Raw genomic sequence first — 72,089 nt, 5'->3', positions numbered from 1 at the left:
GGGAGGGGAGGGTTGGGGGGGGCGGGAAAGATTCTTTGGGAGAGGAAAAAAAAAATGAAGAAAGCTCCACTTGAAGACCTATGAAATTTCCGACACTAGAACCTTTGTACATAGTTTTCAGTAACCTTCGGCAGGGGGCGCTCGGAAATTGTCGCCACTTTCCGGACAGCCTCTCGGACTTTACCCTCTAGAAAATTGAACAGTGTTTCCGGCTCTTCTCAGTTGTAGACGCTCGTAAGTTTTCGGCAGTTTCCGGGGAGACTCGGGCACTCCGCGTCTCGCTCACTCTGCTCCGATCACCAGTAAGGTGGTGCAGGGTCTCAGGCTAGTCATGGCGTCCCCGTCTCGGAGACTACATACTAAACCAGTCATTACTTGTTTCAAGAGCGTCCTCGTGATCTACACTTTCATCTTCTGGGTGAGAGACGGAGGCGCCCGGGTGCGGCAGGGGATCCCGGGCTTAGGTGGGGGGGTGTGACCCTAGGCGCTGGGAGTTCAGGTCGGGGGTGGAGTGGCATTTGGACGGCCATCGCTCCTAGGACCCTGGCTCTGGCGACGACGGGCGTTGGGACCTGAGCTCCAAGCTCGGGCATCTCGCCGGCGCCGGGGTTGGGGTGCGCGACGGAGGCAGCCCAGAGGCTGAGCTGGGACCTAGACTTGCCAAGCGTTTGAGTTCGATAGCGGGAGGCGAGGAAGGGAGTTAAGTCCCCAGAGCACGCTCAGGGTGTCCCTGGACCGTTGGGGAGGCTAGCTTGTCGGGCCCCTTTGAGGGCTCGCTTGCATAATAGTGTCTTTCTTTTCACTGCTTCTTGAGAGGGGAGTGTTTCTCAGGTAAGTATGGTGTGGCTCCACTCCCGCCAATCTGTTCTCTTTGGGTTTGCTTTTGTGTACCCCATTCCTTTGTACCCTGTGCTCATCCCTAAACTGGGGGAGGGGGACGACGAGGGGAAGTTTCTGGAACTCATAGAAACACTCTCCCCCCTCCAAGTACGTTTTCTTTCTAAGGCGGGAGTAAAACAGTTAAAGTTTTGATTCCCCAGGGCATATATGCCATGGGCTTGTCTTTACACACACACAAAGATGAATTTTAAGAATTTTGCTAAGATGCCTTGTCCACCGTTCACCCTTGGATGCAGATCTCCTCCTACTCCCCTCTCCCCTCCCTCCTCGTCTGCCATATCCCTGCATATCACACCTATTGTGTCTTAAATACCTCGTGGTTAGTGATTTGAAGATGCTTCCGTAGACAGTGCATAACTTTTTATTTTCTGATTTCCCACATAGATCGCTGGTGTTGTCCTCCTTGCCGTTGGCATTTGGGGCAAGGTGAGCCTGGAGAATTATTTTTCCCTTTTAAATGAGAAGGCCACCAATGTCCCTTTTTTGCTGATTGGCACTGGCATTGTCGTTATTTTTTTGGGCACCTTTGGTTGTTTTGCTACCTGCCGGGCTTCTGCGTGGATGCTAAAACTGGTGAGTCCTTGTTTTCCTTCGTATTGATTCTTGATTTTAGAAAAGTCTTATATGTTGTACACTTTGTTTCTTGGAACTGTCCATAGCTCTTTATGATTCTTCCTGTTCTTTATGAAAACTTACCAAGTAACTGTTCAGCTGCCAATTCCAACATTCAAAATAGTCATTTTATTATTGTTTCCCCTGCCCTTTTCAGTGAAAACATGCTGAACTGATTGAGCATAACACTGTTAATTTTTGACTCCCTTTGCAGCTGTGATATAGCTTGTTTATACTGACCTGGACTTTCTTTTTTATTCCACAGTATGCAATGTTTCTGACTCTCATTTTTTTGGTCCAAGTGGTCTCTGCCATGTTAGGATTTGTTTTCAGACATGAGGTAAGCCTGAATTAGGGAAGCTTAATATATTAAAATTTATCCTTTAAGAGATAAAAACGGATTAATTTAGGTAATAGAGTTAGACCTCTGTATTTAAACCTGTAACTAACAATATGGCTTTCTTGTAAAAATTCTGGCCCACTTTTAATGTAAAAGAAAGTTTAGAAAATTACAAAGTGTCCTGTTAAAGTGGAGATAGTACAATTTGTAACTTTACTGATAGGAAAATATTGAAGGCACAGAATCGATACTTCTTCACTTTTGCCATGTATTTTGAAAAGATTGGATATACTTAATACAAATCATCAAAAGTTTAATGTTGAATTAGAAATCAGGTAAACCTAGGGTTGTTAGGAAGTCATTCAGTGAGTAGTGAAGGTTCGTCAATGAAAGTGTTTTACAAAATGGTAGTGTAGTCTCCCACAATAAGGTTTTGTAGCTTAAAAATTCCATAGGCATCAAATTTGTACTCAGTTTAAAGTAGAGGAAGATGGGAGGGTATAGAATACACCAGTACTGTGCTGCCACTTGGATAAATACATGCTCCCACAGCACTTTGAACTTTTAGTGGTTATCATCTTGTATTGTAATGTTTTACTTAGTAGTCCCCTCAGCTAAACTATATCCCTTAGAGAACAGGATTGGCCATGGAAGTTCATTAGCATACATGTTGCCCCTGTCAGAGATAGGACCATTGTTTGGTTAATGTGAGAACTTCTTATTTGACCTAGAAAACCGAAAGAACTTTCTAGAATATTTGTTTACTGGCATTGTGATTTTTTGCTGTAGATTAAGAACACCTTTAAGAATAATTATGAGAACGCTTTGAAGCATTATAACTCTACGGGAGATTATAGAAGCAATGCAGTAGACAAGATCCAAAATACGGTAAGTAGTTATAGGTGGTAGCTTCTCAAGAGGGGAACACATTCCTTATTGCTTCAGAGAAAAGAATAGAGCCTGGATACTAGATCTTGTCTACTTGTACAGGAAGGAACTGTGACATGTTTTATTTTCCTCACATGTGCATCTGTTTTTTTCCTTCCCCACTTACATCATAGAACAAAGTACTGTTAATATCAACTATAGCAGGAAAGAAAGGCCAGTTCAAAACTGTCATACTTGGTGCTAATAAAGAACCCAGTGCTAATCTCTTGAATCAATTCAGGAGAGAATTCATGTAGTATGATAAATGTTGTTTTGAGCACAAATTGCAATAGAAGATGATTTTAGGGTAAATGTTTGGGTACAAAGTTGTAATATTAAGTATAAATGCTTTTGTTGGACTTTTCAGTTGCATTGCTGTGGTATCACCGATTATAAAGATTGGACAGATACTGATTATTACTCAGAAAAAGGATTTCCCAAGAGTTGTTGTAAACTTCAAGATTGTTCTCCACAGAGAGATGCAGATCAAGTAAACAATGAAGTAAGGAGTCTTTTTAAAACTTTTTATTTGATAATATTTGAGGACTTAACCAAATATAGAGTTGACTCAATTTTTAATTTTTACTCACAGTAGTACACATAACCAGAAGTAGGCTGGGCGGGTAAGACTTGAGTTCACAGAGCTGGCAAGTAACACTTTTAAATGCATAATTCAAAAGGAGGAAATAGTTTAAAATAACAATTGTGTTGAGAATATATGGAAGAGAACAGATTTCAGTAAAATGACAATCAAAGGTTATGGTCCATATGTCTTTCTGCAGAGATATATGATCAAAGTATTTATTGCCATAAGGAAAAGCATACATAGATTGCTTGTGCTATACTTAATCTTTTTTTCCCCTCCTTTAGGGTTGTATTAAAAAGGTGCTGACCATTTTAGAGTCAAAAATAGGAATTGTTGCCGGAATTTCCTTTGGAATCGCTTGCTGCCAGGTAAGTCCTTGTAGTTCTTTAGGAAATGTTTTATCCCTCTTGTAGGCATAAGCCAGAAGATTTTCACTTTTATGGCTTAAACTGTTTGCTTCAGGGGCTTGCACAGTGAGGACATTTTTCAAGTAGTCACATTTTCACAGAACTGTCAGTTACTGGTCACAGTGTAGAAATACTTAGTTTTTCTTATGGTGAAGTCTTGATTGGACTTATTGTGCATATGTAATATTGATTTTGATTTTTGACTGGGTCTTTTTTGTTTTGTTTTTGTTTTGCTTATTTCAAAATATTTAGGGGGTACAAACATTTTTGTTACATGGATACCTTTTATAATGCTTAGGTCAGGGCTTTTAGTGTGCCCATCATCCGAATAGTGTTCATTGTACCCAATAGGTAGGTTTTTACTCCTGTCCTCCTTCTCCCTTCTTGATTTCCAATGACGTTTACATCTCTCTGTGCCTGTGTGTGCCCATTGATTAGCTCCCAGTTATTACGGAGTACATGTGTTATTTGGCTTTCCATTCCTGACATACTTCACTTAGAATAATGGTCTCCAGTTTCATCCAAGTTGCTGTAAAAGACAATATTCATTCCTTTTTATGGCTCAGTAGTACTTCATGGTATATATATATATTACATTTTCTTAATCCACTCATGAATTTTGTTAGATTTGTTTTACTTAGGAAGAGAGGATGTTCTGCTCTTTTCATTCCAGTGTTTTGAGGTCTTGGATTTTATGTTTTCCTATACTGTTTTCCACAACTACAGACTTCTCTAAATTTTATTCCTATTTCATGTACTCTTTACCATGGCCGATCGTGCCTTGAAACTATAAAAAGCAAGATTCAGAATTAACTTGTAGAAGGACATATCTTTTGCAAGCCATTAACTATGGAAAGACTCAGTGCCCTTTTAGTTATGGCAACTTTCCAGCATCATAATTCATTAACTAAACAAAACATTATATAGATGGGAACCTTGTTTTTCTCTGCAGTCAGTCAAGATTCTAAAACATTATTAGGATCTTTCTTTCCTGGGCTACAACTGCCTGATGAGTTGCACGTAAGTTCCTACCTACTAAAATTTAGATTACACAACACCACATTCATTACGTGCCTATTATTTTTGGTAGATGCTGTGTTGTAGGTCAAATTCTCAAGTTGCATTTCCCAAGTTGTGTTTCTCACTGTAGCATGAAAAGTTTGTATTGTGGCTCTAAATGATTTTTTTCAGGGCATGAAGTTTTTTTCTTTAGCATTATGGAAATAAGACTAATCTAAATTTAGTCTTAATATATTTTTAAAGTAGCAAGCATAGCTATATATAAATCTGCGCTAATACAAGGCCACTCTTAAAAGGTTATAATTATTAAATAAAATGAAAGCCTCAGTTGCTGGAACCCCAGTTGAAGTACCCAGTAGCCATGAGGCTGATGGACAGAACAGGGATTCTAGAGCATTTCCATCTTTGTAGCACTGGTGTAGATTTTTCCCAGAAAATCTCTGCCTTCATAGATGGAGATTTTATTAGATAAGATGCTTATTGAAAGCCAGGTCCTTGTTTTTTCTGGTAACTGAGAGTAGGAGAAAACTTATGACTTCTTAATTTTCCTTGGGTGAGAGTTTCCTGAACCATTACTGGATTTTCACTTGGTGATAGTTATGAAATTCTGGGTCACATATTCTCTGAATGTGACATAGGTGCTGCAGAATATTACATAACTGTCTAGGAAAACACAAGGAAGGAAATTATTAGTGAATTACAGGTGAAAGGAGAATATATCTATGATTCTGAGGTCTTGGAGCTCTTTTGTGTGTGCATTTAATTTTGTTCATCTTTTATTTCCAGCTGTTTGGAATCTATCAAGCTTACTGCCTCTCTCGCGCCATAACTAATAACCAGTATGAGATAGTGTAACCAGCGGATCTGTGGGCTTACTCCTCTCCAATTTTAAGGTACATTCATTTTGGTCCTCAGCTCTTGTTAGTGTTGATATTTACTCCAGCCTGTGCATGTGATACATGGCCTGAGTTTGCCAAGAAGTTCTTGTCTAGCAGTATATTTAAATCTTGCACCATATACACAAGAGACAGGTACACAAGGCATGGCCAGAAAGCAGTGACTTAGCTACAGCTTATCTGTGCACGCTCTCTCCATTTACAGAACAGAAGAGTCCCTTTGGGTTTACATGTTTATATATATGTCAGCCTAAAGATCATCAATGATCCCCTTTCTAACATATTTTGACCTAGAGTGAGGAAAAATAAAGAATCCCAATAATGACATTATTCATGAAGTTCCCTGGCAAATATCTCTGCTCTTGATCAATATTGACATTTTCCCTAGTCCTTTACCTACTTTTCATTTACCACAATCTTAGTCATTGAGAGTGTTGCTTTCTGGTAAAAAGATGTTTTTTGGTGAACTATTGTGAGAGTTATAAACTCATTTGGCCTAACCAGAAACCAGATTTGGGGGAAACATGTGTTTCAATAGCTTCAGCCTTTGAATGGTAAAATACTGTGAGAACTGTTGGCTGAATTGATCCCTAGGGCACCTTTCACATTTTAATTGAGCCACTGACTAGGAACATGTGGGAAGGTCTTCATTAGTGGGAATAGATTCGCATGCCTGCGAGTGAATACAGATGTTGAAATTTGGGTAACAAGTAAATTAACTTTTTCCCTTTCATTTTAGGACACTTAGGTTCCCCCCTGTGAACTCTACAAGATTGCCTGGATGGAAGACTGACGACACTACTTACCAATAGACTGAAAAACTACACCAATAGCCTGGTTCAATTGAGATACTTGTTCAGGATTTTCTAAGTCCACCTTCTGTCCCATTCACCTTAGACTGTTGAAACTCCCTATCACTCTGATACACTGGAAGAGCTAGTAAATTGTAAATGAAGTAACACTCTGTTCCTCTTGACTTTTATTTTTCTTAGTGTGGGGCCTTTGGAAGGCACTGTGAATTTGCTATTTTGATGTAGTGCTATAAGGTGGAAAATTGACCCTTCTGAATTTGCTATTGATGTAGTGTGATAGAAAATTGACCTCCCTGAACTGGCCCCTTTCCAGCCAAGGTTATCTGGTTTGATTGTATAATTTGCACCAAGAAGTTAAAATGTTTCATTACTCTCTGTTCTGCTGACAGGCAGAGAGTCACATTGTGTAATTTAATTCCAGTAAGTCATTGGATGGCATCCATCATCAGAGTTGTTGGATGATGGTAACAGTCTAAGGCACCCAAGACTAAAAGGCATTACCGATGTTCTGTGATCCATCAGGTTTCAGCACATGCTTTACATTTCTTTGCCTCCAAATTAAAGGATTTATTATGATGTTTATATTTTCCCTATTGTTTGAAAGGTTCTAGTTATTACTTTAATGGTGTCGGAATTATTGTATTTTCATTAGGAATTTAATGGAACTTATCTTCATTAGCTTTAGCTGGTATTTCCTTACCAGGTTGATATGACTTAATTGTCAATATTATGGTCAACTTTAGTAGTCTTAGTTTTGATTTGTGCCTTTGATTAATAAATATAAATCTTTTACACAATAAATATTGTTTTCCTCCAAAATAACTGTGTTTAAATTAACTTTTAGAAAATCTGCTGGAATGATTGTCTTCCACTGAAAAAGCTAAGCCCCACATTTCTACTTGGAGTACAGTTTTCAGATGTGAAATGTAAGGCTAAGGTCTTAACTCTGTGTCATTAAAAAAAATTAATGTCCCTGTTTGAAAAACTATTCCCTGTGAAAAGATTACATTCCATGTTATGAAATATAACATGCTTAGCATTCTCCTAGAGATCAGACTTTTTTGATTGTATAATTTACATCAAAAAGTTGTATAGGGAGGGATATAGCCTATATCTTCAGGATAATAAGGAAATGAATAATTGTTAAAATTTGAGTTGAAGTGGGGGGAATTATATTTTTTGAGTCTTATATCAGTTAGAACCTATCTCATCTCTGATTGCCACACAGTCCTTGAATTGAAGAGGCAGTCAGTTATAGTTATAAGTAGATAAAAACTAGTTAGTTAAGAATAATGAATCTTGCATACATGTTTTTAAATGCTTGGAGTTATTGCAGAAAAAGGATATTCTCCACTATAACATTTGTCAGGGGTTACTTGACATAAGAAGATAAAGTGGTAAGAAAATAAAGTTGGAAACTAGTGACTCCAAATGCAGTAAATCAGATCTTTGGCTATTGGCATTAGTGAAAGTAAAGAAGCAAATATTTAAAAGATTATCGGAGCGATTTTCAGACAGGCATTTTTCACCATAATGTCATTGAAGAACTTTTAAAGTTTTTCTTTAAGTAGGAGTTTTTTGTTTGTTTGTTTTTTTGAGACAGAGTCTTACTCTGTTGCTTGGGCTAGGGTGCCGTGGCATCAACCTAGCTCACAGCAACCTCAAACTCCTGGGCTCAAGCAATCCTTCTGCCTCAGCCTCCCGAGTAGCTGGGGCTACAGGCATGCACTACCATGCCCGGCTAATTTTTTTCTATATATTTTTAGTTGGCCAATTTATTTCTTTCTATTTTTAATAGAGACGGGGGTCTTGCTCTTGCTCAGGCTGGTTTCAAACTCCTGACCTTGAGAGATCCTCCCAACCCGGCCTCCCAGAGTGCTAGGATTATAGGTGTGAGCCTCGGCGCCTGGCCAAGTAGGAGATTTTTTATAAAAAAGTTTCCCCTTCATTATTAAAATGAAAAAAACTGTAGGAAAGTAGAAAGAGAGAGAGAGAGAGAAAAAAAACACCGTGCATCACTCCTCAGGTAGGTTGATTGTTTTAATTTTTAAGATGGGTTTAGTTTGGATAGCCAGTTATAAAAGTCCCTTATAGCTGACGTGTGCATGCGCATACTGGATTGGAAGCTTAAATCTCAAAGTAATGAGGAATCTGGTTTCACCTGATTATAACTGGCGCAAAGAAAAGTTCATGTGTCTTTAATAGCTTGCTAATTAGAAAAGCTGGTTAGAGAGAGGGTTCACTAGACCCAGAGAGATCCAGTTTCCAGCTGGCACAGTAGATCTGTCTGCGCCTTTTCATGGCAACACCCTTAAATGGCAGTGGAAGTGAATTTCCTTGGAGGTGCAGGCCTGGGCTCTGGACTTTGAAGTTTCATAAAATTCGAGAATTTTTTACATTTGTCTCCACGATATATCCATATTTAAATTTAAAATAATTCTCCTTTATTTTTGATGTTCCAAATGTATCCCGTGGGTTGCCTTATTTGCAGGCACCAGGTTGCTCACTGCAAGGCAGCTAGCTCCTGAACTTCATTTTGAGCAGCAGAGATCTCTAGGTATATTTTCTGAAAGTGTGGAAAGCTTGGTAGCTTTCCATGGCCTATTCCATGTGGGTTGTTGGGTTTATGTTCTAGGCATCAAACTTTAGTGGAAATAAATACCTAACACACGCTATAAATGCCATTTCTGGTTTTCCTGAGAGCTCACAAAGAATCTTTGAGACTTGATGTTTTTAACCTCCTGTCAGAATCCAAGTTGGTACCTTGTCAGTGATGTGGCCAAACAAATCTGTTAAATTATGAGATGCGAAGCAACGTATGCATTTTCTTGTGAAACTAGGGAAACTTTGATTCCTTTGGACTATTCTGTGTGGGCTTTTGTTTGTGTTTGTAGAAAAAAAAATCTAAACCAAGATATAAATGCCATTTCTGTTTTTCCTCGCAGCATACATATGATACTTTGAGATTTGATACCAGTTTGCTGCTTCTCTGCATTGACACTTTGTGATGTGGCAAACAAAAACTTCCTAATTAAAAAAAGGAAAACAAAAGGCTAATATATCAGAAAAGAATATATAAACTGAAACAGCTACAGGGAAATGAGACTTTCATTTTTAAGTCATCAGTTTTAAACTTTGCCCAGCTTGCTTGTGAGAGAGAAGCCATTACGATGTAATTATGGCTTTTCTATTAGGTACCCCTACCCCATGGAGCTTAGTAGAGTCAGGCACTTGTAAGAGCACAATAAATGCTAATGGATAAATGAATGAATGAGTGAGTCTAATTATAATGGCTCTTTAATGTTCTGTGTGAAATAAGATGTTGATCTAAATGTCTCATTCCATATAAGGCACCATTTATGTAATAGAAACCACCTGCCCAGTCAAAAACCACTTAACCTCAGAAAGCACTGCTAACTTCCTCCAGGTCAAATCACTTTTTGCTGCTTCTCTTTCTTGAACTCTTTGCTGCATTTGATGCCACAATTTTTTTCTTGCTTTGACCTTGTGATATCCTGATTTTCTTCCCTTTTATTACTCTTTCTAGTTTGCTTTGCTGTTTGAGTTTCCTTCTACTTTTTAAGTGTGGCTGCACGGAAGGGTTTGTATTTGGCTTTCTGCTCTTAGATTATGCTGACCTTATCTTGAAAAATTAAATGCAGATGATTATCATGCCAAACCTCTTACTCTCAAGTTGTGCACTTTAGTTGCGTGTTGGTCATAGCAGCTTCTTTGTATTCCTCTCCTCCTCCAACACCTAAAAGCTTAGAATTTTGAACACTTAAAAATTTAAAAACATTCCTCATATAACATCTAGTGCATGGACAATACACATTCTTCCATGTTGACTGAGCTGGCTCCTTCACCAGGGATGACATGGTTTATGAGAATTGGGGAAAATAGGTCAGCTGCTCTAAGAGTTCATTATCATTGGCTATGCCACATGTATTTATCAGGTGAACATGAGTTCTTTGGGATTGTCATACTTGATCTGGTGGTATTCTCATTACCAGATCCTCAAAGTTTTTATTTAAGAAAATATAGAAGTGGTGAGTTGGAAAGGCTCTTGTCTCTTCCAACAGAAGTTTCTCACCACCTTTTCTGGGTAAACACAAGCCTAGTAGCAACATCCACGAAGCAAATCAAACTGACATGGCACTTGCTTGGATATAAGCAATCAATTCACAAATGGGTATATACAGCATATAGTAGGTGATACAGTTACTCAGAACCACCACTGGAAAGGTAGAGTAACTACATTATGTACACCATTAGGGCAACACTCCTAGGGTATAGCGTAAGAGATTCTGAGAGTTAAAGGATGGCATGCACACATTTTCCCTCTGTCCAGAAAGGCCATGTACTTATTTAGCAGGAAAATGACATTTAAGAGAAGTTAGGCCATTTGAACATACCTTTTTTTTTTTTCTTTCATTTTTCCTATTCAGTTTCTTTTCCTACAGAGGGGAGGTAAGAGAACTAACATTTATTGAGCATTTAATAATTGTTTCAATTGACTACCCTCTGTGGGGAGGTAGTGCTATTCCCATTTCCCAGGAAAACAACAACAAAGCTGAGGATTAGGCTAAATAACTTATTCAAGGTCACACAGCTAGTAAATGGCAGATCTAGGATTTTTTTTTCAGAATATTATGGGGGTATAGACACTTTGGTTATATAAATTGCCTTTGCACTGCCCGAGTCAGCTACAAGCGTGCCCATCCCCCAGACAGTGTGCACCATACCCATTAGGTGTGAATATACCTATCCCCTCCACCCCACTCCAACCTGCCTGACACTCAATGAATGTTACTTCCATATATGCACATAAGTGTTGATCAATTAGTACCAATTTAGTGGTGAGTACATGTGGTGCTTGTTTTTCCATTCTTGTGATACTTAGAAGAAAGGGTTCCAGCTCCATCCAGGATAATACAAGAGGTGCTAGTTCACCATTTTTTATGGCTGAGTAGTACTCCATGATACACATATACCACATTTTATTAATTATGTAACACTATTTACATTATGTAACACTAGTTCATAGCCAGAGAACAGAAGGAGGGAGAAAAAAGATTATCTTCTCCAAATATCTTTTAATCAGTCTTTATTGAATATGAAATCTTTAAAAAGGAAACCTTCATGAAAAAATATACTATTTTCTCACAATATGCCCTTATAGGGTGTTAGTATACAATACGCACATATTAAAAACAAACAAACCCTGTGGTTACTGCTCACCCCCACATCACTTAACCAAGGAAATGATTATAAATAGGTAATCACAGTCTAAACATTAACTCCTCTCATTTTCTTTCTTTTTTTTTTTTTTACAAAGAACATTAACAAAAATTATTTACCAATCTTCAAAATTATCTTGTAAAGTAGTAAGTAAGGGTAAGGTGATCATATTCCCAATTTACAAATTAATATTGCTAATTGAACTTGAGAACGGTTCCATGACTCCAAGATTCCACATTATGCTAAGTGTCAAAGTCAGGAAGAAACATAAGCCTTTAGTTTCTTAGTCCTATGCTCTCCATCCCCTTGTCTTAGTTCTGGAAAAACTTTAGTTCTTACTAGTCAAGTTATTCTAGCATATACCCTTCTAGGAATGTGTCTAGCAAAGTTTTCTTATACACAACTTCTCAAGCAGATTTTCTGAGGCAGAGATGGAATTATTTCCTTTAAGAAGACATCATTCCATTGGCTTCTATGACTGCTGAGTGGAACAACACTCACAGGGAGGTCAGAATCATGAGCTGGTACTTGTGAGGTGATATTTTCCCTTTGGCAAATGACAGCATTTCTCAAAACACCTGTTCCTGAGTAGCCTCCTCTATAGTCAATCTGTTAGATCTGGTGGTTTGAAAAGACCCTTGGATTTTATGCTATTTGTGTTTTGCGGGGGGGGGGGAGGGGAGCAGATGGATTCACAGTCCAATTTTACCTGACCTGCAAAGAAGAGCTGGTACACCCACTGCAGAAATGATTCCATAACATCGAGAATGAGGGAATCCTCCCCAGCTCATTCTGTGAAGCCAGTATCACCTTGATACCAAAACCAGGAAGGGACACAACAAAAAAGGAAAACTACAGACCAATATCCTTTATGAATATAGATGAAAAAAATCCTCATTTTCTTTTAAGCATCTTGTCACACAGTCGAATGCTTCCTAAAGTTTTTAAACTGATATTTCCTATATTAGTAAAGATACTCCACAACATTTAGTTGCTTTCATAGCATACTCCCTTGTGAATATATTTAAATATTAAGGGGACAAAATCCACAAAGACAACAAAAAGATAAATCTATGCTGCACAGAAACTCACATATGCTGGAGGCAGAATCACTCACCCTGTAGGCACAAATCCAAGCTCATGATTTCATTAAATGGGTTTATTTATATAGGTACACATGCATGCAGAGAATCTACCCCCTACAGGATAGCAGCATTTTCTGATGCAGCCAGTCTCCCCTGGTGTGCCCCAGGGCATCCAGGGAGTTTGGAGCTGCAAACCACAGCTCAGTGCAGTCTTGAATCCAGCCCAATCACAGCCTCACCCAAGCAAAGCAAGCAATACAGGCCCTTCTTTCATGGTCTTCCTTAGCCCCTACCCAACCCTTCTTGGCATCAGCCCCATCTTAGGGTTCTGACACTGGCATGACAAAATGTAGCAGGAAGCATGTCCTGGTCATTATTTGAGAACTAGGTCTGAAAACCTACCCCAAAGAATTTGGAAAATATAAAAAAATTCAGGGAAAATTTAAAATGTATAATCTAACAAATCAAAGATAGCCAATGTTTTGATTCAAAAATAAATGTTTCTTATCTGCAAAATGAACACATGGATTATTATAAAATATATAAAAAATTCAGAGTTCAAAGAGGTATAAGGTAATAAGTGAAAGTCTCCCTCTCCTGCCCACCCTCATTCCCACTCCCCAGAGGAACTTGGTTAAAGTTCTTTTTTTTTGTTTTTTTTTGTTTGTTTGTTTATCTATTCTTCTTTTTCTTTGGTTAAAGTTCTTTGAGATTTATTCCACATATTGTCATATACAAGTGTATCCGTAGTTTTTTTTTTTTTTTTCCCTCACAAAATTGGAAGCCATGGTTAAGATCACAGATTATAGGGCCATACTGACTGGGTCTCATCTCTACCAATTAGTGGCTGTGTGCTCTTCGGCAAGTTACCTAACCTATCTGTGCTTCCGTTTGCTCATTTGTAAAAGGGGGATAAATAATATTACTTACTTCACAGGGCTGTTATGAAAATTAAATGAATTGTTTATATGCCAAGCACTTAAAACGGTGTCTGGTACACAGTAAGTGCTATGTAAGTGTCAGTTCTAATTTTTAAAGGGACTTCATTGAGACATATTTTATATATAAAATCCACCCATTTCAAGTATACTATTCAATGATTTTTACATTAGTGAGTGGTACAACTGTCACCAAAAATCATTTTCGGAACATTTTCATCGCCAAAAATTTGTCTTGTTTAGACATTTCATATTAATGGAATCATACAATGTGTGGTCCTGTTGTCTGGTTTCTTTCACTTCACAAAATGTTTCTAAGGTTCATCCACGATGTATTATGTGTTAGCAGCTTGTTCTTTTTTATTGCTGAGTAGTGTTCCATTGTATGGATATATTAATACCAGACTTTGTCTATCCATTTGTCAGCTGATGGACATTTTCGGTTGTTTCCAATTTTTGGCTATGAACATTTACATGCATCTTTGTGTGGACATATGTTTTCATTTCTCATGGATGGATACCTAAAAATAGAATTGCTGGGTTGTATGATAATTTTATGTTTAACATTTTGAGGAACTGCTAAACTGTTTTCAAAGCTGTGGTACAATTTTACATTCTTAACAGCATTTTATGAGGGTTCCTGTTTCTGCACAGTCTTGCCAACATTTGTTGTTTGGACTGTCTTACCTTTCTTATCTATTTTAGTGGGCAAAAAAGAATATCTCATTGTGGTTTTAATTTGCATTTTCTTAATGATTGATGATGTTGAGCATCTTTTCACGTGTTTATCAACAGTTGGTATATCTCCTTTGATGAAAAGTCTGCTATGGCTTTTGTCCATTTCTAACATTGGGATATTTGTCTTCTTATTAAATTGTAGGAGTTCTTTGTGTATTCTGAATAGAAGTCCTTTATCAGATATGTGTTTTGCAAATATTTTCTCCCAATCTGTTGCTTTTCTTTTTGTTCTCTTAGTAGTTTCTTTTTGAAATGCAAAAGTTTGGAATTTTGAAGAGACACACCTTACCATTTTTTTCTTTTATGGACTGTGCTTTTGATGCCATATCTAAGAAATCTTTATCTAATCTAAAGTTTTATAGATTTCCTCCTATGTTTTCTTCTAAGAGTTTTATTGGTTTTAGCTTTTATTTAATATATTTGTTTATAAAAATTTAGAGTAAATTTTTGTGTATGGTGTGAAATAAGGATCTAAGATCATCTTTTTCATGCATTGATCATGTATGCTGTGGCCTTGCTTTACTTCTAATAGTTTTTGGCTTTTGTTGTGGATTCTTTAGGATTTCCTATATACAAGATTATGTCATATGCAAATGGAATTGTACTTCTACCTTTCCAATCTAATTTGGATGGTTTTCTTTCTTCTTCTTGCTTAATTGCCCTGGATAGAACCTCAAGTACAATGTTCAATAAAAGTGATGAGAACAGATATTCTTGTTTTGTTCCTGATCTTAGGGGAAAGCTTTCAGTCTTTTATAATTAAGTATGATATAAGGTGTGGGTTTTTCATAAGTACCCTTTATCAGGTTGGAGAAATTCCCTTCTATTCCTGCTTTGTTGAATATTTTTATCATGCAAAATTGTTTACTTTGTCAAAAGCTTTTTTTGTATCTTTAAAAAATATACTAATTGATGATGTGGTTTTTGTCTTTTAAAAAATATACTAACTGATCATTTTAGGTATATTATTACATTGATTGATTTTCTTATGTTGAACCAGCCTTGCATTCCTAGTATAAATCTCAGTTGGTAATGATGTATAAGCTTTTCTTTATACTGCTGGATTTGTTTTGCTGGTATTTTATTGAGGGTTTTGTGTCTATATTCATTCATAAGGGATATTGGTTTATAGTTTTCTTATGATGGCTTTGTTTTAATTTGGTATCAGGGCAATATTGGCCTCATAGAATAAGTTGTGAAGTGATTCCTTCCATTTTAATTTTGGAAGAGTTTGTGAAAGATTTGTATTAATTCTTCTTCAAATATTTGACAGAATTAACCAGTGAAGCCATATGAATCTGGGTTTTCTTTGTGAAAAGCTTATTGATTCTTAATTCAACCTCTTGTTATAAATCTATACAGATTTTCTATTTCTTTTTGAACCCATTTTGGTAGTTTGTGTCATTCTAGAAATTTGCCTTTTTCACGTAGGTTATCTAATTTGGTGCCATACAATTGTCTATAGTATTCCTTTATAATGATTTTATTTCTCTGAAGTTGGTAATGATGTCTGCTCTTTCATTCATGATTTTAATTATTTGAATATTTTCTTTTTTTCTTGGTCAGTCTAGCTAAAGGTTTATTAATCTTGTTGACCATTTCAGAGAACCCAGCTTTGGTTTTATTGATGTTCTTTATTGCTTTTCTATTCTCTAAGGCACCTAATTCCACACTACCTTTTCTTATACCCTTTTTCTACTTGCTTTGTGTGTATTTTGCCTTTTATTTTCTAGTTTCTAAAGTTTAGCTTATTGATTTGAGATCTTTCTTATTTTTATTATAAGCATTGAAAGGTATAAATTTCCCTTTAAGTACTACTTTAGCTACATCTCATAGATTTTGATATGTGTTTTTATTTTAATTTATATCAAAGTATCTTCTGGTTTCCTTTGGAATTTCTTCTTTGACCCATGAGGTTTTAGGACTGTATTGTTTCATTTCCAAATACTTGTAGATTTCCTTAATTTCCTTTTGTTGATTTGTAATTTAACACCATTTTGGTCACAGAATAGACTTCACATAATTTCACTCCTTTTCAATTTATTAGTACTAGTTTTATGGCCTAGCATAAATCTATCCTAGACAATGTTCCATGTATACTTGAAAAAATGTATATTCTATTGCTGTTAGATAGAGTGTTCTATAGATTTCTGTGAGATTGATTTGGTTGATAGCATTGCTCATGTTTTCTATTTTCTTGTTGATTTTCTGCCTAGGTTTTCTACCTGTTATCGATGTGGCATATAAAAGTTACCAATGATTATTGTTGCACTGTCTATTTTTCCCTTAAATTATGTAGGTTTTAATTTCATGTACTCTGAGGTTCTTTTGTTAGGTGTATATATGTTAAATTGTTATCTCTTCCTGTTGAGTTGACCCTTTTATCATTATAAAATGTCACTCTTTTAGTCTAATGACACTTTTTTGTCTTAACGTCTATTTTGTCTGCTATTAATATAGCTATTCTGGCCTTCCTTTCATTACTGTTTGCCTATCTTTTTGCATATACTGTTTCTATAACATTTATATCCTTTTGCTTCAAACCTAGTTGGGTCTTTGAAAATAATGTGTGTCTCTTGTAGACAGTATATAGTTGAATGTGGTTGTTCTTATCCATTCAGTCAATCTCTGTCTTTTATTTGGAGAGGTTATTTCATTTATATTCAATGTAATTGCTGATAAGGAAAAACTGGCTTCTGCCATTTTGTTACCTGTTTTCTGTATGTATATCTTCTTTGTACCTCTCCTGCCATTACTACCTTGTTTTATGATAAGTAGCTATTTTCTAGTGTCTAATTTTAATTAATTTGTTGTTTCTTTTATTATATATCTTTTGAGTTATTTTCTTAGTGGTTGCCTTGGGGAATATAATCTTAAAACAATCTAGTTCAGATGAATAATAACTTAATAGTATACAGGATTTTTGCTCCAGTATAGCTCCATTCTCTCTTCATTTCATTTTGCTATTATTCTCATAGAAATTTTATCTTTATATGTTATTAGTCCATGAACACAATTTTATAATTATATCTTTATGCAATTGTATTTTAAGTAAGGTAGAAGACAAAAGTTACAAAAATACATTTGTACTGTCTTTTTATGTTTACCTACATAGTTATCTTTACTAGTGATGGTCTTTATTTCTTTGTGTGGATTTGAGTTATTGCCTAGTCCTTTCATTTCAGACAGAAAGACTCCTTTTAGTATTTCTTATATGTCATATCTGCTAGTGAAAAATTCTTTCAGATTTGTTCATTGGAAATATGTTAATTTTCCCTAATGTTTGAAGGATAGTTTTATCAAATACAGAAATTTTAGTTGACAATTTCTTTCCTTTCAGCACTTTGAATATGTGATCCCAATGCATTCCAGCCTCCACAGATTCTGATGAGAAGTGCACTGTAAATCTCATTGAAGATCCCTTGTACATGATGAGTTGCTTTTATCTTGTTGCTTTAAAGAGTCTTTGTCCTTTTCTTTCAACATTTGACTATGATGTGTCTGGGTGTAGATATCCTTGGTTTTAACCTACTTGAAGTCTGTTGGACTTCTTGGATATATAGATCAACATTTTGGTAAAATTTGGGAAATTTTTGGCCAAATATTCTTTCTGCTCTTTTATCTCTAGCTCTTCTTCTCCTAGGATTCCCATTATATCTATGTTTATATGCCTGATGGTGTACTATAGGTCTCTGAGACTCTTATTTTTTTCCTTCATTCTCTTTATTTTCTGTTGCTCAGAGTGAATTATCTCAATTGACTTATCTTTGGGTTCTCTGATTCTTTCTTCTGCCAGCTCAAATTTGCTATTGAATCTACTGAAGTTTTCATTTCAATTCTTATACTTTCAATTCCAGACTTCCTATTTGGACTTTTAAAAGAACTTCTGTCTTTTTATTGATATTCTGTATTTGGTGAGGCATCATTATCATACTTTTCTTTAATTCTTTAGGCATAGTTCCCTTTAGTTTTTGAGCATATTTATAAAAAGCTCCTTTGAAGTCATTGCCCAATAAATCCAATGTTGAGATTCTTTAGAAACAATTTCTACTGACTTTTTTTTGCCCCTGTGTATGGGCCATACTTTGCTCTTTCTTTATGTGTCTTGTAATTTTTTTGTTGAAAGCTAGACATTTTATTTTATTTTATTTATTTATTTATTTTTTGAGACAGAGTCTCCCTTTGTTGCCCAGGCTAGAGTGAGTGCCGTGGCATCAGCCTAGCTCACAGCAACCTCAATCTCCTGGGCTCAAGCGATCCTACTGCCTCAGCCTCCCAAGTAGTTGGGACTACAGGCATGTGCCACCATGCCTGGCTAATTTTTTGTATATATATTTTTAGTTGGTCAATTAATTTCTTTTTTTTTTTTTTTTTTTTTTTAGTAGAGACGGGGTCTCACTCAGGCTGGTTTTGAACTCCTAACCTTGGGCAATCTGCCCGCCTCGGCCTCCCAGAGTGCTAGGATTACAGGCGTGAGCCACCACGCCCGGCCTAGACATTTTAAATAATATAATTTGGCAACTGAAGATCATATTCTCCTCCTCCTCAGGTTTTGCTGTTTTATTCATTCAGTTTTATTGTTCTTTTGTCTAGTGACTTTTCTGGGGTAATTTTATAAAGTTTATATTGCCTGTAGCGTGAGGTGATATAAGTCTCTACTCAGTTAGTTTAGTGATCAGCTAATGATTTGTCAGATATTTCCATAAATGTCCTGAGTCAATAATTTTCCCACCCTTTGCCAGAGGTGTTGGGGGGCATCTCTGTGCCATTTGGGGCATGCCTTCAACACTCAAACAGGCAGTTTACAATTCTACCTTAGCCTTTACTATGGCTTGCATGGAGTCTTAAAGTTAGCCAGAGATAAGTGGTTAGTGCCCTCTCAGGTCTTTCCTGGGCAAGTACACAGCCCTGCACATGCATGTAGCCTTCTAGATCCCTAGGAATATGTTAGAACTCTTTAAAGCCCACTATGAACCTCTCAATCCCTAGATTTTTCTGTTAAGTTTTTGACCAAGCTCTGGCCTGCCCAAACTGGTATAGTCAACTCAGGCAGCTGTGATGTTAAACAATTGCAGCTGATTATTTTTGACAAATGCACTACAGATAGGGCTTTTCTCATGGAGCAAGCTCCGAGACAGGTCGAATAATGAAAACACTCATAACTGGAGCTTTCTCAGGGAGCTATGAAACAAGTCAAATAGTGATGCTCTGAGATGGGAGTTTTTGAATCCAATCTGCCCCTTCTAGTGACTATGAGGCTTTAAAAAAAATAGCTACTATGGTTGTGAGTTGGCCAGTTTTCAAGGTGACTGTGGAGCTGGGGAGAAGGATCATGGGAGTAGGCCAAGTTAAAAATGTCATAAAGTTTTCTTAAAGAGATTCAGTGGCTTTTCTTGAATAAATGCTCCTCAGATTGCTTTAGGCCTTTGGTTAATTTCCAGATTTCTAAAACAGTTGATTGTTATAAATTTGCCAGTATTTTCATTGCTTTTATGGAGATGTTGATTTACAGAGAGAGGCTCTCACTGTGCCATTCTAAAAGTCCCACTTTGTTAGCTATTATTTTATTATACAAGCTGTTCATTAGCTTGATTTTTCCCCCATTTAACAATGCCACTTAAAGATTTTTCTATACCAGGTCATTCAGATCTTCTGTAGTGTTCCAGAGTAGGGATACATTATTTTTTAAATCATGTCCTATTAGTGAACCATTTAGTTTTTTTTCCAGGTTTTTTTCTTATCAAAATCAATGCAATGAATACCACTTTGAATTTCTAAAAATATATTGCGAGTATATATATTTAGCTTAAATTCCCAATTGAGGAATAGCTGGCTAAAGAATATGTGCAGTTCTAATTTTGAATGATATTGCCAAATTGCCCTCAAGATAGCTGCACTAATTACACTCCTTCTACTACTATATCAATGTGTGTTTTTTTTTTTTTTTACAGGGAGTCATTCTGTCACTAAGGCTAGAGTGCAGTGGTATGATTATAGCTCACTGTAATCTCAAACTCCTGGGCTTGAGTGATCCTCCCATCTCAACCTCAAGAGTGGCTAGGACTACAGGTTTGTGTTACCCTGACTGGTTATTTTTTTATTTTTTGTATAGTGGGGTCTCACTGTGTTGCCCAGGCTGGTGTCAAACTCCTGGCTTTGAGTGATTCTCCTACCTTGGCTTCTTTTTTTTTTTCTTTTTTTGAGACAGAGTCTCACTTTGTTGCCCAGGCTACAGTGAGTGCCATGGCGTCAGCCTAGCTCACAGCAACCTCAAACTCCTGGCTCAAGCGATCCTTCTGCCTCAGCCTCCCGAGTAGCTGGGACTACAGGCATGCACTACCATGCCCAGCTAATTTTTTTCTATATATATTAGTTGGCCAATTAATTTCTTTCTATTTATAGTGGAGACAGGGTCTCGCTCTTGCTCAGGCTGGTTTTGAACTCCTGACCTCCAGCAATCCGCCCGCCTCGGCCTCCCAGAGAGCTAGGATTACAGGCGTAAGCCACCGCGCCCGGCCTCTGCCTTGGCTTCTTAATGTGCTGGGATTACAGGTGTGAGCCACCAATTCAAAGTGCCTTTCTTTATATATATCTTTGCCAACACTGAGCATCTTCTTAATTTTTGCTAATTCAATAGTTTAGAAAATGATGTCTCATTCCATTAATTTACTTATTTATCTTAATGTGAGTCTGTCTGTTCACCTCACACATGGTTTAAAAGCTCCTTTGGATGGAGGCTTTGCTATAGCAAGAGGAAAGGAAAATGTAGTTGTAGATATGGGAACATCACAGAGCATACCCTATTACCAACGTGGTTTTTTCAATGGCTTGTAAAATCAGTCTACGGATAAAGCCATCAATCATTCCCTGCTGTTCCCATTATTTCATGGGTTTGGGTAACTTCACACTTCAACATTCATGGTGATTGATGGAAAATGGAGTTCTACACCTCGGAATTTGGCATGATGAATCAGATGGCAAATGCCGCTCCCTCTTGTAAGTTGCTCTGGGGCTCTGATAAACCCTGACTGGAACTTACAGTTGCTCAGAAACATTTTAGCTAGGCACTGGTGACTTTTTTCTTTCCTAGTTGCTGTTAGATTTGTTCCAGGTGGGAACTCAAAAAGTATGTATGGGACAGAATGCGGTTAATAGAAAACTGGGGTTTGTGAAACAATAGCCGCAGGAGTCTGCAGAGTCTCCAGAAGTTGTAAACCTAACAGAGGGCCGCAGCCAGCATTTCTGTCTCCCCTCCTCCCATAATGATGGAACTACCTTCCTCCCTTATCTCTACAGGATGACACTGACCCAGGGGTCCCAGAAATTGATTGATTAAAAAAAAATTTATTGCAGCTGCTGTTCTGGCCCAGGTACTTACTCCCCCCTGAGAGACCCTCTATAAAGCCCAAGGCTTTCATCTCCCTCCGTGTGGATGCTTTTTCATCCGTCTGCACCCAGATGCCCAAAATAAACAGCATTTTGCTACACATGAGACTTCCTGTGTCTCTCTCTCAGCTCCGGAACTAACATTTGGTGCCGAAACCCGGGAAGGCACACGGGGTGGACATGACCTCTGGGACTCCAGCAGGCAAGGCTTGCAACTCGGAAAGCAGTAGGCAGCGGCAGCTCGTCCTGGGCTAACTCCTGAATCCAGCCTTCCCCTGAGTCCCTGGGTCACCGGTAAGGTTTCCATGGATCTTTTGACTAAATTAAGAGAGGCCAGTCTCCCCGTTAGACCAAGATTCCCTCAGAGCCAGTAACCTCCCTTGTCTCTGATGAGGTGGCTGGGAGAGGTCCCAAGCCATGTAGGGGTCTCTCTCTAACTTGTCTCTGATCCTGGAGTGTAGGCAGAGCGCTCTAGCTCAGGCAAGGTAGGTAACTGTCCACCCGCACCTCCTGAACCAAGCTGAGAGAGAGACAATGGAATGGGACTTGCATCTTCCTTGCTGACCTCCAAAATCTACACCCTGAAATATCCTGTTCCTGGTGAGTGGGAGCTCAGAAGCTCGTTCTCGTTTCCCAATCCCTCTCGTTCTCATTTCTTGTTTACTCCTCTCCACTCAAATGTCCTGCCAGTAAGCTGGAGGACTCTTGGCCCCTGGGGCCCCTATTGGACACAGGGATGCCTGCTCCGACTTGTCACTTGTGCTCATGTGCTGTCATCACTCCCATGCCATTCCCTCATTCCAGGGATGCCTACAATTGAGTAGAATCAGCCTCATGTGACCCCTACTCTTTCCAGGAACATGGGAAACTCTCAGTCTACTCCTCCTCTCAAAACACTAGGTCTCACTACAATTTCTGTCACCCTAATGGCAAACGGTCCAAGATTTCCTATCTTCAAGCCTTTTCACCCTCCACTTTCCACTCTCACTCTATACCAGCTGTAATCCTGCTCAAATCTTCCTGCTACATTCTAGACCAGGCGTCCTCAAACTACCGCCCAAGGGCTACATGTGGGCTGCCTAGCACATTTATCTGGCCCTCAGGGTGTTTTTGCCGCTGCTGCCGGTCCTGCTTAGCAGCTGACTCATCCCGGGCCCACAGTGTGCACTCTCCAACGGTCTGAGGGACAGTGAACTGGCCCCCTGTTTAAAAAGTTTGAGGACCCCTGTTCTAGACCTTTCCCCTCTACCTCTCCCTCAGGTCCAGACCAACTTGAAACCTCAGATCCTGACTCCTGTGGTCTCAGCACTCCGCTATACAGGTCTCCCCAACCAGAACTCCCTCAGCCTAACCCTCAACCTGCCCCCTGCCCTCTTCCCAGCCCTCCTACTACTCACTCTTCTTCTGATCAAGTCCTGAGATTGAGAGCCGCAGATTCTACCACACGTGGTTTGTACCTGCTCAGGGAAGTGGCTGGGGTGGAAGACATCTTGGGGTTGCATGTCCTTTTTATTTAACTCAATTTTATGATCTGACCTGGCATGACCTTTACACTATTCTTTCCTCTATCCCCTGAGGAGAAGGAGAGGGTTTGGCTTAATGCCTAGGCACATGGCAATGAAATCCATAGACGTAACCCTACCCAGCCAGTGGGGACAATCACTGTCCCCAAAAGCAGACCCATTATCGGATTATCAAGTAGGAACTCCTGAGGGAACTTTACTCCTCAACATGCATTTTATCTCCCAGTCTGAGTCCTACATCAGGTGCAAGCTCCAAAAATTAGAGAAGGTCCTTAAACCACCCCCCAATCTCCTAAACCTGGCCTTCAAGGTCTTTAATAACCAAGAAGGGGAGAGGTGAAGGAAAAAGAGAGTGGGAGTGATAACAGCCCCTAAAACAGAAAAAAGCTTTTCAAATCGTGGCTGCCCTGTAAAGGAGTTTTTCCAGAGAGTCACTCAAAATGCCCCAGGCAAGTAGAGAACAAGGCCACACCCTTCTATGGGAACTGAGTCCTGCCTCCACTACAACTCTGGGTCCCCACAGTAAAATGTCCCAGGAAATGGGCTCTGCTAGGACCATGTTCCCCTCTGACAAAAGAAGGGCACTGGAAAAGCAAGTGCCCTCTTTTTTTTTTTTTTTTTTGAGACAGAGTCTCGATTTGTTGCCTAGGCTCTTTTTTTTTTTTTTTTGAGACAGAGTCTCGATTTGTTGCCTAGGCTAGAGTGAGTGCCGTGGCGTCAGCCTAGCTCACAGCAACCTCAAACTCCTGGGCTCAAGCAATCCTCCTGCCTCAGCCTCCCGAGTAGCTAGGACTACAGGCATGAGCCACCATGCCCGGCTAATTTTATATATTAGTTGGCCAATTAATTTCTTTCTATTTTTATAGTAGAGACGGGGTCTCGCTCAGGCTGGTTTTGAACTCCTGACCTTGAGCAATCCGCCCGCCCCCGGCCTCCCAGAGTGCTAGGATTACCAGCATGAGCCACCGGGCCAGACCTTCCTCTTCTTAAAAATGGGAAGATTGCACCTGCATTCCGGAACTGGCTGCCCCACCCTGCACGGACATCCTTCATACCCTCTGAAACTGCTTCAGTCTGACAGGCACGTCAAACTTTGAAACAGATTGAACTTAGACACACCAGGATGGCTGAGCCTTAGGTAACTCTCTGGCACAGGTGATAACACTGGAGCCATGTCCTCTGCTCTTCCTGAATTTTCAGGGCCTCTCCTACCCCCATTGTCAGAGTAAAAGATAAAATACAAACCCCCTGTGTATTCCACAGCTTCTCTGTCTGCTGGGATATAAAGTATTTGCCCACCCCTTTTGTACTTCCCAATTACCCCCATTGGGAAAAGATCTTATGGTTTCCTTCTTCTGACTTATGGAAAAACTTAACTGCAACTTTACTTGCAATTTTTCCTTGGTATGTTCTGAGCTTTTAAATTATAAAACTTTCTGCCTTAGTTCACCTTAAATTGTCCATATGTTTGTGTGACCATTTTTATGTAATGTTTCACTACCAAAATATGTAAAAGAACTCTAGTTGGTTTAAAGAAAAGTAAGTGCTTATGTCAAATTTTATTAAGAACATTGAAAGAACTCAAATGCCTTTTATTTCACGTGACCTTGGTAACCTTTGATAAACTAGTTTTAAAATTGTTATTAAAATTTAAATGTTTATAAAATTGTAAAAACCGATTTCAAGAGATAAAAATTAGTAAGTTCGGTTCTCTTATCTTCCTCTATCACCCCCACCTGGCACCTACCTGGTAGCAATGAAACACACTAGTGACTTCTTTTTTTTTTTGAGACAGAGTCTCACTTTGTTGCCCAGGCTAGAGTTAGTGCCGTGGCATCAGCCTAGCTCACAGTAACCTCAAACTCCTGGGCTCAAGCAATCCTGCTGCCTCAGCCTCCCAAGTAGCTGGGACTACAGGCATGCGCCACCATGCCCGGCTAAGTTTTTCTATATATATTAGTTGGCCAATTAATTTCTTTCTATTTATAGTAGAGACGGGGTCTCGCTCTTGCTCAGGCTGGTTTCGAACTCCTGATCTCAAGCAATCCACCTGCCTCGGCCTCCCAGAGTGCTAGGATTACAGGCGTGAGCCATCATGCCCAGCCCATGCTAGTGGCTTCTTAAAGGGACTGGAACACTTACAGCCTAAAGACTAGATTTTACTCAAGGATTTCCCAGGACAAACTGGGTCCCCTTCAACCTTTTAAATAATTCTCTCACTGCTTCCACCACTACAGCTAAACTTCTAGAAATCTTGTCGGAGAGTCATCTCTGCGGACTCAAACCTACAGGCCCTCCAGAACGTGCTTCCACCCACTGAAAGCTCCCTGAAAGTCCAGCCCATCATGGATACCAGGCTCCAATAATATGCTGTGGTACATATGGCTCCTTATTGTGGACGGAAAAATCAAAACTCTGAAATATTCGAAAGAAGTTTATTCTGAGCCAAATTTGAGGACCATGGCCTGGAGCCATTCCCAAGAAGCCTTGAGCAAGTGGACTCGCTGTGGCTGGGTTACAGTTTGGTTTCTACATTTCAGAGAGACAGGGGTTAAAGGTAAAGTCATAAGTCAATACATGAGAGGCATACACTGGTTTGGCCCAAAGAGGAGGGGCATCTCGAAGCAGCATTGGGGGTGGGGGGCTTACAGGTTATAGATGGGTTTAAAGATTCTTTGGCTGCCAATTGGCTGAGAGAGTTAGGCTTTATCTAAAAGACCAGAAAGGAAATGCTTAATTTAAGATAAAGGTGTGAGCACTCTGGGAGGTCCAGACAGGAGAATGTTTCAAGTTAAGATAGGCATCTGCTAGGATGCTTGAGTTAAGATGGGGGGTTTCTATCTTTCAGGTGATGTTAATGCTATACTGGAATCAGGTTGGGAAGTAAACCATGCTTCATTTGGTTAACAAAAGCTGCTTAGTGGGAATTTACCATTTGTGAGCCTGACTCAGCTGGCTTCCTTAGGAAGGAATTTTGAGCAAAAGAAAAAGATCAGAGTTCAGCCCTCATTACCATGCCTTGCCTCTTCTTTATACTTCTTGTTTCTCTCTGTGAATGCTGCTACAGCCCTGCTAGCATACTAGGCCGGTCAGTCCTTTGCCCATGCTGAGAGCCCTAATAATAATAACCTTACTTTCCATCCCCCCACTGTGGGCGCTCTGTGACATCTCTATCTGCCTGCAGTCCAAGAAACCTCTCTACCTTCTCAAAACTATGAGCCCTTCTCACTATATATGATCTTAAGCTCTTAGCTAAAGCCCCTAGTGGCTCTACTTTCAGCTCTCATTTTCAAACCCTACATTCTCCACTCTCTAGTAACATCCATATGGAACCAAATTTGGACCCTAACTATTTCTCTCCAGTAAAACCACATCCTGACTCTATTCTAACTTCACGATTGTCCATTTTCAAACCCCTCCCTTTTAATAAATGAACTCCATAAAAATATCTCTACGCCCACTCCTCAGTTTGAAGAAGCTACAGAAGAAAGATCTCTGCCCATTTTCCCAACTTCTGAGTTCATTTTACATAAAAATTTAATTTTAACAACAGAAAGGGGGAATGTTAGGGCAGCCTTGAATCTTCCAATTTTCTAATAACAGCTAAAAATCAATTCTGAGCTCTCCCTACTATTTGTTATCTCTCTTCCAAATTAGCAGGCAACCTGCTGGGACTCTGTTTTCACAAACACCTAAAACAGCCCAGGGAAAAAAAAATGTAAATCTTTCTGTTTACATTTCCCCAGCTCACAGGTTTTAGAATTTCTTTTACAGCCTCAAGGTGTTCCTGAGAAACTCCCAGACAGACTGCAGGGGGGTAAACTCCAGGCCTTGTTTCCTGCCCCAAACCATATCTCAGGGACAAAGGTCACATGCCCTGCGACAGGCCTGATTGCATTTAAGAAATAATCAAATCTCCAGGAACAGGAAAAAGCAGTCAGAAAGACAACCACAACGCCTGCTTCCCAGTCTTTCTAATTTTTAATCTTTACCCTTTTCCCATACCTTACCCTTTCTTTTCTTATATGCATATGATAAAAAGCGTGAAATGTTAGGTTGATTCTAGGGGGGAACTTGAAAAGTTTGTATGGGATGGAATGCATTTAATAGAAAGCTGAGGTTTGTATAACAATAGCTGCAGGAGTCTGCAGAGTCCCCAGAGGTTGTAAACCTAACAGACAGCTGCCGCCAGTATTCCTGTCCACCCCCCATAAAGATGGAAGTACCCCCCTCCCTTATCTCTACAGGATGACACTGACCAAGGGCTCCCAGAATTGGTTGTTTTAAAAAAAAATTTTTATTGCAGCGCTGTTCTGGCCCAGGTACTCACTCCCCCCTGAGAAACCCTCTATAAAACACAAGGCTTTCCCCTCCCTCGGTGTGGACGCCTCCACCCATCTGCACCCAAATGCCCAAAATAAACAGCATTTTGCTACACATGAGGCTTCATGTGTGTCTCTCTCTCAGCTTCGGACCTAACAGTTGCAGCTAGAAAGAAGTGCACATGCTTTGGGCTTATGAATTGTTTGTAGAGGGCATGAGAATGTTATTGTGTTCAGGCTGCTTTAAAAGTCTGTTTTTTTCTTTTTTTAGAGACGGAGTCTCGCTCTTGCTCAGGCTGGTCTTGAACTCCTGAGCTCAAACGATCCTCCAGCCTCAGCCTCCCAGAGTGCTAGAATTATAGGTGTGAGCCACTGTGCCCAGCCTAAAAATATTCTATGAGGGGGTATTTTATAGAGAAGAAAATAGTGATGTTTAAAGTGAGGTTTTAAAAGACAGGGAGGATTGACTCAAACTGTACAAAAACAATTCATGTAACCAAAATGTTTGTACCTCTGTAATATTCTGAAAAACAAAAACAAAAACAAAAAAGATAGGGAAGAAATTAAAGGTCTGCACTTGAAGACCTGATATACCTAAATGCCAGGTAAAGTTCAGAGAGAGGCCAGGCACAGTGGCTCATGCCTGTAATCTTAGCTCTCTGGGAGGCCGAGGTGGGTGGATTGCTCGAGGTCAGGAGTTTGAAACCATCCTGAGCAAGAGCAAGACCCCGTCTTACTATAAATAGAAAGAAATTAATTGGCCAACTAATATATATAGAAAAAATTAGCCGGGGATGGTGGTGCATGCCTGTAGTCCCAGCTACTCAGGAGGCTGAGGCAGGAGGATTTCTTGAGCCCAGGAGTTTGAGGTTGCTGTGAGCTAGGCTGACGCCATGGCACTCTCTCTAGCCTGGGCAACAAAGTGAGACTCTGTCTCAAAAAAAAAAAAAAAAAAAAAAAAAAAAAAAAAAAAAAAAAAGTTCAGAGAGAGATCTATTATGACAACTGTAAAGAGAACATCTCTCTTGTCCAGGGTGATGTCTTCAATTATGTTTCTTGTTTTGGGGACTATAGCATGATTTCCAAAAGTCATGCCATGTTTGCTTAATACACATCTTGTTCTTTTACATTGTGATCTGAGAGACGAATATAGACAGTCTTTATCAACTAAGATGGCCCTAAAGTTAAGGAAACAAAAGTTACCTACAAGTCATGGGTTCAGAGCTCAGCTATCATGGCAACTTCCTCAATTTTCTCTGGCTACAAGAAAAATCATACTTTTGCTTAACTTCCTAATAATAGGAGATCTCAGGCAAATAAATGATCACACACCTCTTAACTCTGATTTACAACCCAGACCACTACAACTCTGACAGGACAGACCACCAACCTTACAAACAGTGTTTCCTGTTAAGTAACTACAGACCCTAAGCCAGTTTCAGCCAGCTTATAGAGACTGCACAGGAACTGACTTTGTGCCCTTTAGTTCACCTTTTGACGTAGAGATCCAAATTCCATCTCATTGTAATGCTAAAACCCTGCCCCAAAGTGAACATGGGAGTATGTTACATATATGTTTACCCCTTGTGGATGCACTTGACTCCTCTCATAAATATGTATAGCATTTCCCCCAAACCTGCTGAATATGTATGACTCTATTGTGTAATCTGGACCCTGTGAGGCATTAAAACCCAACCTGCCCTTTCTTTCTTCAAAGAGAGAGAGAGAGTACCATTGCTACACACCAGAGAGTGTCTCTTCCTGGATTGCAAACCGATATTGCCAACAAAGCCTTCCCTTTCTACTATTTAGCCATCCTGGTAGTCTTTTGGATGACAAAATCTCTATACTTGGCTGTTCTCAGGCTATGGATATTATGCTATTCAAATCAAGCCAGTATGTAAAGAAGTTGAGTGGGGAGCATGCAGGGATTGGGGGAGCAGCGTGGGGGATAAGGAGAGGTCTTCCTATGGTGCTGTAAGATTGAAGAGAGAAAGCTTCCCCTTTGCCCTCTGAAGGGTCACAGAAAATGAACTGACAAAAGGCAGATTGATAGGAGAAAATGGTATACAAAGTTTATTTAACATGCATAGGGGAGTAAGAGTCATAGGAGTATGATTACTCCATAATCTAATGAGGTCCAGATGCTTACATGCCCTTCCTCATAGGGGAGGGGGAGGTGGGGAATGTAGGCAATTCTTTAGAGAGACAGTAAGTGAGTATAATCATTATTAGGGAGAATGAATGGATCTGGGAGACAGAAATTAAGTTGTACATGACTCTCTATGGAATTTGAATGAGCCGAAAAAGCAGACATTATCTTGTGAAAAAGTTTGTCCAAGTGTGGTTACATTCCTCAGTCTTCTTTGCTGGGATAGATAATGAGATTTCTGGGAGGAAGTGCAAGGCAATTCTGTTTTCTTTGGCAGGTCCAGTCTTAAGGTAGATAAAGGACTATCAGAGTAAAGCTTCTTCCAGCATCTGCTGACTTGCAGGGACCTTTAATTTAAAATAATCAACATACTAAGATGCAATATTTTGGGGTGAAATTCCTTGGGCTCCTTCACTGCTGTCATCAACTCCTCGGTGACCTTAGAAAAGTTACTTAATGTCTCAGTTTTCACATCTCTTAAATAAGGCAATGATAAAGCAGGGAACACAGAAAGCATTATAAAAGCATTGTAGTAGGTATTACTGTAATCACACACTATTCAGGGAAACTGAACTTGATCAGGTAAGCCACTGATAAAGGCCTATACTTTTAAAACCTTTTTTCTCCTTACAATAATTTTGTACCTCAGTGAGTAAAAATATAATCACAAAGAAAAGAAAGCTAGTATTATCCTTTTGAAACATACACAGTTAGGCTAGCAGAATGGTTAAACACATGGGCTCTGGAGCCAGTCTGCCTGTCTTCATATCCTGGCTCTGCCCCTTAGCAGGCTGTGTAAGCTTGGGCAATGCCTCAGTTTCTTCATTTGTAAAATAGGAATCATTCAATCCAATCATCTGTTGGATTGCTGTAAGGATTAAATTAGTTAATATAATAAAAGCACTTAGTACTGGGCAAATAGTAAGCACTCAATAAATATTAGCTATTCTTGTTATTATTATTAATTTCAAATGCTCTCCTTTGCTCAAGCCCTGAACAGGAGCCAGTAAGACAGGTAGAGGCAAAGAGCTGGCATGTATGAGAGCAAGGAAACTCGAGGCTTTCCTCCAACTCCACCAGGGAACTCATAGTTCTTATGATGATGTTGCTGACATACCAGTCAGTAATTACTCTGACCATACTATCAAAGTGTTTTGTAAAATACATCAATTTCATTCAAAATGTATTCCTTGGGCTACTTGCATCAGAATCAGCAGGGGAGGGAAGAAATGATAAAATACAAATTCCAGAGCTTCATCACAAAGCTGCAGAATCAGGATTTCTGGACCTCAGATCTAAGACTGTGTGTTTTAAACAGGAAACCCAGGACCTTCTGATATAGACTAAAGTCTGAGAACCACTGTACCAGGGTCTATTTAGATATGGTTTGGCCAGAACACAGTAAGCAACTAGTAACACTGACAGTGATGTCAAATGGTACTAGTATATGAATCCATATTCAGCTGGGTCCTGGAGCTGCTCTCATTACATTTGCTTCTGCTCTCAGGCTAACAAATAATCTTGTTTTGTAATTTTTGAAGTCAGGTGACAAGATATGCTGTTTCTGGGCACAGTAAACAAATTTTTAATTCTTAGGCTTTTGTCACGTAAATTTTTGATACTGGCTGTAGCTCTAGATTTTACCAGTAGGGAGCACAGTCAGTCTATTGATCTTAAGCTTTGTATAACTAAGAAGTTTGAGATGGTCTTTTCTCTCTTTCAGTATGGAAATCTTTTCCTTCTGATTGGTTAATTAGAGACAAGGGCCACTTCTGTGTGGTGTAGGAATGCGACCCTTATGGTGGAATTACTCATTTTTCAAAGATGACATAGAATGAAATCCATCTAAAACTTTTATGTCTGAAAAATATAGTCTCTTAGACATGCTACCCCATGAAATGAAATAGAGCCCTTCTTTCATGAGAGATGTGCATTCCAATTGAGCACTTTGGAATAGGGTGTGAAATGTAGAGAAATGTGTAAGAAAAATTATGAGATGTTGAATTACTCTATTTTTGAAAACATCGTGCTTTGGCATGTGGAATTAGACACCTGGAGGGAAATACTGGAATGCTTGATGAAACATAAATTTCAATTTTCTGCAGTTCGAGGTGTTTTTTCTCAGTTCCACAGACTGCTTAATTATATCATCTAAAAAGAAACTATATGGGTAAGGGTTTGGAGGCTTTGGGGAAAAGATAAAACACAGATCAGATTTACCTCTCCTTCCTCCAAATCCCCAAAGTTAAAATATCTGAGACCCTCAAATAAAAACCTTTCTCAGTGTTTTCTGTACAGCTTTTCATAAACTCAAAAAGAAGGATTAGTTCATTAATAAAATGTAGACAAGTTTTATACTAATGGAAATTGGACTGAAAATCAAGACAAGTAGAATTTCTGTGAAGCAGTCCCTTAGTACTTGAAGTGGGCTTCAGTCTTAAGATGCTTAAAGTAATACTGGGTCAAAACACTTGGGAATGTTGGTTAATATTTATTAAGTGCCCACAATGAATGTGCTGTGGAGAATCAGTTTGTGTTGGTTGGCCTGAAGACTGTGAACAAGTTTCAAACTAATAAATTTTTTTCTTTATTTTTCCTCTGGTGGCCTAAATAGTCATTGTATTTCTCTCAATATAAAGGTTTATGCTCTTGAGATTGGTCTATAAATTGGTTACCCCCTTTTATATCTCCAAAGCCATATTCATTGCAACGACTGATGGGATCCACTGATGATGCGAAAAACGAAGATTTAGAAAAATATGTGTGGATTATTGGCTACTTGAAAGTAAAGGGAAATTTCCCTGGGTGATAGTAAAATAGAACTTGTTTTTTCTGGCCTTAGATTCTCACATCTGCTCTATGTATGATGTGTCGTGAAATTTACTCTGCTCTGCTAGACATATTTTGATTCCCCATAATGTAGAACATGAACTTTCTCTAGTCAATTTAAGTCTGTCAAAACAAAACCTCTTTGATGAATAATATTCATTTTATAAAGGTCTTACTTTAAAAACTAATGAAGATTTTTGAAAAGGAAAACATGTCCTCATATTTGTCTTCAAAATAGTGTTCTATTTTGATTCAAGAGCAAGAGCTATAGTTATCTGGAAGTTTTTTTCCTCTCCTTTTTCCAAGCAGTTCTCAATCTCCTAAGTACTACTTTTCTCCTTTTTCTGGTAAAAATAAAACAAATAAAAATATCGCAGAAGATAATAAATGGAGTCATTTGCCTTGTGGTATATTATGTTTGAGTATAATCTACAGACTGTAGCAATTCAATACCATTGTATCAGCCTAGACATGTGGGGTCATTCTGCAGCAAAATTGTGAAGTAGCAAAATTGGTTTCCACTCTCTCCCTACCGCTCAGTCTAATGCCTTGACTTTACAGAGTACTCTAGAAGCTTTCCCTTAAAATATCCCTTATTTGCTTTCCAATTAGTGTTTTTGGTTCTCTCTACTTATGATCTCATTCTTCAGAGAAAAAGTTAATCTCATAGACTGGTTTGTGATCATCATATGAGGATGGGTCTTAATTTGTTAATGTTTTACCACTTTGCAAGTAATATATTTGCATTTAACAGAGATTTTGAGACACAGCAATTTAATACAAAAGGGATGGCTTTTTAATAGTAAGGATTCTAGATTCTGTGACAAATTACTAGATGTTGACAAGATTGCTAATTACCTCCTGCAGCATGTCTTCTTGCCCTCTTCCTCAGTGACAGAAGCTGGATTTCATTTGAGATGATAATGCACCCAGAACAAAGACTATTTTGAAATTATGTTTGGCCATGTGACTAAGTTCAGGCTTAAGACATGTAAGCAGAAGTCTCCCTAAAAAATAGGGGGGGTGTCCTTTTGTCTAATCCAGCTTCTTTCTGATGCCAATCTGGAATGTGGGCATGATAGTTACAATTAGATTATCCTAGGTCATGAGGTGACTTTGAGAATGAAAACCACATACTGAACGTGGTAGAAAAGAAAGATAGGTGCCTGAGTCAGCTGACTGTACCAGCTGGACTACCTACTTCTACCTTGCTTAAGTTATGTCATTTTGGGATTTTGCAGTTATATGCAGCTAAACTTGATCCTAATAGTAAGACAACTATCTTTGGGAAATCAGGGCCTTGCAGATCTCTCAGCATAATTGGTAGGCTAATTCTGAGAAAGTCACCACTGTTGGCTTTTGAAATAGAGAAGTTCTTAGTCTCTGAAAGCATATGGAGAATTTTTGCTTTCTTGAGTCCTTGTAAAAAAAAGTTCTATCTCATACTTAATTGTTTAGAGAGCATAGATCTTATCATGTCAAATATTTTATAAATGACTAGGCAACAAAGAGGATAACATATTTTCTATCTGCCATGCTAGTGTCTAGATATGCTGGGTTCTTTGTATCTTTTTTTTTTTTTCTTATTTTAAGTTGTTTATTGTAAGATAATTTACAAATATCTTGCTGTCTTCATTCAAACAGTGGAGCAACAACTTCTTCTGACAAAACAGCAGTAAGTTAAAAACAAATCAGCTGGCTGAATTTTCCTTCTTTACCTCTTATCTGAGGATGGAACTTGATTTTCATTAATCCAGAGCTGCAGCACCAGAGATAATTTCAATCAACTCTTTCGTGATGACAGCTTGGCGGGTGCGGTTGAATGTCAAAGTCAACTTATCAATCATATCAGAAGCGTTCTTGCTGGCGTTGTCCATGGCTGTCATCCTAGCACTCTGCTCACTGGTGGTAGACTCCTTCAAAGAGTAGTAGATTATGTTAGCCAGATTGTATTCTTGGTAATTTTGCAGCACATCAGAATCAATATCATCGTAGATACTCATACTCTCAGCACTTGCAATGGTATTCAGAGAGAAGATGGGTTTTTCTTCTGTCTTATAGGAGATGACAGACCTGAAACGATTAAAGATGATAGAGCCTTCATCAAACTCATATCCAGAATTTAGTAACTCAAGGGCAATGGCTGACGCATCTCCAAAAGTAGGGGGCTTTCTGCCCACTTCTTTGAACGCCACCAGAAACTGGTCAGAATGAGTCCTATAAAGTATGCCCCTGATTTTTTCACCAATTCCAACAATCATAACTTCTTTCCCGGCTGCTGTGAGCGAAGCCACCTCAGTTTTCATCTGCTTGGCAACTGAGGAATGGATGGCACCACAAAGCCCTCTATCTGAGGACACACCAATGATGAGGTGCTTCTTCTTATCTTCAGGCACCTTAATATCAGCTTTTTCGTAAAGAGCCAAAGATCCTGTTCCATACACTCGAGCTGGTTTCAGATCCCTCTCAGCTCGGGCATATTTTGCTGCTGCTACCATTTTCATAGACTTGGTAATTTTCTGGATGTTTTTGATGGACTTCAGTCGCCTGGTAATATCTTTCAAAGTTGCCATATTTCAAACTTGGACCCAACCGCGCTGAAGGTCGCTCCGGTTCTTTGTATCTTGTTGATCATATTAGAGTAATGGTTACCCTAGATTGACATTCCCTGGTAGGAAAAAACTCTCAAAGAGAGAAGTAGTTTGGAGGAACAGGAAATGTAAAAGGTCAACCACAAACCATTCTGATTTCAGCATGACATGATTTAGCATAACCAAAACATCAAAAGCTATTATTGGGAGCATGGGAGATTTACATCTCAGTGGTTCACCAGATACACATGGCTAGAACAACATTGCTGGGTAAGAGGCAACCCCCACCCCAAAGAATAGATTTCAGAGGATACAGTGAATTTGTGAGTTGATGTGCACAACAGGCCCATCTGCAATATAAATAAGCTCAAATCATCACTGTGTTCTATTTCTAGGTAGTCATACTGCTGCTTTTTTACTCTCTACTTCAGCAGCTCAACCGTGGCTAGGGCCTGTACCCTAAATCCCCTGCTCTTGGCAGGTCTCTTGCTCTTGGCTCACTGATGATTGATATGAGTGTGAGCCTGAACTGTGTTTTAGTAGCCAACATTGCTGTAAGTAAGACCAGCAGAAATACTGCTGTCAGTGGAAAATTCAGAATGGCAAATGATAGCATCAGCAGGGAGGGATAAATATAAACAATATATTAATATCGCTGTCAGACAGAGATCATCTCAGCACTGTGGAGTTGCTGGGGATTTTTGTTGTTTTTGTTGTTAGTTTGTTTGTTTTGGTTGAGGGATTTATTGTGGCTTGGTCTATTTTTCTTGGTTCAATCTGCCTCTCCCTTTCTGAGTCCTTTTAGCAAGGCCAATAGGCCTGAGTGTGAAGTTAAAAGAATGAAAGAAAAGATAGACAATGGAACCCAAATCTCAAAGCAGCAAGTAGACAAGTGACTATTCACTTACTGGGTTCGAAATGCCAGAACTGAATATGAATTTAAATACATTATCAATGCAGTCATTGGATAGGTAGCTTTCATGTGAATTGATTAAAGATACCCAAGGAGACTTATGAACAGGACTTTGCAATGCCAGGGACAATATTTTGTGTGTGTGTACATTCATACCTGGTTTTTAATATGGAGCCACTTTGTTTTTCTTGTTAGGGAACAGCATGCTGTCAGCAAAATTAAGCCCCAGGATGAAACTTCTTCAAAAAAGGAAAGCCAAAATGAAATCATTTTTAAGGGTATAAATAAAATAGATCCACGCATTTCCTGACAGCCTGAATGAGAAGGTCCATATTTATCTCAGTAAGCTTTCAGTGTTAGACTTTAGGAGCCAAAGTGACAGTTTTGGACTCAGCCAGACAGTGAGCCTTATATATAAAGACTCAAAATAGATTTCCTTTGCCCCTAGCCCTGCCAAAGAGCCATTTTAGGTGTGCAGGAAGGCGCTGAGCACACTAATATAGTGTCCTTATGCTGAGTAGGAGCAATGGATGGCTTTGCCTCACCTGACTTTTCTTGATTAGAATTTAGATCCCCCAAAGAATCTGAAAGGTCATATGATATTTCTTGTAATTTCATGGCAGATGTGCTTTTTTGACTTTTTTCTTTTTTATACATAGCATCATTGAAAATTGAGATGAAAATGCGAAAAGCCTGCATTTGTATAATGGAAATAGATAATTGAGCTGTGGGCAATCATTGATGCTTTTGATCATTCTGGAATTAGAGGAATTCCTCACACTTGTAGAAATTGACTGTGTCATAAGATAAGGAATACAAAAATGAATTTAAGTAAGATGAGAACTTTCATCCCAAATTTGAACAGAACTCAAGGTCAACTTCTATAATAATATTCTGAAGGTCTCTGTAGCTGTGCTCTTTTACAACTTCCGCTTTTTCTTCTACCTTCTTTCCCCTCTTATTTCTTATTGCCCTCATTTAAAGTCCCCCTGGATGCTTTAGATACTGTGTTAGTTTCTAGACAGAGCAAAATGGGAGAGGGGACGGGCCCTCTTGTTTTAGAACGTGTATATTAAAATCGTACTTAGAGGGTATGTGCAGTGAATGATATACAGTTGGCCCTCCCTATCCATGGGTTAAACATCTGGAGATCAAAAATATTTGGGGGGAAAAACAATAAAAAATAACAAGACAATCATTTATTGAAACCTTAAAATCTGTACCCCCATAATATGCCAAAATAAAAAAAAAGAAAGTAATAAGGAAAAAAATAGAACTTAAATATTGTAGAATGCAGTAAGAAAGAAAAAAAATAAAAAAAAATAAAAAAATAACAAGACAATAATAAAAAGTAATACAAATAAAAACAATGTAGCATAACTTTAAATAGCATTTACATTGTATTAGTTATTATAAGTAATCCAGTGATGAGTTAAAATATAGGAGGGGATGTGTGTAGGTTATATGCAAATACTATGTTATATAAGGGACTTGAGCATCCATCGATTATGGTATTCTGGGTGGAGGTGGGGTCCTGGAACCAATCCCCTGTGGATACCAAGGGACAACTGTATTAACTTATACAGGCATAGAATGAAGTAGAGGGGATTTAGATTTCATGTTTGGGGAAAAAGGAAAATGGGATTTTAAAAATTTCTTTAGGGCCGGGCGCGGTGGCTCATGCCTGTAATCCTAGCACTCTGGGAGGCTGAGGCGGGCGGATTGCTCGAGGTCAGGAGTTCAAAACCAGCCTGAGCAAGAGCAAGACCCCGTCTCTACTATAAATAGAAAGAAATTAATTGGCCAACTAATATATATAGAAAAAATTAGCCAGGCATGGTGGCGCATGCCTGTAGTCCCAGCTACTTGGGAGGCTGAGGCAGCAGGATTGCTTGAGCCCAGGAGTTTGAGGTTGCTGTGAGCTAGGCTGATGCCACGGCACTCACTCTAGCCTGGGCAACAAAGCGAGACTCTGTCTCAAAAAAAAAAAAAATTTCTTCAAATCAATGAGCGACAACTCCATAAAGGACATGTGATGACTAGACAAATAGAGCATGAAGCTAAGGTGCCTGAGGAAAGCAAAGGGGGTGTGTAGGGCGATGATGGGAGGAGAAAAGAGAGGGGAGGTGGTAGTTTAGGGTGGTTTGAGTAAAGATGTTTCAAATGAGAGTTAAGCCTGATCCTTTTTTTTTTTTTTTTTTTTTGAAACAGAGTCTCCTTTTGTTGCCCAGGCTAGAGTGAGTGCCATGGTGTCAGCCTAGCTCACAGCAACCTCAAACTCCTGGGCTCAAGCAATCCTGCTGCCTCAGCCTCCCGAGTAGCTGGGACTACAGGCATGCGCCACCATGCCCGGCTAATTTTTTCTATATATATTAGTTGGCCAATTAATTTCTTTCTATTTATAGTAGAGACGGGGTCTTGCTCTTGCTCAGGCTGGTTTCGAACTCCTGACCTCAAGCAATCCTCCCGCCTCGGCCTCCCAGAGTGCTAGGATTACAGGCATGAGCCACCGTGCCCGGCCAAGCCTGATCCTTAATGCAGTAAGTAGCTATTACTTAGGAAAAGACTCTTGGGAAAATAAATTCCATTAATAAAATCTACGAGTGAAAAATAAACTTTGTGTAAAACCACTTATGTTAGTTTCAGTCTACAACCTGGGAATTTCAGCAGGGAAGAGGTTGAAACAGATGAGCCAAGAAATAACCTGTGGCCTGGACCATAAGCATAACTGAGGGAAGGTTTAGGAGGAAAAGGTGGGAGTGTCCGGCAAGAGACTGTCATGGAGGGTAAGGATACATTAAAATGACTACAAGGTCTCTGGCTTGGAAGGTCAATTACTTTGGTGGTGCCCCCTTGTGTGGTGGGGAGGCTGGGTTTAGGGAAGGGTGATGGAAGAGAGGCAACTCTAGCTTCAGTGGGGTTGATGTGAGAGAAGTCTAAGGCATGATGTAAGGCAGGGGTCCTCAAACTTTTTAAGCAGGGGGCCAGCTCACTGTCCCTCAGACTGTTGGAGACTGCGCACTGTGGGCCCAGGACCAGTCGGCTGCTAAGCAGGACAGGCAGTGGTGGCAAAAAGACCTGGAGGGCCGGATAAATGTTCTAGGCGGCCCGCATGTGGCCCGTGGGCCGCAGTTTGAGGACGCCTGCTGTGAGGGATCTCTACATAGGACTCAAAAATCTGTGACAGGAGAGAAATATCATACTTTCTCTTTTCCAACCTGGCCTGGACCTAAATTGAAGCGACCGACTAGTGTGTTTGGATTTGTTTGTTTGCTGTCTTGTTTTTTTTTTTTTTTTTTTCCCTAAGCACATGATTATTTGAATGCTTCTTTAAGCATGCCTTTGTATTTTCTTTTTTTCTTTTTTCTTTTTTTTTTTTTTTTGAGACAGAGTCTCGCTTTGTTGCCCAGGCTAGAGTGAGTGCCATGGCATCAGCCTAGCTCACAGCAACCTCAATCTCCTGGGCTCAAGCAATCCTCCTGCCTCAGCCTCCTAAGTAGCTGGGACTATGGGCATGCACCACCATGCCCGGCTAATTTTTTCTATATATATTAGTTGGCCAATTAATTTCTTTCTATTTATAGCAGAGATGGGGTCTCGCTCTTGCTCAGGTTGGTTTTGAACTCCTGAGCTCAAATGATCCGCCTGCCTCGGCCTCCCAGAGAGTGTATTTTCTTTTGAACTCATGGTCTACTTCATTAGGGGATCATGCTTTGCCACTGTGAAATTATTTGGAGGCTGAGGTATCTCATCTGAACAGGAAATGTTTCCTGGATTAAAAAATTGTGAGGTGTATAATTATCTAGAAGTGAGTTAAAATATAGGAGGGGATGTGTGTAGGTTATATGCAAATACTATGCCATATTATATAAGGGACTTGAGCATCTGTGGACTTGTGTCCTGGGAGGGGGTGTGTCCTGGAGCCAATCTCCTGTGAATACCAAGGGATGACTGCATTAACTTATACAGGCATAAAATGAAGTACAGAGGATCTAGATTTGAAAACCTAAAATGTGATATGGATCCACCTATACCTCTTAGTGTGTGTGTCTGTGTATGTGTGTGTGTGTGTGTGTGTGTGTGCATGTGCACATATATCCAAAGCATATACAACTGCAGTTAGTTGTATATAAGTTCCTGTGTTTGGGCTTATGTATTCTGGGTGTCTTATCTTTCTTTGGAAATAGGAAGTATACTTTCTACTTCATTTATATCCCTCGCAGAGCATGATATATATAGTATACTATAGATTGCATAAATTTGAGTATCTCAGGAATTTAAAATTATTGGCTGATCCCAAAAAGCAATGTTATAAATGAAGAATTTATTTAAAAAGATAGGGGACGTCATAAAGTCCATACAATGGACTTTATGTCTTCTACATTTTTCTATTTAAACTACAAATTAATGCCTGTTAATGATAATCGAAGTACTCCAGAACGATCAAATGTCTTCTAAATCATCAATAAAAAAGAAAATATTGTCAGTGGTGTGCATTGTTAGATACATTTTATTGTGCTCTCATTCTGTGAAAATTGGTAATCCAAGTATAGCTTGTATGCTAATTATCAATTAATGACTGGCTAACTTGCCTCAGCCTTGAGCAAAACTATTTCTATGTGTTTCCTTAACTGTTAAATGGGGGGAAATGACTCCTGGACCACAAGCATCTTGCTGAAGATTTTATTTGAAAATACTTTTCTGATAGAAAATTCCAGACAGATATTTTCATGACAAAATAACTTTGAAGGTGAGCAATGAAGGATACTACCTTCAAATGAAACTGGAAGGGGTGATGGATAGGTAGAACATGAATTTTGAAACTGGAACTGGCTGGGACATCAAGGTTAACCTTAACTTCTAACCACCTCTTTTCCTTTCCTATTTGCCCCCATTTTCCTTTCCTAAGCAAAGTGTGAGGTGATTGGGAACTAGGCCTTATCCTTCCTTTAAGAAAGCGGCATACTGCTAGTTCCCTATAATTTGGGAGGGAAAATCTTATTTGATTCCTTACCTGAGTAATTTCTTATGATGCCTGTTTTGTGAATGATATTTATGGGGTCTCGTTTTTCAGACAATTGCCTTAGAAAGTTATGTAACTGGACACTGACCTAAAGATAAGTCAGATGTGAAGGTTATGAGATGTTGAATTTGTCCAAAGTTGAGCTCCTGTTTATAGGAGGAGAGCCTGCGACCCTTTTTGCTAGGTTAGCTTTCTCCTTTGCTGAGTCTGTGCATTTGGAATATTTTAGTGTTGGCCTGCTGTGACTCATTGCCTGTCCAGCGGCTTAATTGATACTTAAGCAAGTCCACAATATGTCTTTCAGATAATTAAACATTGAGGCTATGCACACACACACAAACATGTTTTTATGCATTGGTTATGGGGACATTTTATCATCAGCCCCTCATTTCTACTTGAGAATCACTATGCTTTGCCCTTTCATACTCCCAAACCTGATGAAGTGCAAACTTCATTGTTGTCATCCATGTTACACAGGTCTGTTTCATTTCAGTTGCTGGGAATATGCTCAGCAAACACTTACCCAGTGTGTTCAGCAGCAATCACACCATTGGTGATGATGTAGAAGTTTATTAGAACACGAAGAGAGGAATTACCTACAAGTAATTCTGGAGTACTGGCTACCAGGAGCCAAATGCCTCAGAGGCAGAAATTCATTGGATAGCATGCATTTATTATATGTTGGCTGCCAGAAGTTTAAGCATTTAAGCTCAAACTTCCTGTTAGACCCTCCCCAGCATGCGGGCCACCCACCAGTTGCAAGGCATGATGACACGACAGATGACCCGTCCTCCTTGGTAGCAGTATGGATACGGGTAGTAACCTAGTAACGGTTCACAGACGCGGCGGCAGTAGCGGTTGCCTCGACGGCAGTAAATGCAACAATAACCTCTCTCATCCAGCATGGGGTCAAATTCTATTCCATTTTCAGTCTGAAAGAAGAAGAAGCCAGTGTTGGGGGCAGGGGTAGAGGCAGAAGGTTCACTAGGAAGAGGCCTCACCAAGCAGGGGAGGACTATAAGACTTTATGAGGTGGGGCCTGGTGAGAAATTAAGCTCTTTAGCCTGATCATGAAGATACATCAAGAGAGATCAAGGTTGATTTTGAATGAGCTTCCTGGAGATTCCAAGTTTCTTAAAGATTTTTTGTTAAAACCATGATCATTCTCCTTCCAATGATCGTGATCTGAGGGGTAGTAAGTTCTGTGAGGGATCTTTGTTTCTCCTCTACCAAGAGTTAACATGAACATAACTCACATAGTCATTTATTGGAAGTTCTTCCTCACTTGCTTGTCTGGTGTGACGGGTCCTCTCCACCTTCACTTGGGGGACCACCCACTGCTCATTTTGTTCAATCCCTTTTTTTTCGTTGGTTGGAAAGTGAAGATCTTCACCATCCTCCTCAAAGTCTTGTAACTCGGAAACTAAGATAATAAATATGAGATTGTGATGTGACTACTTTGCAAAAGTTTCTGAAAGAAGTGATCGGGGGACTCGCAGCTGGGGATGGAGATTTTCATTGTGCCTTCTGATTGGCATCATTTAGGCACGCCTGGGCCACTTTTCCAAGCTCCTTCAGCTGATATTTTAAAGAGTATTTTCCAAAACAAACCTGATCATTCCCATGCACACAGACCTCGTCTGTGCTTGTTTGGCATCAAACATTTACTGCTTTGCCTTATTAGTATGCTAAATTAAAAACTGAGGACAAGGGACGTCTGTGTCTCCCATAGTGATTTTACCTATAGTAGGTGCTCAATAAATATTTCTTAGTTGTCTGATTTGATTTGATGTCCTCTGTCTTTCACTCACTTCCCTACTGTTTCCTGTCTTAAAATTTTATTTTAAAAAAACTTTCTCTACTTGGGAGGCTGAGGCAATAGGATCGCTTGAGCCCAGGAGTTTGAGGTTGCTGTGAGCTAGGCTGACGCCACGGCACTCACTCTAGCCTGGACAACAAAGCGAGACTCTGTCTCAAAAAAAAAAAAAAAATAAAAAAATAAAATAAAAAAACTTTCTATTTGGAAATAATCTTAGATTTATAGAAGAGTTGCAAAAATAGTACAGAGTTCCCATCTATGTTTCACCCAGTTTCCCTAATGTCATCTTATATAAGGATGCTATGATCAAAACAAAGAAGTTAGCATTGGTACAATATTATTAACTAGACTATAGACTTTATTCAGATTTCATTAGTATTTCTGCTAATGTCCTTTTTCTGCTCCAGCATCCAGTCTAGGATACCACATTGCATTTAATTACCTTTTTTTTTAAGTCTTCAAAGAGTACCAACAGATACTTGCATTGGTGGAAATGGCCCCTCTTGAGTAACATAGTAATCTATGCTGTCCAGAATGAGGAAGGCCAAATTCCATGTTAGCTAGATGGAACAAGACGTCCAGAGGCCTTTACCTTCTCTATGGGCTGTCTGGAAGTTGAGGGCTGTACTCTTTTACTCTGGACCTCTAGCCCTCAATTACTTTTATAGTGATTCCTAAAACAGCCACAAAGAAATTTGTACTGCAGTGATTGTCCTATCTTCTGGGGAGAATGCCACCATTTGACATAGAGAATCCTTCTTGACAACAGAGCATTGTTTTTGCTCTTCTCTCCTCTGTTCTTTGGTTGGACTCACAGTGGTTTGAGCAATAGTCTGGTATCGCAACTGCAATGAATATAGATGTGCAAAGAAAGACAGATTAGCTTTTTGCTATCACTAGTCACATTAGGGTGGTGTTACCTTTGCTGGGATATTTAAAAGCCTGTCAGCATTAATTTATCTGATTTATAACTTGGCTGTGAAAAATTCCCTTCTCTGGCAGTCAGCATATACAGTCTCATCCAAGAAGATATAAACTGATCATTTGTTTTCCTAGAAATGTGGTCTCTGAATGCTGGGAACATTAACCTGCTACTGTGTTTGGAAAGAGGAGGAGGCTGAGGAGGAGGAGGCCATACCTGCTATTAGAGTGGGATTGATCCAATACATGGTCACATTATCGCAAATCTCCAGAATTTTGGAATTTTTAAGAAAGTCTCGGTTTTCAATAGGCTTTTCTGCTGGGACCCAAATCACTGATTGTTCAAAGAAAGTTGTGGTAATTTCTTCATTCTGAAAGAGGAAAGTAGTTCAGGATGGTGATTAGCAGAGAAATTAATAAAATGAGTGTGAAATTATGGGATGCTGGAAAACAATGTATTTTGAGTGTGAATAACAATTCCAATCCTAGGGCTGCTAGTGAACTAGCTCTGTGCCTTGCATATAGAAGGTGCCACTGGGGGTGTTACCAGCTGATCCTTCCCTCTCTTCTAGGTTTACCAGCAGGGCTACTCACCGACATAGGAGCCTTTTCTGTTATCATTTCACTTAAAGTCAGAAAGGCTCTCCATTATTTTCTGGGCACCCAGGGGCCCCGTATGTTTTAATTCGAGCTTCTGGAACCATGAGTGATTTACACTTGTTTTCTCTTTTTTAAAATGGATATTGCAAGCCTGTCTTGTTTTAGGCTTGCAGCTAGGGTTGTGAGCAGAAATTGACCTCAAAGTGAAGAAAACTCCTATAACCCAAACTGGTGAGATCAATTAAATAGCAACTGAACCTAATATTTTGGTTTTATAAGATTTGTCTGTTATGGTAGCTAGTTGTAGGACAAAAGATGTCTTTTTATGTTTTAAACTCAAGCCTGCAGCTGATGATTTCACTGGCCTTACCATCTTGTGTTCCTTTCATTCTAGATGCTTAGAGGTTATTTCACAGAGTGTTTTTGCTTTACATAGCCTGTCTTATATTGTGAAGGACACCATCTTCAATTCACTTTCTAGTATTGAAGTAGTTGTCTTGTATGCCTAGTTCTTACTCATTTTCCCTTGAGTCATTTACAGCAAGTCTTAGCACCTTTGTCCTTGAGTTTGTAAAGACCTTGGGATGCATCAAAAGGGATTGTATAAAATGAAGTCGGTATGCTGACTAGCTTTGTTAGCAAAATCAGGGCTATTTATATACCTGCTCTGCATGTTTACCATGCACACTCCGTGGCTACAGTGGTGAGGGAAGTATAGAAGAAGAGGGCTTTTGGTCATTTAGGACTACAAATTTGCCTTATAAACAATATGTACTGTGAATACAAAAAAATAGGATTTACTTGAAGGTGTAATATTCTTACTGTTATGTGATGAATACTCGTGGTATTTTAAAGATTCAGCAAAATTAACTGAAGAATAAATTAGGGCCAAAATGAGACATTATGGGTGTTTGCCTTCATCTGTTTCAGAAAAATAAGTCCTATTATGCCACTTCAGGCTTTCATTGCTGGCTAGCCTACTCAAATGCTCACATTATTTTCTGTGAGAATCAGCATATGATATTGTGTATGATATTGTGTGCCTGTTAATCCTATTGATTCTCCTTTCATCTTACCGTTGCCTCCCACTGTCATTCCTCATATCCTGGAAGTTGATCTGTTCCTCAGATGCATCTAACTTATGCTTATTTTTAAAATAATCTCAAAAAAAATAAAAATAAAAATAATCTCCAAAATTTGTCACTACCATAGGCCTTGAAACAGAGCATCATCTTTGGGGACATTTTCATCTTTTTCTTGGAAATTCTAATAAGGATCTGTAACTTCTCTGACCCTGAGGAGACCAGTAGCATGAAAGAGTAATGTGGGAGCTAAGAGCAGCTCTGAGACTTGGGTAAGAGAAAGGAAAAAGTGCTCCTCAGCCTCCACCCTCCAAAAAAGAAAGGGAAAAGAAAAAGATAAATGGGTAGGTGAGAGTTAAAATGGAGAGAGTCGAGTGGGAGAAAAGTGAAAAACAATAGGGCAGAGAGAGGAGAAAGAGAAAAAGATTCTTATAGTTCATAGAGAGGCCACTGTGCCATTGCCATAATCCTATTTTAGATTTGCCAGTTAAGCACTAAACCAAACCAAACCAAACCTAACCAAAGCAATGTTTGTTTTTTCCTTGCTTCAGTGGGATAAGCTGTCACCATATGGCCCTTCTCCCATTGGTAAAAACATATTGTGATTATAGAAAGAATGACAGGGAACAATAAAGAATCTCAAGGGCTTTATGGATAATTGTATTTTAGTTGTTGTATCTTTATCTTCTATTAGGTTTTCAGGGGCCATTCAGTGATTGCACCAGTATCCTATGTTGCCTTACCCTGGCCTAGCGGTGCGTTTCTAGAGGATTCATATTTCACTGCAGTTCTCACCCTCTTTGCTTTTGTCTTTCCTAGTGAGGTTAAATGTGGCCTATTTCATTAGCAGCCCAGTACAACATGGTAAGGTGAATGAACTGAATTCTTTAAACTAGGTGAATGTTGCAGTGTGATGAGTGGCAAGAACCTCAGGTGGCCTTTGGAATATTTTTTAAGGACTTTATTTTAGACAAGATTGATTTCATTTCTCTGGCTCATCCCTCTTACTAGAGATCTTTGGTTTAGAAGCAAATGTACATAATGTTAATGGGTACCCTGGTATAAATGTGTAGTGTTTCGCCTAAAAGCATGAAAGTTTTCTGAGAGGCCTGAGTTCAAGACCCCAATCTCTACTCAGTAGGTGTGTGACCTTGGGCAAGTCACTTTTTGGTTCTGAGTCTCAGTTTCCTAATATGAAAATAGTGTTAATAATAGGACCTATTTATAGGGTTGTTTGATAACCAAAGGAGAGTAAAGCATTGAGTACAACATTTGGCATATAGCACCCAATATATTATGTCTTTTGCTACCACTATTGTTATTCTTACGTACCTCATCTATTTCCTCTTCTGGTTCAGAAAATTCAGGAATCACTTTTATCTGAGTTTTGATAAAACATTTTTGAAGACCTACAAAGTAGATGCCAGTATATCCCTATAAAACAGACAAAACAATAATAAAACTTCCTGAAATAGCCCCAGTTAATGAGTTCCATGATCTGTGTCAGGAACCCAGACTAGCAAAATCTGAATTCAAAGGGAAAGCTTTATCTGATAAATTAAATGGAGGTTAAAGGCTATTTTTAACTGGACTCAAATGCTCTAATCTTTTAAGAGGAAAGCCTCAGGGGAAAACATCCAACTTACATTTTTAAAGTCATGTACTTCCAATGTTTCATCAGTGCCATTTCCACTTCTGAATATTTCAGTTCTGGTCACAGGATCAATTTCCATGTAAATCTTCTTCTTCTCTCCATTGCTGTAGAAAGTGTGCTCCATGTCATAGGTCTGGGAGAACAGAGGAAAACAATCTCTAGGATACTCAGTGTGTCCCATCATAAGATACTTTAATTGGGTAATATCTGGGGCACCTTCTCTTTCCAGAGCTTTTGTAGTGAGGTACCATCTCAGCAGTTTGCCATTGGGAATTCTTTGAAACTTGAGTTTAAAGTGAGGTGCTTTTTGGCTCTCAAGTTGATATGGGGATCCCTTCACAGCTGGTAGTTTGAATTCAAGCCAAGTTGCTGAGCTAATTACTAAGAATTCCAACAGTTTCCTTGGCAGCCCTGACTAAATAGCAAATGATATTCTGCAAACCAGCCTGCAAAGTATTTTCCCCTTGTGTTAAGCTGAGGGATCACCTAAAACCTATGCTGCTTCTTTAAGCTACCACATACATCCCTTTCCAAGTGCTCTATGATCATTCCTTTCCCCTCCCCCCCATGAAATTCACTAGGGCCGAGAAAGAGATTCGAACACCCTTAGAATGGTTAGATATTGTTTTCTATCTCCTTATCTATCCAGGGCTTTAATATGGCCACACAGTCTTGGGTCTGTCTTTTTTTAGAATCTGAAGATGTTCTCCTTGATCAATATTAGGTAAGAGTCCTACCTTGCCCTATTTGCTTCCTTTTGCCTTTAAACTCCAGGAAACATTTATTGCCTTCCCCTAGCCTTGTCTTTTATAGGCTAACTAACCTCATCCAGTTTATTCCTGGCTTCTGTTTTCCAAACCTTACTCAGTTGTCTTCCAGTTTTGCAGATTCTACTATATATAAAGAATTCAGCAACTGTGTCAAGTGCCCTGAATTAAGCAATGTGGAGCCTTCCAAGAAGAGTGACTTGGAAAGGTTGCCAATCAGGTCTTTCTTGAGTGGCTGAAACAAAACCCCAGGTTTTCTCCTCCCCTCTAAAAGAGGCAATTGTCTTTCTAAAGACCAAGAGGACCAGTCACACATAGTATCCCAGTTTAGGAGAAAGCCCATAATCTACAACTTAGGCCATATTTATAGCTAGAAGCAAACAATAAGCATAAAGGAATTTGCTACCTGTCACAAATCAGGCCAGACCTGCTGGTGACATGTGGAAGTCTATCTTATCCCTGTTGTTAGGGGGCCTTTGTTTATCAAGTTTCTTCATATTCATTTTTCCTTATGGAAAGAATTTAGAAAACTAAAAGCCTGAAAAAACAAGTTGTCTACAGAGCCAACATTGCTTTCTAACGATACAGTTCCCAGTGGCTGCCTCGTAGAGCTTACACTTGGTTGGGTTGATTTTTAGTGTCTGCTGATGTCCGTGACTGAATGTTAGTTTAACCTGGTCAAATTTTCCCCGACTCAAGAAGAAAAACAAGTTGGAACCTTTTGTAGAAGCAAGTGTTACTTCAAGGGTGAAAAGTCTAGTGCAGCTGCTGAATAGAAAAACAAGAGACAATGTTTTTACCCCTTGGTTAACCCTACAGTGACCTGGACATGGTTAAGTGTTTGTTGAATAAATTTTCCCCACCAATGGCACGTCCTTATCTTCCGAAAGAGAGATCTTGAGCATTGGCAAGGTCTTTTAAGAGACCATTTTAAAAGTGGAAAGAAAACAGTATTTAGAACCCTCCAGCAACTGCAGAGTTAACTCAGAAAGTCTGGCCTGGTTTGTGACAGGTAGCAAATTCCTTTAGGCTTGTTATTTGCTTCTAGTTATAAATATGTCCTCAGTTCTAGCTCTGCAGCCAGCTTGAGAATAGAAACTTCTACCTATGACAACAAATTGAATTCGTCTGGTCTATGTAGGGAGAGAGGCATCCACTTCAGATCCAGTCTTGTCAGCTCTCCCAACAGGGGGGAGTTTGCTAGAAATACTATTCATTGTTGAGACAAATGTTGACACCACTAGCCACTGGGGGCTGGGGTGGGGTGTTTGTTTCATCAGTAGCACCGCTGATGGATTGTTGTATGGAAAAATGAGGTTAGAGACTAGGGGATATTGGACTGTTGCCTACCTGGACGAAAGAGAAAATACAGGCTGTATTTTCAATCATTGGTAGAAGACTATGGAACCATACTGGTGACATTTAGGATTTCAGTGTACTTCTGTGGAATGAGTTTTCCTGCACTGTTGGCAATGCACTTTACTTGGACACCTTGCTAGATGAAAACTCTTGGAAACTGCCAAGCTCAGCAGATCTTGATTATTTTCAACCTTCCTGCAAAAAGCTTTTTTGGTAGGGAAGAAGGGGTCCATTCTGATTATATTCATTAACCAGCTTGTTGGCTTTATGTTAGCAATGGTAGGTTGCTAAATAGAGTGAGATGGGAATGATTTCGTTTATGTGTGAATCTGTGGTAAGGGGTAGGAATGGGGAACTATATATTCACCCAGATGGAATTCCACTATCAAAGGTGTCCTTTTGGAACAGACTGTCTTTTGTCTAGGAAGATGATGCTGGTGACCCACTTTTGACTGTTTGGGGATAGGTTTGAGCAAATCCAGACATACTGTCTCGTCCAAGTCCCTGTGGAGCACATTGCTTGGGTAATGGCTATGCAAGCTTCACTGGCCCATATGAAGACTGAGCTCATGCCTTTGGCATCACGAGTACTTTGCTCTTTACTAAGCTCCCCTGGCTCAGGGGTGGAGGGTCTTTCTGGAGATGAAGGAACAAATGGTTTTGTTCTCTCCAGGAACAAGCTAAAGCATACACAGGATGACTGGCCTGCGAGAAGTGTGAGTGGGCTACAAGTAGCTCATCTCAGATTGCCCCCAACTCAGCTTTATTCCAGAAAGGACAGAGCAAGCACAGAGTGTGACAAGGAGCACACCCCTGCCAAATTGGCTGATAGAGAAAGTTAATCTTCGATGCTTCTAGCTTCCCTCTTCCGTTCTCTTTTCATATCCTGCTTGTCCTGTCATGGCCCTTCCCCCTCCTCTTTCCATCTCTGTCTGTCATTTTGTCTCCCGTCTAGATAATCTAGGACTCTCATGGTGCTTCAAATACCTTATGACAGAGAAGAAGTCGATCCGACAAATAATTTCATACTTAAATATTAGTGATGGCTATTTGTCTGTTTAAAAAATTGAGTAATTCTTAACTCAAAGGAATGAAGTACCAGTGGGGGATTTTAGGCAAGGTGGCCCCAGGAATAAAAAATATTTGAGGGGCAAGAGCATCTTTCCAGCTCTACTCAAATGGTCTCTTACTCCACCCATACGTAAGTTTGGCTTTAACTGCAAGGGCAAGAAAACTGGAATGGGACAAGGAAGCCAATGGAGTGGAATATGAATCAGAAGTGAAATGAGACAGATACGTGGTTAAGCCCAGGCAGTGAGAGGTGTAAGAAGACCACCCTGACAAAACATGGAAAGGACACAAATCCATTTCTCTTCCCTGCCCAGGAATTTTGTCCTCAGTCCAGTTAAATCCTCCACTCAGGCAGCAAATGAACCCTAACATCCCGTTTTCACAGTTCACCCTGCCTTTTTTCCCCCCTCTGTTTGTGACAGTCTCTGAGATCAGAAAAGAAAGCGTTTTATAAAGAGTAAAGCTGCCTCAGACCTCAGCGTGATGGATCTGTTTGGGGGGCAAGTAGCTTTAGCCTGTCCTGACAGGGATTTGAGGACATTTGGCTTAGGTTTGTTTTTTGAAGCCTGTGATTAATCTAGCTGCTCTTCTCTCCACCGTCATCCTTTACTGTCTGTTTATGAGGTACTCTCTCCAAAGGTGAAATACATGCTTGGAATAGCTGGCTAGCAGGTGTTAGGCTGGAAGGAAGGGAAGGGAATGCACTGTACCATATTATTACTGACCAGGCCTCTGGGAACTAAAGGGCCTCTGGGTGTTTCTTTACCAACACAGAACAGACAGATTGTTTCTTATGCAAAGTTGGACCTCTGCATCTTCAATCACCAGTTCTCAGCCCTGAAAAATATTGGCATAAGCAGCACAGACATTCCTCTTTTTCAACATGAGCAAGCCACTTCTTTCATCTACAGACTTGAGCTGGCCAGAAAGTTTTCCCCTATCCAGTGTCCCCCATCCCTGATTTTTAAACACAGCTGAAAAATAGTGGAAAGAATCTTCAGGCCAGATTCTAGCCTTAACCTCTACTCTGCCACTTACAAGCTGTGCGACTTTGGGCAAGTCACTGACTGTCTCTGGGGACTCAGTTCCTATCTTTATCTCCCACCCCTTTCCAACTATCATGTTAGATAGTTAGTAAAATCAATTCTGCTCAGATTTGAGCTGACACCTATCAAGTTGATCACTGGGGTGCTACTACCTGTCAATCACCTGGACTACCTCCCCCTACTGCCCCAATTCCACTCTCAGACACTCAAGGTCAGCTCTCTTTGAAGACTCATGCTTTCCTTGCTGGTGCCATATAAGTTGCTCATCAGATGCTGCCTTAGGAGAACAAAAGGACTGACTAAGGATGTCACAGTTAGAGTTTGGCTCCATTAGTGGGAGCTGCCCCTGGGTGGCCCGGGTCTCCTAATGCTTTAAGAGGAAAAAAATGAAGAGAAGTCTTTTTTTCTAAAATGCCAACGTGGCACTATCTGGTGAAGTTCAGTCCCCCTGCTAAAGATATTCCACCCACGACTTCAACTTTTTCCTTAAGTTTATATAAATGTTTCTCCAGATGCACATTTTACCCACAAGATGTTGTGTAGGAAAAGCCCAGGGAAACTGGGGAGGAAAATTGTCTTCCCTGGTGCCCAGAGAAGAGTGAAGAAAGTTAGTCTCAGGCTAATGCTAGCATTAGAGAAATAGGCACAGAGAAAGCTGGACTCAGACATGGCAAGAAAATGCTTCTTCTGAGCAAAGGATTTTTCAGTCTACATTGATACTGGGCTCTCAGCTCTGGGTGAGCCCATTTTCATGGTCATCCACAGTTGAGGTGGAAGTGGGAAGGGCAGAAGGATGCCTGCTTATCCCCACCACTTCTCATTGCTCTGGTGGTATGGAGAAGTTGAGGGAACATTCCCAGAAATCTGTTAATTGCTGTGTGGCCTTGATGGTTTCCAGATAGTACTAATGTCAGCAGGCAGCTCGTACGTATGGCAGGAAGGATCGCCTTTCATTTATTTAGTTCATTATATTCTTCTGCCTCATTCCACAAAGGATCGGTGGGGATGGGCTACAAAGTCTGTGCTGTGTTTATAAACTGTTACTTTAAGGGCTGGGATTTTTCTGATTTGTTTTCTTCATGTTAGATTAATTAGCTGGGGAGTTGGCTTCTGATCGTTTCAAGTGAGATGTGTAATACAGGGAGCTTTAAGCAAGAGTGTTTCTCTGGGGATCCTGCTTTAGTGATCCCAGGGCAGTCACTGCCTGGAAGTGGAGCTCTCATTGCAATGCTTTCTCAAAATTGCTGGAACTCAATGGGTCTCTTCTGCTTGGTTAAGAAAGCTGATACAGAGCTCGATGGACCTGGCTTTCATTTAGCTCAAGTGGCTTCTATATGTGACTGTGGATTAGGGGCCCGGGGACTGTCAGAAAGTGCAGCAGCTCACCCAGAGTTAGTTCTCCTTGTTTCACTTTATTTTGATCTCTTTCTCTCTCTGATGTGTGCATATGTGTGTGTGTGTGTGTGCACTCAACATGTGTGAGGAAAGACGGTCAAGCATGGCTTACTCACCCTTGGAATGAGGAATCTGGATCTTTTGTATACACCAAGGTGGGAGGGAGGAGAAGGACTTACTGGCATGGAAACATCAACACCAGATGTAGGATGTTAAATAAACACAGTTTATTAATCACAGATGTCGAAAAACAAAATAAAAATGAGGCATGGTGGGGGCTACGGGAGCAAACACTAAGAGCTTGGAGGAAGCCTCAGGACAGCAAACAAATCACTGCCATCGATAAGCACAGCAGCATACACGGATCTCTCCACTAAGGGCCCCTCAGTTTCCACAAATCCCACAGGCTTGTAAAGGAAGGTCCAGGAGAACCTGGTTTTTAATCTGCTAATTGTTGTTTCTTGCTAGGCCACACTCTTAAGGGGAGAGTCTTTACTTCGTGTAAGATGTCTAGATACTTTTCCTCTGCAACTCTTCTAAGACTAATCTGACTACTAGTGACATCCTAGGATTCCTAAGTCAGCTCCAGGGCAGGCTCATTGGTAGAGGTTTAGCCACTGGAAACATGGATGGTCTCCTGGGCTCCTTGTCTGGAACTTGAAGGTAGTAGTGGACTGAAAAAAGCCTCCTTATCTTCCAACTGGTTTCTTAGTTTACAATGAGCCCAACCTGGTCTTGTGAAGGCCAGGACTTAAATATCAAAGACGATCAATTTCAACAACCCACTGGAATGGAAAGCAAGCCTCATTTGTCCATGGTGGAGAAACTTGTCTTAGGACACACCTATTGTTTTTTATCTGGATTATTCTGTAAAAGCTTTGTTCATTTCTGAGAGTCCCTTTGCTGCAAATTACATCCAAAAGATGGATTACTTCACAAGAGATTTGATTTTTGATAAACTTTATGGGTAGCATATGCCATCTTTTCCATGCATACACTGACAAAGTTTTACTTTTGGTTTGAGGAATCACAGAACTGCTCTTTATGAAAACAGAACTGAATAAGAAGCAAAAATGACACAATACGGAAGTTGAAGAGACTATGGACCTTGCTAGTGTGTTTGGCACCTTTCAAGATAAAGGCAAGGTCTCTGCCTAGTCACTTATAGCTGCACCGAGGCAAATAGCAGTGTAGGTTTAGAAAAACATATAAACTCTTTCAGAATAGCATTTGCAGTTCCAGTGGCTACAATAAAATAAGAAAGGCCGTTTGGCTCCCTATTTAGGCAGGTATCTATAGGTGATCAAAAGGAATAGCTACCTGCCCCACTCAGTTAGGTACATTATGGCCGCAGAAGAGTTTATGGCCCTCTAACTCACATAATTTTCAAGAGGATCCAAGATTCTATTTGTGGGACAGCATGTCACTTTGGGAATTAGCTAAGTGGTACCAGCATTGTATTGGAATGCATTTTGGCATTCTTATTCATTTGCTTTTTCCTTCCTGGTCTCATTGCTTTGCCCACCCTGCTAGCCTGAACACAAGTGACATCTCTTAGAAAAACATTTGAACAGTAAGTAGTTCAGAACTAGGGAGCAGTGCGGGTGGAGGGTGAGGACTGGGGACAGCTAACTATCAGCATCGGGTAATGCCTGGAATCCTTTCTGGAACAAAGTATAAATAAAAAGGTAAACAAATTAGGCTGGTTTGCTCTCCCTCCTCCTTAAACTTGGTAAGGTATCCTTTGGGACGAAATGAAAGGGGGGATGGCAGCGGAGATAGAGGATCAAAGGGTGGCTATGCCTTACTTCTCTGGTTTCTTTTACACACTTAGCCAGTTTATTTCTCATGTCTCCCCCTCTGCCTCTCCCTCCTCATTGATCCATATTCTTTCTTCTCTGCTCCTATCACTTCTTTGGCTCCTAACAGTCCATGCCAACCTATTTTCTTCTTGTCTCATCCTCCCTCCTGGATCTGTGCCTTTCCCTCCCTACATCTGTTACCAGATAGAAGCCAGCATCTCATGACAGCAAAGTAACAACAACAGTAACAACAACAATAGCAACAGCCCACACACAGACAGAAAAACATAGCAAAGCCAGAAAACCATCTTCGCACCTTGCAGCTAGTACATTTATTAATCATATTTCAAATGGAAAGGACTACGGTTTTATTTGGGTCACATCTAAACTTGTCCATTGCATGTGAGTCCAGGAGTAACAATCACACAAACTAGAATGGCCAGCAAAACTGCACCAAATGACCCCAATATCAGGAGCTTTCTGAGATATTTGTGATTAATGACTTGGTTTCACTGGATTCTACCCTGTGGCATTACTATCTCAGTGGGACATTGATGATTGTGGCTGGTGAGGAGCTGAAAAGCTCAAGCTATTTTTTAAAAGCATAAATAAATGTGAACTCGGGTAGGAGAATTGCTCCTTCTGAAAAAGAGCTTGCTGCCTGTCCTCACAGAAGATGCATTAAGTCAGAAACATAATCCCTGAAAATCCTTTGCTGCCATTTCTGGTGGTTTCTCCTTATGTGGTGGTATAATTACTTTTCCATCAGTTTCTGCCCAGATAATTGAAAGAAAGATGGAAAGTTTTCTCTTACAGTAAAAAATTTGCTTCTCGGAGGAATCTTAACTCCTTAAAGCCAAGCACTGTAGAAGAATGGGTAATTCTACATCCTATCATTACTAACCGAAATACAGAAGACAACTTTTTCCCTTACCAAAATCATTAGACAATAAAAGAGTGCAAAATCTTGATTCAGTTTTTCATACCACCAGCAAATAAACACAAAAGAGACTTAATGATTTTCATTTCAGAATAATTTACATATCAATCACTGATTAAATACAATCAAACTCACACCAGAAGCATTGGATAACGATGTGCATTTACTTTACTTACTTTTTTGGGTGCCTCCGGCCAGAAGTGCTTGCTCCCCCAAAACAGGACAATTAGAGTTAGGGCCAGGATACCAAAGATCAGTCCACAAATCTTAAGTGATTTACATATCTTCTTGGATTTAAAAGCTTCTGCCTAAGCAAAGAACAGAGAGAATAAAACAATACACAATAACCCTCAAAATAGCAAGCCATAATTCCAAGTCACCTTTGATTTCACTTTCTAATATTCACATTGCAATACGATAAATCTGTGAAACCATGCTTCTGCTCAAAAGGGAAAAAATATCAATCAACTTACATTTAGAATGTGACAGTCCTCACAGTTCTCTGGAGGATTCTTTGCCATGGTCTCTCAGCACACAGTACTCTTTCCCTGCTTTGAGAGGACTGAGAGACCACTGCTGAGGTGGAGTTGCAAGGGAGTCAGCTAACAGATGCCAGAGGAGAAGCTGAATTTATATGGCTCAAATATGTCATACCAGAGCCTGAGGGAGCCCAGGGGGCTCCTGTGCTGCGATTTGTTACATAGATATACCCATATATGTATATAACTTCTGTGCACAGAATTCCATCCAGAATGGCAAAGACAGGTTATAATGAAAACTATTGTCCTGGGGGTTGGGTTGGAAGGGGACCAAGCCTAGGACACATTGAAATGATTTTTCACTAGGAACTTAAAATATCAGTGGCAATACACGCTGCACACTCCAGGAATAAGCAAACAAAACAAAGAGGGAATGAGGTCTTAATTTCAAATCCATTTGATTCAATAAATATTTATTGCAGGCACATTAAATGTCAGGCACTGTGCTTGGTATTAGAGATTCAGAAGTGAATAAGATATTGCCTCCTTCACTGTGTTAAAGCTCTTTGAAGACTGAGATTGATATGTACTCAACTAATTATAATAAAAACAGGATAAAATAAAGACTAACTATAAGCTCTCTCTTGTCATCCTATCTGATTATTCTCTTTTTGTGAGTCCTCTTCCTCAGTTTGTTTCTTAATGCTGATATGCCTTATGAATCTCTCCTTGATGATCATCTCACTTTACATACACGTCTTAGATGATCTCATCCACTCCTACAGTTTAAAATATCGTAACAATGATTTCCAAATCTGTACCTGTAACCCAGTTCTATATTTTAATTTCAAAGCCATTTGAACATCTCTGCCTGATGTACGTCAGGCGTTTCAAATTCAACATGTTCCACATCAAACTCTTCTTTCAACACCTCCTTTCCCCAGCTTACTTTATTTCCTATATTCCCAATCTTGGTTGGTGGCTTTATTAGTTTGCTAGGGCTGCCATAACAAAGTACCACAGACTGAGTGGCCTGAACAACAGAAATTTATATTATTACAGCTCTGGACACTGGAAGTTTGACATCAAGGTGTTAGCAGGATTGACTTCCTCTGAGACCTCTCTCCTTGGCTTGCAATGGCCATCATCATGTTCACATGGCATTACCTCCTATGCGTGTCTCTGTCCTAGTCTCCTCTACTTATAAGGACATCAGTCATGTTAGATAAAGGCCCATCCATATGACCTCATTTTACCTTAATTATCTCTTTAAAGGTCCTATCTCCAAATACAGTGAAATTCTGAAGTCCTGGAGGTTAGGACTTCAACATATGAATTTTGAGGGGACACAATTCAGCTCATAACAGTGCAACCATCACCCAGCCAGTCTCCCAAACCAGAAACCTGAGGTTTGTCTTAGACTCCCTTCTCTTATTCATATCCCTTTTATCCAATCAATTACCAGGCCTCTCTATTCTAAATTCTTACATCTTTTGAAGCTGTTCTTTCCTATGTGCATTGCTAAAGCCCTATTTTAGGTTTTCATCTTCTCTGACAAGTCTTGAATCCATAACTCTCACCCAGACTGTTCTCTTGGGGCTCCAGACCAATACATGTAACCTGCTAGACACTTCCAATACCCCATGGGCACCTCAAATACCACATATCCCAAACTTAATTAATTATATCCCCTTCCAAACATAGTCTTCCTTTTGTGTTACCTCTCACTAAATGCCATAATGATTAGTCTCTAGAATAGAAATCTCCAAATAATCCTTGATTTTTTCTCTCTTGTTCATCTTCATGCCTAATCACTTATTAAGTCCAATGAATTAAGCCTCTAAATTATCTCTGCCATCCTATCCTCTCCATTCTCAATCACCACAGTCTTAGTTGAGGTTCTCAGTTACTTTTATTGTTGCAATAGAATTCTCTTTTCCTTGCCTTTAATCCATTGCCATTAAGGTGACCTTTCAAAGGCTCAAATCGGAGGATAATTTCTCCCCTGCTTAAAATCCTTCAGTGTCTATTTATTGCCTATAAAATCTAAGCTACTTATGGTGACATAGTAGACATTTCATGGTCCAGACCCTGTCTATCTCTGAAGCCTTGATTTTGGACAATTTTCTCTACAGAAACAGAGCCAACTGAGGGTCTTAGCTGGACAAAGGAATGGGTCATGTACATATGACTCCATTCACATTTAATATCTTGAAGAAAAATAATTTTCTAATTGTTGGAGACATGATTGTGCATGAAATTGGTTACGTAAATTATGAAATATGTCATGATTCTATTTGTTCTACAATTCTTTGGCTAAAACAACAAAACAAAACAAATTATGAGCTCAGTCTCATGGAGAAACCTATGTTTACCAGGTTGGATGGTTCCCCTCAACAATGTTATTCACACTGTGTTTCTGATGCCTCCCTCACACTCTACATCCTATTGATAAGCATGCTCTGCCTCTTCACACTGCAGGGCATTTGTACATCTATATTCATTGCCTGAATTTCTCTTCCCTCCCTTGTTTACCTGGAAAATTCTCGTTTTGCTTTCAGAATGTTGCCTAGATGTTATTACCTTCTGAAAGCCTTCCCTGGTCTCATCTCTACCACCTTGTTAAGTTAATCACCTTTTCCCTCGTGCTATTTTTGTATCTTGCTCATACTTCAACTGTTGTACTTTGTATTATAATTAGTTTTTATGTGTTTCTTTCCTGAACAGACTTTGAGATCTTTTTAAACATGCCTCACATCTTAAAAGGATTGAATTAAAATACAGGTCAAAGCACTATGCCATGGAAACATAGAGGGAGGAGTGATTAATTCTAAATCAGGAAAACAGGTAAAATGGCACATAGAGCGTGACATTTCAATAGATTGTTTCATTTATTAGCACATATTTATTCAATGTCCCCTATGTGACAGGCACTGTTGTAGAGGCTGGATGTATATTCAGTAATGAACAAGCAAACACAGTCCCTGACTTTATAGAGCTCAGAGTCTAGTGGGGGAGACAGACATTAAACCAAGAGGACAAAATCCTGTAAAGAAGTTAATATATATATAAATTATTAAATATGCTAAGAAGGAAAAGTGTAGGGTGCTATGAAAGCACCTAATTTGGATTGCAGGGGTTCAAGGAAGTCCATGCTGAGGAGATGTCACTTGAGCTCAGGTCTGAATAATGAGTAGAAGTTAGCTGGTGAAGAGTGGGGAAAAGATTATTCCAGGCAGAAGGAACAGAACATGCAATTCGCAGTGTCTCAATTTTTGATAGTGTTGACTGATTTCCTGAAAAGTTGGTTAAGAGCATGGGTTCTGGAGATAGCCTGCCTAGATTAAAATCAGTCCTTGCACTTACTAGCTGTGTGAAGGTGGGTAGATTATTTAATCTCTATGTGCCTCCGTTTGCTCTCTGGAATGGGGATTAAAAAGTACCTACTTCACTGGGTTGTTGTGAAGAATAAATATATCAAATACTTGGCACAGTGCCTGGCACAAAGTAAGCCATTATTATAAATATGAGAAAATGCACCCCTCTGTAGTTTCCCCCTCATTTACTGATTTATTTTAGCTATATTATTATTTGTACCTTCTCATAGTTTATAACATTTACATTCTGTTCTCCACCTAGAACTCTCTAAGTTGTGTGTTCTTGGTTCTCTGTTTAAATTTATTCAGTACTTACTACTAGTCCTTTTATCCCAGTTTCCTTATTCCCCAGTTCTCTCTCTCTCTCTCTCTCTCTCTCTCTCTCTATATATATATATATATATATATATATATATATATATATATTGTTGTTGTTGTTGTTGTTGTTGTCTAGCTTTTATCATCTACTAGTTTATTTTCTTTTAAAGAAGCACTCATAGATGTTGGATTTCTTGACCTTTTGTCTGATTGAGAATATCTGTCTGTTGAAGGGCAAAACGACAGGATATAAAATTCTTGGGTCATATTTTTGTCCCCTCAGGATTTGGTCAATATTGCTTCGCTGTCTTTTGGCATTGCGGCTAACACCAGTTCTTTAACCATGGTTCTTTAACCATCTTTAAACAATAATCTCTTCATTCATCCTTTGGCTGGCCAGATTGCATGGTAGAAATTCCAGCATTAAAAATCAGGTGATGGAGGAGAAGGAGATGGCAAATGAGATTGAAATAGAGTGGCCAGGGAAATGGGAGAAAAACACTGAGGTGTGGCAAAAGACAAAAGAAAAATGTGTTTGACAAAGAAGGCAGTGGAGAACTGTGTCAAAAGCTTTTGCAAGGTCAAACGGCCGTGAAAAGTAGGATTTGGGTGGAGGAAAATGTGGAAGAGCATTCTGGGCTGCAAGAATAACAGGTATATAAGTCTGTATTTGGGGTGTGGGATTGAGTATTTCAGTGTGGGTGGAATATTGATTGCATGAGAGAGATTAAGTTACAACAGATCAATTTACTCAGATCACTTTCTTTTTCTCCCAGGCTTTCTTGTCTTTTCCTTCTGCCTCCCACCTACCTTTACATCTGGAATTGTACAAAACATCTCTGAATTATCTTTCTTTTCTCCCCCTTTACTGTTTTCCATATTTTTCCTTTGTAATGAAAAGAATAGAGTTTTCAATTAATAAATTCAATAAATATTGAATTTTGACTGGGAATACTGTAATGCATAATATATATATTCTGGATAAAGTTTCCTTGTCAGGCATATAATTTGCAAATATTTTCTCCCATTTTATGGATTGGCTTTTCACTTTTTTGATAATGTCCATTGATATCCAATAGTTTTGATTTTGATAAATTCCAATTTAAGCATTTTTTCTTTTGTTTCTTGTGCTTTTGGTGTCATATCTAAGACTCCATTGCCAAGTTATGAATATTTGCCTGTATGTTTTCTTCTAAGAGTTTTATGGTTTTGGCTATTACATTTAGATCTTTAATCAATTTCGAGTTAATTTTTGTATATGGCATGAGGTAGGGATCCAAATTCATGCTTTTATCTATGTATATCCAGTTTCATAGCACTGTTTGTGGAAAAGACTGTCCTTTACGCATCGAATGATCTTGGCACCCTTCTCAAAAATCATCTGACTATATATGCAAAGATTTATTTCTGGTATTTTTATTATATTCAATTGGTCTTTATGTCTGTCTTTATTCCAATTTCACACTGACTTTATTACTGTAGCTTTTTGAAATCAGAAAGTATGAGTTGTCCAACTTTGTTCTTCTTTTTCAAGATTTTTTTTTGTCTATTATGTTTTTTTTTTGTTTTTTTTTGATACAGGTTCTCTGTAATTTTCCCAGGCTAGTCTCAAACTCCTTGGCTCAACCAATCCTTCCACCTCAGCCTCCTGACTGGCACCACTGCACCTGGCTACTATGGGTTTCTTGCCTTTCCATAAGAATTTTAGAATCTGTCAATTTCTCCAAAAGAGGCAGTTAGAATTTGTATGGGATTGCTTTGAATTTGTAGACTGATTTGGGGAATATTATCATATTAACAATATTAAATCTTCCAATTCATGAACATAGGATGTCTTTCCATTTACTCAGGTCTTCTTTAATTTTTTCAATTATATTTTCTAATTTCTAGTGTAAAATTCTTGCACTTCTTTGGTTACATTTATGTCTAAATATTTTATTCTCTTGGTGGTATTGTAAATGAAATTATTTTCTTAATTTCATTTTTTGGATCATTCACTGCTAGTGATAGAAATATAAGTGAGTTTTATATATTGATTTTGTATCCAGAAACTTTGCCGAACTTATTTATTGGTTTCACTAATTTTTAGTGGATCCTTTAGGATTTTCACTATAGGATCATATCATCTGCAAATAGAGATATTTTTAATTCTTCCTTTCCAATCCTGATGCCTGTTACTATTTTTATTTCCTCTCCCCTTCCCCTTTCCCTCTTTCTTCCCTCCCCCTCCATCTCCTTTTCCTCCTCCTTCTCCTTCTTCTTGCCCAGTTGTTCTGGCTAGATCCTTCAGCAGATTTACTGGATTTTTCAACTTCAGTTTCACCTGAGTTATAGGTGCTCAGCATCATTCAAGTGGAAAAGTCAAGTACATGGTGGACATTCAGATTTAGTAGATGTTAACATAAAAATGGTAATTGAAACCCTTGAAAAAATGACTTTGCCCAAGAAGAGTGTTTAGAATGAGAAGAGGACCTAAAACAGAGTCCTGGAGATAAATATCTAATAAAGAATGGGGATTGGAAAAAAAAAAAAAACGTTCATAAAGGAAAAACTGATAAGTTACTGCCAGAATGACAGAAATTAAATCTTGAGAGTGTGGTGTCATAGAAGCCAAGGGAAGAAAGAGTTCAAGAATGTGGAAATGGTCATTAGTTTGAGGAGGATGAAATGCTTTAAATGCTGCTGAGAAGTCTAGTAAAATGTCTGGGGTAAATTCGAGTATGTTAAAACACTCAAGGAACAAAATCCATAAAGGTGATGGTAAGATGCTAGAGGCAGAGGGAATAATTAGTAGCCTATATATTTTTTTCAGTGACCAGATAAATAATGTTTTTAGATTTGGATTATATCTGAATTTTATATGTATTGCTTATGCCTTTTGATGTGGTGAAAAATTCACTGTAGGGAACTCTTTTGCTTGAAAGAATTTGTTTTAGAGCAGCTTTCAGGTAGAAGAGGCCTGGTTTAGTCTTTCTACTTCAGTGTTTCTCAAAGTATCCTCTGACTTGCATTAGAATGCACTAGAGGTACTTTTAAAGATACAAATTGGTGGCCATATTTACAGACCTACTGAATTACAGTCCTGAGAGTGGTCCTGGAATCTGCATTTAACAACTCCATGCAGATAATTCCTGTGCATACTTAATTTGAGAAGCACGGTTCTGGAAGAATCACCTTTTAAAAGTTATTTAAGCTCATTCATTTACCCCAGTATAACAGATCTACCCAAAAGAGACACTGGACGTGAGTTTATTTGGCTACATTTCTGTGTCTGGGTGCATAGTCACATAGAATGCTTGCCAAGTTTCACCCACATTCTCTTATGTTACCAATGATGTCATTGGTGTCCAGCTAAACGAGGGTGTCCATCCTCTGTAGATTACTGAATGATGCTAATGCCTTTCATTAGTCAGATTCTACCTTGCCACATAATCCCATCTCTTGAGGTCAAGACTCCTTGCTTTCAGCACACTTCCTATAGACTGAATGTTCATGAACCCCCAAAATTCATATGTTGAAATCCTAACTTCCAATGTGATGGTATTTGGAAGTGGGGACTAAGGGAGGTGATTAGGTCATGAGGGCATAACCCTCATAAAGGGGATTCATGCCCTTATAAAAGAAACACCAGAGAGCTGTCTCTCTCCTTGTGCCATGCAAGGACACAGTGAGAAGACAAACACCTATAAACCAGGAGTGGTCCCTTATCAGACACTAAATCTACCCATGCCTTGATCTGTGACTTCCCAGCCTCCAAACTATGAGAAATAAGTGTTTGTTGTTTAAATCACTCAGTCTGTGGTATTCTGTTATAGCAGCCTGAACTGACTAAGACAAGATCCTATATCCATTTTAATTGGTAACTTCATCAACCTATAAAAGAAAGGACAGTTTAGAGGTGGAAAATGACGATTTAATACAAGTCTTCAGGTTATCTGTAAAATGACTGACTTATATCAAATGGAATCTAAATCCATTCTTAAGTTGCTAATACCATTTTATGCTTTTTGGCTTCATGCCTGTTTGGATTTGTGTGTGTGTGTATACATTGCCTTCTGTCCTGACCAATCAGTTAGTCTCTTCTCTACTATTCTTCATGTGCTCATTCATAGTGTGTGTTTTCTTTCATTGATCATAACATCAAGGAAAGTTGGGGTCCCAACTTAAAGATTTTCTTCTCCAACCCTCTTATTTTTACAGAAAGGAAAACTGAAGGCCAGGGTCATGAAACAACATGCCCAAAGTAACACAGCTAGTTAGTGGCCCAGCTAGGACTGGTGCCTGGGTCTCCTGATTCCTTTTCCAGGTTTTTTTCTCACCATAGCAGGGATAGCTATCCCCAGAGAAGATGAACTAATAATTTTTTATATATTCTTCAAGTAGGACCAAGTCTGGGGTGCAAAAGGAAGGAATTGGAGGAAAACAGTGAGTTTTTTAAAAAGCTTAGTCTGTTAAAGAGATTTAGTTTTCAACCACTATATTAATTTTCATTTTTTCCTCCCATCTCTGCCAGAAACAATAAAATGACTACTGTGGCACTGAGACCAAGGCAAGGTATTATACTTAAATCTGAGTTTAAATGATTTACAATTGAGTGGGAAGACTGTCTGGTGTACTGAGTTTACCAGGCTATTTTTCTGAATGCCACAGACCAGCCATGTGACCCTCATCAAATCATATCAAGGCTCTTTTCCTTAGGTTTTTCATTTTGCAGGGATGACTCTGCTTAAAGTGCTTAAGCAGAGACCAATGAGAAAGCAGTGGATTAAAAAAAAAAAAAGAAGTTACTCATATTCAAAAGATATCAACTCTGGGCAACTTAGTGACTGCCTTTTACAAAGGATAAGATTGAGGCATAGAGAGGTGAATGGACTCCTTCACTGCCTCACACTGTGGCTTGATTAATATTCACTTCTGAAAGCTTAAAAAGAAATTCCGATATGAATAGAATATCATATTTTAAAATGGGAAAAAAATCTGGAGTAAGAGAGGATGTTTTTCTTCCAGCTGATCTCTCTTTTTTCTAAATAAGCTCTTTGGATATTACCAAAAGAGTTATTAGAATGTGAGCATGAAAGAGAGAGGGAGGGAGAGACAAGAAAAGAAATAGATCGTTCGAAGAGAATTTGACATAATGGCAGTGACTTTTAAGAGAAAAAAACCTCAGTGAAACGTGGTAAAGTCAAGCAATTTGGGTGAAAATAACATGTGACACTCTGCAGGAGCAGGAGCCAAGGAGGATAGGTGGAAAATAGCATGTGCCTGGCCAAAGAACTTTTCAATTTTTTAAAAAACTGAGAACAGTGGGAGATGAACGGACAGTCTCCAAGGTGTTCTGGAAAATCAATCACAAACATCATCTAGAGCAGCTGACTTAATTCATTCTATTTCTATTACAATAAATCTGACTGGCATATAAAATCTGTGTGCCTGGAAATGCTGGCCTGAAAAATGACTTTTGGGCTTTTGGTTGAATTTTTATGTGAATAAAGAGGACTAGGAAACCACCAAAAAACAAAGAGAATCCAACCATTTCCTTTTCCAGAGAATGTTTCAAGACCCAGATTCAGTCTAGGGTGTGGGTAGTAACTCACTATATAAAATAATATGTAAACATTTTGGTGATCCAAAAACGAGGAGGCTGCCTGTTATATACGAAGATACAGAATTTCCACTAGGCTAGGTACTTGGAGTATTTTTTCTCACACTGGGGATGGTTTTGTATCAACTTATCCGCACTTACTCACCCAGCCTCCCTTATGTTCAGTGCTAAGAGGCTGGCCAGGGAACAGAATAAATTGAATGGCCCATACAGGGGTTGGGCCTGTTACTGAGGCCTCATTAGCACCTTGGCTCAGCCAACTGATTCTAATTCAAGCTCCACTGAAGTGGCTGTGATGGATTCCTATGCCTTAAATTAGAGCTACTGAAGAAGAATAATAGACTTCACAACATAAGCTTGCCACAGACCAGCTCCCATTGATAATAACTAAATCATTTCAGAGTGGTCAGTCTTTTTTGTGCATTTTTCTGGGCATATGGTGGGCCCTTTTAATCTGTGGACTTGCATCGTTTGGTTCTGGGAAATATTCTTATGTTATTTATTTGATAATTTCAACCCCTACATTTTCTCTCTTTCTGAACTCCTATTAGGTGGATATTAGACCCCTGAATTGATCCTCAAATTTTATTATCTTTTCTTTCTCATTTTCTATACCTTTATCTTTTTGTTTTGCTATTTTATTAAAGTAGAACTTATTTTTAGATAAATAGGATTGTAATGCTAGATGACCTCTAAAACTATTTACTAAAATAGATATTTCTGTGATTGCATTCTGAAACAAAAATCTGACCTCTCTTCCATCTTTTAACTTGTAATCATGCTTAAAAGATAAAAATGTCTTAAATTATCTCATTTTAGAAAGCTTCAAGGGGTGATACTATGTGAGATGATATCACATTGTGGTTTTGATTTGCATTTCCCTGATAATTAGTGATGTTGAGAAGTTTTTTTATAATTGTTGGCCATTTGGAGAAATGTCTATTCTAGTCCTTTGCCTATTTTTAAATCTGGTTATTTATTTTTTTCCTATTAAGTTATATGAGTTTCTTATATATTTTGGAAATTAATCCCTTATCAGATATATGGTTTGCAAATATTTTCTCCCAATTCACAGGGTGTCTTTTAATTTTGTTGCTTGCTTCTTTTGCTTTGCAGAAGCTTTTTAGTTTGATGTAATTTCACTTATTTATTTTTGCTTTAGTTGCTGAGCTTTTGGTGTGATATACAAAAACAAAGTCATTGCTGAGGCCAATGTTAAGGAGCTTGTTCCCTATATTATCTTCTACAAGTTTTATGGTTTCAGATCTTACATTTAGGTCTTTAAATCATTTTGAGTTGATTTTTGTATATGGTGTAAGATTAGTGTTCAATTTCATTCTTTTGTATGTACATATCAAGTTTTCCCAACACTTTTTGTTAAAGAGACTTTCCTTTCTTGATTGTATGGTCTTGATACCCTTGTTGAAGATCAATTGATCATATATGCATGAATGATTACTAACCTCTCTTTTCTGTTCCATTGGTCTATATGTCTGTCTTTATGCCGGTACCATACTGTTTTATTTAGAATAGCTATTATAAAAAAGGCAAGAGATGATAAGTATTGGCAAGGGTGTAGAGAAAAGGGAGCCATTGTATATTGTTGATAGGAATGTAAATTGGTATAGCCATTATGAAAAACAGTGTGGAGATTCCTCAAAAAATTAAAAATAGAACTACCATATGACCCAGCAATCTCTTGGCTGGGTATATATCCAAAGAAAAAAAAATAAGTACCTTGGAGAGATATCTGCACTTCTATGTTCATTACAGCATTATTCATAATAGCCAAGATATGGAAACAACCTAAGTTTCCATTGTCAGATGAATGGATAAAGAAGGAGATGCTATCATTTGCAACATGGGTGAATCTGGAGGACATTAAGCTAAGTGAAATAAGCCAGATACAAATAGAGAAATATTGCATGATCTCACTTGTATGGGAAATCTTTTAAAAAGTCAAATGCATTGAAAAAGAGAGTAGGACCATGGTTTCTAGGGGCAGGGAGTGGGACAAAGTGGGGAGATGTAGGTCAAAGAGTACGAATTTGCAGTGATACAGGATAAATAAATCTAGAGATCTAATGTACAGCAGGACTAGAGTTAATACTGAAAGTTTGCTAAGACAGTGGAATTATGTTCTCTTATCACAAACACCAAAAAAGAGGTAACTAGGAAAGATGATGGAGATGTTAAGTTGCTTGCCCGTAGTAATCATTTCATTGTGTGTATGTATTTCAAAACATCATGTTGTATACCTTAAATATATAAAATAAAAATAAATTTTAAAATGAGGTGATACTATGAATGGCCTATACTGTTGAGTAGGATTGCAAGTGGTAGAGAATTTAAAACACTCTTTGTACTGATTTCAAGTCCACAAACTTCAAAGGTGACAAACTCCCCCAAATCTATGGCTGTGTTTAAATCCAATTACAGTAAAAGTAGTGGATTCTTGTCACAAACGTCATGGCTTTCAGTGAGAAACATTAAGTGAAAATAAAAAGAACAAATTACTTGGTGATTAATTTTTTCATAGATATACTTACCCTAGGACCATATCTTAATAGAATTAGATAATGTAATATAACTATTAGTTTATAGGTGGGGAAATAAGAACCAAAGATGATAATTTATTTGCCTAATATGACAGAGGTAATAAGTAGCAGAAACAGACTAGAATTATTTTTTAAGCTAGTTTTCTACTCTTTCCATAGTAAAACTCAAAGTGCATTATTTCAAAAAAATGTGTAAAATGTAGATTCTTCCACATGAGCAGATGGACAATGTGGTATTACAAGAAAAAAAAAATAAGTGTTATTATCTTTAAAAAAATGTGTTCTTGTTCTTTGGAATCTTGCTCTTGTTTTATGGATTCAAAAATTTCTTAACCTTCTGAAGATAGTAATTATAGCTTTTGAAAAATCCTCTTTCTCTCTCTTTCTCTGTCCTCCCCATCATATATACACACATATGTATGTGTGTTTGTGAATATATATATATATACACACACACACATATATATATACATACACACACATATATATATATATAGAGAGAGAGAATTCAGTAGAATGGTGGAATATAAACTTAATGTATGAGAATCAATATTTTTATTATGTATAAGCAATCCATTAGAAGGTACAATGGAAGAGAAGATCTTATTTGCAATAGCAACAAAAAAGATAAATTACTTAGCAAGAAATGTGCAAGACAAATGAGGAAAACATTATTGAAAGATAAATGTATACTTGAACAAATGGAAAGATATACTCTATTCTTAGGTAGGGAAGACTCACATCTCTCTAAATTAATTGACACATTTTAATGCAATCCCAATAAACTATCAGTCTTTTTTCTGAAAGGAAATTCTGAAGTTAATATGGAAAATAAACAAAAATAACCAGGAATATTTGTAAAAGAAAAAGCATATGTTAAAAAAGAAAAAAAATAATATATTAAACTTTAGAGCCTCAAAAGTTAAGAGAGTGTGGTCTTGTTGAATGAATAGACAGACATATAAAACAGAAAAAGAAGTCCAGAAATAGACCCAAACAGATATGGAAATTTGATATGGAGCATCCCAAATCAATGTGGTAAAAAGGATTTTTTTTTTTTTTGAGACAGGGTCTAACTCTGTTACTGGGTTTCTAGAGTGCAGTGTTGTCATATTAGCTCACAGCAACCTCAAACTCCTGGTTTCAAGCAATTCTCCTGTCTCAGTCTCTTGAGTAGCTGGGACTACAGGCACATGACACCACACCTGGCTAATTTTTCTACTTTTTGTAGAGATGGGGTCTTGCTCTTGTTCAGGCTGGTCTTGAACTTCTGGCCTCAAGCGATCCTCCCTTCTTGGCCTGCCAGAGTGCTAGGATTACAAGCGTGAGCCACCATGCCTGACCCAAAAAGGACGTTTTAATAAATGATGCTGGAAAAAGATAAAGTTGGATTTGTATGTCATGCTGTATACCAGGCTAAACTCCAAGTGGATTAATGATTTAAATTTAAAAAGAAATGAAACCACAAAAGAACTGGAAGAAAACATAGGTGAATTCCTTAATAATCTTGGAATAGGAGAAGGCCTTTTAAACTATGATTCAAAATCCAGAAGCCGTTAAGAAAAAAGAGTGATACATTTGACTACATTTTTATTTATGTTTTCAAAATCGACTTTCAGAAGATGACTACATTTTTAAAATAGCTTTTTCATGGCAAAACGCATCATCAGCAAAGTAAAAAGAGAAAGACAAACTGAGAAAATATTTGCACTTTGTATCACAAAGAGCTACTCTTCTTGTAGAAAATGAGAAGGAAAAGACCAACAACCCTATTAAAAATTGACATAGGACATGAACAATTTAAAGAAATGCAAAGATCCCTTAAAAATATAAAAAGATGTCCAACTTCATTCACAATAAGAAAAACCTGAATTAAAACTTTTGTGAAATATCAATTCTTACCTACCACCTTGGAAATAATCCAAAAATATGCTTTGCTGATGAGGCTTTGGGGAAAAAGGGAACAACTTCTATGAAGGGAATCTGGGAATTTATATCATAATTACAGATCTATTTTCTCTTTGGCTCAACAATCCCACTTTTGGGAATCTATCCTACAGATATTCTGTAGATACAAATGTACAAAATTATATGTTTACCATGACATGCATGCTAAGTGTGGCTCTTTCAGGCAATAAATAAACAAACAAAAACTCGAATGCAAAAAACTCAAAAGACACAACTACAATAAAAATGAAGGTCATCCTGTACTGATATGGAGAGATCCCCAGGGATATATTTTGAGTGAAAAACATTTCAAGATGAAAACCAGTATATATTATCTTTTGTATATATATATACAGGAGGAAATACAATATATATTCACACTTTACTGTATTTACCTAAAGGAATACGAAGAAGGCAAACAAGAAACTAATAAAATGATTACCTATAGGGGAGTAGGGGTGGGAAGAAGGTAGATGGGGGCAGGGGTGGGAATGAGACCAATCAGTGTGTCCCTATTTATATTGATTTGACCTTTGAACCATGTAAATATATTATTGATTGAAAAAATAATGATAAAGATAAGAAATCTTAAACTTGCATTGTCTCTATCTCCTCTTATTTCCTTTTATTGTTTGCCTAGTTGGCCTTTCTTTTAGGGTTTTTTTTTTTCTTTTTGTCTTTCTCTTGTACTGTTTTTTAAAATTTTATTTAAAATTTTTATGGCTACATAATAGTTTGTAGGGCATGTTTGGTCTTTTGGTATGCTAGTGTTATTATTGAGTAATCCTGAAATATTAGAATGTGAAGACTATATGTTATAGGACTTTCCATATCTCAAGAGGAAAATTAATCTTCTTGTGAGCCAGATACTCGGTGTTTGGCATTCTGGGAGCAGAGGAGAGGGGACAGATGTTGAGGGAACCCACATTTAGTGTTTATACTTTGACTTCATCCACCTGTTTCCAGCTCCACGTCCATTCCCAACCACCTTCCACTAGATCTGTCTCCAGCTCAATTTCTCCACTCATAAACCTGTGGTCCTCAACTCCCTGGCCACGGATTGGTGCTGGTCTGTGGTCTGTTAGGAACTGGGCCACACAGCAGGAAGTAAGTGGTGGATGAGCTTCATCAGAGAAGCTTCCTTTGTATTTATAGCCACTCCCAATTGCTTGCATCACCACCTGAGCTCTGCCTCCTGGCAGATCAGTGACAGTATTAGATTCTGCATTTTGGTGAGTTGTATAATTATTTCATTATATATTACATTGTGATAATGATAGAAATAAAGTGCACAATAAATGTAATGATTTTGAATCAACCTGAAACTACCCCTCCAACTCTGGTCCATGGTGATTCAACCACATCATATATAGACTTTCTATAACTAGTCACCCTGTCTTGGCCCTATGCCTCATCCCAGTTTTCTGAGGTGTCTAGTATCTGTAGGCCCTGGTCCTGTGAGGGTTTTTCAGGGTAAATCAACTGTATTCTCCTCTTTCTCATCTTTTTCTTCTCCCTTTCCTCCTCCTCCTTCTTCATTATTGTGGCAAAATAAATATAACATAAAATTTACCATTTTAACCATTTTAGGTATACAGTTCAGAGGCATTATGTACATGTATATTGTTGTATAACCATCACACCATCCATCTCCAGAAATTGTTCATCTTCACAACATGAAACTTTGCACCCAATAAACAATAATTTCCCATTCCCTCCTTTACCCCAGTCTCTAACAACCATCATTTGATTATATTTTCTGTTTCTGTAAATTTCACTACTCTAGGTATCTAATGTTAGTGGAATCATACAATATTTATTCTTTGGCATCTGGCATACTTCACTTAGCTTAACGTCTTCAAGGTTCATCCATGTCATAACATGTGTCAGACTTTCCTTCTTTTTCAAGGCTGAATACTATTCCATTGTATGTGTATAATATACTTGTTAAATTAATTCACCCATCAGTGGACATTTGGATTGTTTCTACCTTTGGGCTGTTGTGAATGATGCTGCTATGAACATGGGTATACAAATGTCTGTTTGAGATGCTGCTTTTAATTCTTTTGTGTATATTCCCAGTAGTGGAATCGGTGGATCATGCAGTAATT

At 38.8% G+C, this 72,089-nt stretch overlaps 2 protein-coding genes and 1 pseudogene across 2 annotated transcripts; 1 reads left to right on the top strand and 2 right to left on the bottom strand.

Moving 5' to 3' along the window:
* Positions 1–139: 139 nt before the first annotated feature.
* TSPAN6 (tetraspanin 6) lies at positions 140–6,647 on the top strand. Its single transcript, XM_012767386.3, has 8 exons — positions 140–418; positions 1,285–1,473; positions 1,778–1,852; positions 2,642–2,740; positions 3,147–3,281; positions 3,650–3,733; positions 5,579–5,685; positions 6,428–6,647. The coding sequence occupies exons 1-7, from the start codon at positions 332–334 to the stop codon at positions 5,645–5,647; spliced, it is 738 nt and encodes a 245-aa protein (XP_012622840.1). The 5' UTR covers positions 140–331; the 3' UTR covers positions 5,648–5,685; positions 6,428–6,647.
* A 27,625-nt stretch (positions 6,648–34,272) lies between these two features.
* LOC105873080 (ATP synthase F(1) complex subunit gamma, mitochondrial pseudogene) lies at positions 34,273–35,319 on the bottom strand (annotated as a pseudogene).
* Positions 35,320–41,796: 6,477 nt separating this feature from the next.
* TNMD (tenomodulin) lies at positions 41,797–56,436 on the bottom strand. Its single transcript, XM_012767647.2, has 7 exons — positions 56,171–56,436; positions 55,874–56,005; positions 47,310–47,450; positions 46,996–47,097; positions 44,199–44,352; positions 42,498–42,664; positions 41,797–42,173 (listed from the first exon to the last, which is right to left on the bottom strand). The coding sequence occupies exons 1-7, from the start codon at positions 56,216–56,218 to the stop codon at positions 41,964–41,966; spliced, it is 954 nt and encodes a 317-aa protein (XP_012623101.1). The 5' UTR covers positions 56,219–56,436; the 3' UTR covers positions 41,797–41,963.
* Positions 56,437–72,089: the final 15,653 nt, after the last annotated feature.

The sequence above is a fragment of the Microcebus murinus genome, chromosome X, assembly GCF_040939455.1.
Source record: "Microcebus murinus isolate Inina chromosome X, M.murinus_Inina_mat1.0, whole genome shotgun sequence".
NCBI classification, from domain to species: domain Eukaryota; kingdom Metazoa; phylum Chordata; class Mammalia; order Primates; family Cheirogaleidae; genus Microcebus; species Microcebus murinus.
This window is presented reverse-complemented; position numbering and strand designations above follow the sequence as displayed.

Coding starts and splice junctions, on each gene's coding strand:
- TNMD (XM_012767647.2), bottom strand. CDS start 56,218: ATGGCAAAGAATCCTCCAGAGAACTGTGAGGACTGTCACATTCTAAAT. Junction 56,006..56,170: donor AGGACTGTCACATTCTAAAT/GTAAGTTGATTG, acceptor TTCTTTGCTTAG/GCAGAAGCTTTTAAATCCAA. Junction 42,665..44,198: donor CAATCCCACTCTAATAGCAG/GTATGGCCTCCT, acceptor TTATTATCTTAG/TTTCCGAGTTACAAGACTTT.
- TSPAN6 (XM_012767386.3), top strand. CDS start 332: ATGGCGTCCCCGTCTCGGAGACTACATACTAAACCAGTCATTACTTGT. Junction 419..1,284: donor TCTACACTTTCATCTTCTGG/GTGAGAGACGGA, acceptor TTTCCCACATAG/ATCGCTGGTGTTGTCCTCCT. Junction 3,734..5,578: donor TTGGAATCGCTTGCTGCCAG/GTAAGTCCTTGT, acceptor TTTTATTTCCAG/CTGTTTGGAATCTATCAAGC.